The sequence below is a fragment of the Ctenopharyngodon idella genome, chromosome 16 (assembly GCF_019924925.1).
Source record: "Ctenopharyngodon idella isolate HZGC_01 chromosome 16, HZGC01, whole genome shotgun sequence".
NCBI lineage: Eukaryota > Metazoa > Chordata > Actinopteri > Cypriniformes > Xenocyprididae > Ctenopharyngodon > Ctenopharyngodon idella.
In genome coordinates this window covers 10,880,294-10,952,382 of record NC_067235.1, presented here as the reverse complement: position 1 = coordinate 10,952,382, position 72,089 = coordinate 10,880,294, and positions in this window count along the sequence as shown.

Sequence of the window (72,089 nt, the reverse complement as noted above, 5' to 3'; positions counted from 1 at the left end):
TTACATAGCTTTAGCATTGCGCATCCTCATATTGCCGACTGTACTATCGAGTTTATACTGAATGGATTTTCGGACTATAAAAGTAAGAATGAAACTGTCTCTCAAATTGTCGCGTTTTCTGTCAGCATTTTACATTTTTCCTCTCAAACACCGAATTTACTGTTTATATACAATGTGCAGTGTTTCTGTGACTGTCTTAAGCATGTGAATACGATGCAAGCTATTGGTTAGCCGTTGCTAAGCATCTAAGTTGGTCATAACATTATAACACCGCGTCGTTTCACGCTGTGCATGTTTGGCACCACAATGCGAAGCAGGGTTTCATAACCCCGGGTAAAAAATTACAAGTGTGAAACTTTCTTTTACCCGGGGTTAAAAGCTGTGTTTGGAACGACGATAACCCAGGGTTAAGCGCAGTGTGAAAAGCCCTAATATTAATAGGCTTACATCATAGAAATTCATATCCTGGTATATAATAATAAAAATCAGAATTAGGGCCAATGGTAAAAAAAAAAAAGGTCCATGATGATACGTTAGTTTCATATGGTTTTGAAAAATATTTATACCATTTTCAAGAAAAGATTAAATTTAATGGCTCTAAAATATCACAGGGTGCAGTATAATCATCATGTGAAATGTATCATTTTCTTTACACTTTGAATACATGTGGGTGTACAAAATTGTTCTTTAAGGAAATGTAAATATATTTTTCATGATAACATCAAGATCAAATATCATGAATTATTCATTCATAAATAGCATCTACATGTTGGTTACACCACATTCTCAAATATTAATAAGCAGTGAGTTAACAATACATTTTAAATATAAATATTTGTACAATAAATAATAATAATAAGATTATGCCAAACTACTTAATGGGGGGGGGCCTCTTCATTATGATATCAGGAAAGACCCCCATAACCCCCACCCCCCCAAAAAAAATTCTAATAAATTGTGATTTAGAAATAGTAAACACGTTAATCATATAAGATGTGTATTCAAGCCATTGTTTATATGAATTGTGTTTTTAATGTATTTTTAAATAAATTAATAGATAAAAAGAGCATCATAGCATTGGTGCTCATGATCTGATAATGAGCACAACATGAAAGCACAACATGAAATATATATTAATAATTTCTGGAGAAGAACAAAGAAATTTTGCTAGGGTCTGAACTCTGTGTAACCATGACTGCATAAGGCTGAAATAACGAGGCCTTCAATTAGCAGTGGCCAATCAATGTGGTAATTGCAGTGAGAGGCTGATGTAGAGTGAGGGATTGCTGCTAGCTGCAGTCCCGTATCGATTTACTTAAAGCAATTAGACGCCTTCCCTCCACCATGGAGCTTGAGTCCCTCACCATCTGCTCCAAACACACAGCGCAAAGGCTCGGTAAATATGCTACAGGAAATAAGGATATGAGGATCAGTGATTTTTTATTTTTTCATTTTCTCTGCAACACAGTTATGTGAATAAAGATAAATGCAAACACTACACAAAGGACTTAATACACACACAGAGAGAGAAAGGAAAACATGGGTGAGACTGACAAAGGCTATGTTCAGACTGCAGGCAAATCTTTTTCAGGCAGACTGGCCACACTATTAATTGCAAGTGATTAAATAAGTGATCATTTCCGTCCCCGGTTTTGACGTTATCATTGTGTGTCGCGCTAACAGTGACGCAAAGGACAATTTGAAATCCGTTTTGAGCATCCAGACTGAGACGCATCTGGTTGGAAATGCATTTCAAACCTCTTCCAAATGTGGTCCAAAAATCAGATTTCATGTGTTTTTTTGCTGTCCACACTTTCAAAAACCCATCTAGATAAAATCTTGATATGCAAAAAAGCAGATTTTTGCTGGCAGTCTAAACATAGCCAAAGACAACATAAGAAAACAGTACACACTTTGATGAACATTCAGTCTGCAGATGAAAAATAATATTTCTACTATCTTATATATGTATGTTATCCATCATACTACAGGGAATTAGGAGAGAATGGTGTGCCGAAGGTGCCAAACCACATCCCACCTCTTTCTATAGTGGTAAGTCACTGTTATAACCATGATTACATCCATTTACACTTTATCTGTAATGGCGATAATGGAGAAATGTAATAGGCCCATACAGTAGAATCTGTACAACTCCCTTCACTTTCCATCACCGCCACCATACACAAACCACTGCTGAGTGCACAATAGATGCTAGCTAATATTGATTTTGAAAGCTTTTTCTCTGTCCAAGATGTCTTTTCAGTTCGCCCACAGCTAATCTTCAGGTTTCTTCTAATGCATGTGCCTGCAGTCATAAAAGAGCCACTTGAGTGGGCTGCAATGACAATCCAGCGGTCACTCTGCACAGTCGCAACCGCTATTCTGTGCTTTTGACTGGGAGAAGCTAAATGGTGCTCTAATTGTGATGACCTTCATTGCAAAGAGAACTCCATAATTGGAAAAACAGCCCTGGAGTGTGTCCATCTTCAGAAAAGCCTGGAAGGCAACAGAGAAAAAGAGAGATACTATAGATAAAGAGACAATAAGGAACAAATAAAAGAGGGCAGAATAGATTATCAAGCAGATTCGCTAATGCATTGTGAACAGAGCAAGAATTTATAAGAAGACGTGTCACTGAATAGATAGCATGAGAAATAAAAGATGCATTCTGGGCCACGCGCCTGCCAGTTTCCCAGAGTTCACTTCACCCTACGGCTGATTATGTCAACGCATGTCAAGATCTGGCAGTGCTCATTTGGATAGCAGTTGTCACTAAGACGGATGTCCATTAGCAAGACCACCACTCCGCTAGACTGAACAAACACAGACGCAGCTCTGCAATTGTCAGTCCTTTTTTTTATGTGCTCAGATTTCTAGAACTCTAGAGAAGATCCTCGGGTTATAAGTGAGACAGTCTATTGTGCAAGTAAGGGATAATGTACAGTCTGCTGGTCATTTATGCTAAATAAACCTGATATATAAAAAATACAAATTGATATATTGGACATATTGATTTGAGCTGAAATTATTTCATAATTTTACCATAATTTTAAATTATCTTAAAGCTTTCACTAAGAAAAAATTACAATGTACAAAACAATTGGCCTAGCAACGCTACAACACTATTAACAAAATCAATATAATATTAAAGGGTTAGTTCACCCAAAAATGAAAATAATGTCATTAATTACTCACCCTCATGCCGTTTCACACCCGTAAGACCTTCATTCATCTTCAGAACACAAATTAAGATATTTTTGTTGAATACAGATGGCTCAGTGAGGCCTCCATAGCCAGCAATGACATTTCCTCTCTCAAGATCCATAAAGGTACTAAAAACATATTTAAATCAGTACATGTGAGTACAGTGGTTCAATATTAATATTATAAAGCAACGAGAATATTTTTGGTGCACAAAAAAAAACAAAATAACGACTTATAGTGATGGCCGATTTCAAAACACTGCTTCATGAAGCTTTGGAGCGTTATGAATCTTTTGTGTCGAATCATGATTCGGATCGCGTGTCAAACCGCCAAACTGCTGAAATCACGTGACTTTGGTGCTCCGAACTGCTGATTCGACACAAAAGATTCATACAGTCCGAATCTTCATGAAGCAGTATTTTGAAATCGGCCATCACTATATAAGTCGTTATTTTGTTTTTTTGGCGCACCAAAAATATTCTTGTCACTTTATAATATTAATATTGAACCACTGTACTCACATGAACTGATTTAAATATGTTTTTAGTACATTAATGGATCTTGAGAGATTTCAACAAAAATATCTTAATTTGCGTTCCAAAGATTAACGAAGGTGAGTAATAAATTACATTATTTTCATTTTTGGGTGAACTAACCCTTTAAGTCTCTTATGCTCACTAAGGCTGCATTTATTTGATCAAACACACAGTAAAAATAGCAATATTACGAAATATTATTACAATTTAGAGTATCTGTTTAACATTTTATTATATTTCAAGTTATTGAAATGTATTCTTGTGATGTCAAAGCAGAATTTTTAGCAGCCATTATTGCAGTCTTCAGCAGTGTAGTGGGTAATGCATTATAAGTAGCGAAAGTTATTTAATCAGATTACTTTTTCAAGTAACTAGTAAAGTAATGCATTACTTTTAAATTTAAACAAAATATCTGAGTTACTTTTAATAACACAAATAACACAACTTACTTTGTTTTCCCATGTATTGACTGACAGCTCTCCTGTCAGAGGTGTTGAGTGCGCTGTGTAAACATGATGGTTATTGTAGTTCTAGACTAAATGTGAACATTTACTCATCTCACTTGCAGTATTCCTCAGTATTCCTGATAATTACTAAAAACAGTAAAATTCAGAATATTATGCAAACCTGAAATACTTAAATATGTTAAATAACACAAATATACTTTATGTATTTAATCTCACTTTATTAACCAATGCCTTTGCTGCTGACCTTCGATGATCCAATTCAACTGTACCAATAAACAAAAATGTCTGAAATAAGAGTGTTGAACTCCTCCTCTCCTGCATTTTATTCTTCTGCGATCCAGAGCGGAAATGTTTGTTTGAGCTGCGCTCTCTACTGTACAGGCATTTCCTTCAGACTGAAGCTTATTCATTTCACTTTTGGTGTGAAAGGGCCTTTATATTTGTCAAAACTTTTTTTTTTATTATTTATTAAAAAACAAAAAAGCAAGCCCAGTAAGAAAAAAGTAACGTAACACTACTTTCCATAAAAGTAACTAACGCAATTAGTTACTTTTTTAGGGAGTAATGCAATATTGTAACACCTTACTTTTAAAAGTAATTACAAGTCTTCAGTGTCATATGATACTTTAGAAATCAGTGTAAATTGCTGATTTGGCACGCATGTAATATTTCTCATTATTATCAATATTGAAAACTCTTTTGCTGCTTAAAGGCACAATATCTAAGATTTTATGCATTAAAATATCCAAAAATATCCATTATCCCAAATGTTTCCAAGAATGCTTAAATCCAGAGAAATAGGCAATTTTAACTGTGTCTGTACGTCGCCTATCAATGACATCATACCCACGTTACCCTTGGTTTCCGGTTTTATTTTGTAGAAACCATGGAAACACCAAAGACGCTTTAATATATCATGGGCCAGATTTACTAAACAGGGCAAATTAGCGCGAGAGCACAATTCCAAAAAAGCACAGATGGAAGTGGAAAGTTCTGCGCGTGATCTACTGACGACGCGCAAATTAAACGCAGCCAGATCATTTCCATTATGACCAATGCAATCTACAAGTTAGCGTCTGGTTAAAGATGTGCTTTTTTCGGGCTGTAAATAAAGGCGCAAACACCAGTAAATTGAGGAGCGCAAATCTTAGTAAATCACCTTGCGTGATTCATTTAAATACTCTCCTCCCATTAATTTTGCGTCTGAAAGGGAAACTCCTATGCATATGCAATAAGGTCAGCCACAAAAATAACTCTGTCCACGCCTCTTCAGCGCTATTTTCTCACTGCGTGTCTTTAGTAAATCCCGAGTTTTAATGCCAAAAGAAGGTTTGTGCTGGTGCAAGCTGTTAGTATATCTAGCCCCATGTGTTTTATTAAACAGGTGAGCAACTGTTTAGATTGATACATTCATTGACAGAAAACTACTCATGTTATATAGCTCAACACAGTAAGTCTTATTGTTTAAATCTTGTTTTCTTGATTTACAGCGAGTACCATGTTTTACCATGACTAATATCAATCTAGCTTACTACAGTGTGTAAAACAAGTGTCTCATAGCAGCCACCGAGCGAACGCAGATTAGCACAATAAAAACTTTCAACACACAAATGTATCTAATATGATAAAACAGCACTGCTTTACCCCACATACGTTTGACTGGAAGAAGGAAAAGCGGCGACTGTGTCTTTATAAAAGCTCCACTGCTCTCGAGCCGTGTTTCGTGTTCGCCTCTCATTAGCAAATGCTCCAGCGGCCTCGTTCAGCACTCGGCCCTGCTCTGCTTCATCCTACAGTAACATTAATAATTTCATCCATGAACATGATTTCTGCCTGAGTCCCGTCCCGATTCTTTTCCACCGGCCGTAGACGTGAAAACAACACATCCCATGATTCCGCTAAATCAAGGCGTCATCAATCTACACCTTTGTTTTGAATAAGCGACCTCTAGTGGTGAAAAATTACATATTGTGCCTTTAATATTAAAACCATATCTTTTTCAGGATTCTTTGATGAATTGAAAGTTCAATAAAAACAACATTTAAATAGACATTTTTTTTTTAAACAAAGTAAAAGTCTTTAATGTCACTTTTGATCACTTTAATGCTTCCTTGCTGAATAAAAGTATTAATTTATTTTAAAGTCTTACTGACCAAACTTTTAAATAGTAGTGTATATGACTGCTGAATTCCGTAATTTTCCAGTCAGAATGAAGTTGTCCAGAGCGTTGTGTAATAAGTGGAAATATTATAAACTGAACAGCATTGTATGATATCATGATTATAATGACAGTCTAGCATGATCTCTTGTACATTATTGCTTAGTTTTATAAAATTCTGATATTCTGCTAACTCCTGCTAAACCTCTTTTTTTTTTCATTCAGAGCATATCTTTTTGAGTTATTCAATCAGGAATAAGGCATATTTATCATCTTAGGCTGTCTCTTCTCTCTTCATCAGTAATGTAATTAATTAACACCATCTGAGCCACGTTCATCACAAAGAGACAGTCTACCTCAAATCACCTCAAGCTTGTCATGTCGTCTGATGGTGGTCTGCTTTCAGTTTGCTTTAAAAAATCCCCCGCAAAAATGCCTCGCAAGGCGGTCTCTTTATCCTTTAATGGTTTGAATAAAGCAAGTTTATTAATCTGCGGAGAAAGTGAGGGGCGGGAAAAAAAAGACGAAAGAAAGTGGAACGAAAGCACTTTTGGCTTTCATTTTATTTGGTGCAAAGTAAGACGGAGAGAGAGGAAGGAAAAAGAGAAAATCAATTACTGGGCACACCTGAATATTATTTCCTGTCCTATCCTTCTACCTCCTATTCCAGAAAAAAAAAAAAAAAAATAGGGAAAAAACTAAATTACTCAGCAAACTTATCGCTTGCCGTAGCAGGGCCGGTATTAAAGAAAACAATCAAGGCTGGTGGGATTAATCTCTGACAGCAGCCTTATCTTTAACTTGCACCTTTGTTATTTTCTGATGAGCTGCTTCTTTCTGTGCTGCCACATTGTGCCATACCTCAGTGCTCCCTTTCATTGGTTCCCCAGGCTGTGGCGGAGGACCCTTTCAGTTTATTAAAAAACCTTTATTTGTGAAGAACAAAGAGGAGACGAAGGCAAACAATAAGGTCAGGCAATCTCTTTTCTGCCAGCTCTCTCTCCTCTCACCTGATATTTGGAGCATTATCAGAGTGTGTGTATATGTGTGTGTGTGAGGTTGTGCGGAGAAGGAGGCAGTGACAGCAAACATTCTCCAAAGGGTGATTGACACATATCAACCTCTAGCGAATAACCTTTTCCCTGCTCTTCATATCATAAAGGGCACCATCGTCTCCTCTTGCCACTGCGAGGACATGTCAATGTGAAAATGCGGATGTGCCACACACACACGCACAAATATGCAGAAATTAATGCTAAATAGACATGGCAGTTAACACACTTGCAATCGTATTCCGTGATCACACAATGGTTTTATTCACATTCAAGAACTCCAAGAAAGTGAGAAAATTAGTCCCAATGTGTCACTAATGGTGCATTCCAATTCGCATACTGTCCGTCCTAAATAGTATTCGAAATTAGAATTAGTACGTCCCAAATCGTAGTATGTTGAAATGAGTATTCCAAAGATACCCGGATGGTGTACTTTTTCCGGTCAGAATCTGACGTGCAGATCCGTGCACACTCTTAATGGCTAATAGGTAGGAAATTAAATTTAATTGAATGTGGAGGATTTTAACTGTGACAAGATGATTGACAGGAAAGTTTAAACGGTGACAGGACGCACACAACTAAGCGACAGGGTTGTCTGTTAAACATGCAGTTATGATAAGTAGTATGTCCCAAAGCTTGCCTACTCTTTTGCCACACACTCAAAAGTATGTACTTTTTCTTCACAAAAACAGTACATACTTTTAAGGCATAGTATATGTAGGCAATAGGGGTGTAACGGTACACAAAAATGACGGTTTGTACGTACCTCGGTTTTGAAGTCACGGTTCGGTATGGGTTCGGTACAGCAGGGTGAGGAAATGTTTTTTTTTTTTTAAATTAAACAACTGTTTGTTTACTGAACAAACTGTGCCTCTGTCTTTTAATTTATTCAGTTATAATTCAAATTTTCTTAAGGATAAAAAAAAATCTATCTCTGCTAATACTGTAAACTATTAGGGAGCCCTTACTTGCACATTATTATAATAAAGGTTACAATTGACAACAGAGCCAAAATTATTAAATTCAGTTGCTAATTATTTTTAGATGTAATCATCAACACTCAAATAATAATAAAAAATGTATGTATTGTAAACATTAACTACACAAAGCCGTTTTTGCATTAACTTCTGTTTCTCCAATTCGTTATTGAAATAGAATCATTTACACAGTTATTTAGGCCTTACATTAACTAACAGGTATATGTAAAATATAATTAATATATCGGCTAATATAGTGCATGTATTTAGCAAAACAGTTAATTTCTCTAGTGAACTAACAAGCTGTTGACACTGAATGGATTTTCTGAGGTAAATGTAATACTACGTGACATACTGTTTTACAAACTGTTTTACTGACATCTTTCCGCGGTTGAAACACTGAGCGATTACACGAGATATGATACATTTCATGTATCTTTCAACATACCTTCATGTTCATTCATGTTCATTCTGTAGTAGTGAAGAGGAAGGGATGATCGCGTTCACTCGTGCTCTACGCTGCCGTTTGAACTGAGGCGCCTATACAACGATCTGTTACGCCACATCAAAAAGCGTCAAAATGGCATTTATTGTTTGAATTTCATGATAAAATGGACAGAATTTGAAAGATGGCACTTTGTCTCTTATCGAAAGTAACAAAACGCAGAGCTTATTGCGATTATTGGTGGTTAATGCTGGTTAAAAGTGGTTAGGCTAAAAAGCATTGCCGAGCGCGCCCCCTTCTGGATTGGAGTGTGGATCGCCTGTGACTGACTGTATTCGTCGTCTAACTGCATGAACCGAACCATGACGTCCGTACCGTGACGGTTCGGGATGAAAACATGTACCGTTACACCCCTAGTAGGCAAACTGGGATGCAGTGTAATTTTTTGTTTATGATGTGCTGGTGCATATGACAGTGGTCTTGGACTTTTACTGCCACCCAGTGGTGTGGATGCAGCATCAGGCAAAAGCAGTTTTCAGTTACCGATGCCATTGTAGAAATTAGCAGTCAGCCATGATTAATTTATTCCATGACAAAAAATGTCCAATATGACGAAAAAAAAGATCTGGTAAATCATAATTATGGCATAAAATGTAAAAATTATGACATGCTAAGTCATCATTATGAGATGAAAAGTTGAAATTATGACATACTAAATTGAGACTTTTTAAGACATAATTTTGACTTAGTATGAGATATAATTGACTTTTTATGTCATAATTTTGACTTATGCTATAACATCGACTTACTATGCCAAAATTTCTACTTTTTAATAACATAATTTTACATTTTTAGTCTTATAATTTAAATTTATTATGTCATAATTTCAACTTAGTATGTCATAATTTCGATTTTTAAGTCATAATGTTGACTTTTTAAGTCGACTTAAAACTTTAAGCCCGGTTTCACAAACTGGGCTTACATTAAGCCAGGATTAAGCCTTAGTTTAATTAAGGCATTTATGTAGCTTTTATAAACGTCAAGGAGTATGTATCTGCTCTGTCTGAATAAAGCTTCTGATTCTGTGAGACTTTAAAGTAAGCAATTGTAAGTAAGTGCAAGTTGTAAGTAAAAAAGGAAATGCATTAATGTTAAAATACACAGTTTCAAAAGTATAGCCCCAAGATGTAAACAATATTCATACTAACATGATTTTAATGTTATAGAATAGTTTACTAACTTTGTCTGTGTAAAGTCTTGTGGCTATACTACTGGCCCTTATTCACTTGCATATAAGTTCCTCACTGTAAAGGTGTGGTCACAATAGCAATATTCAGGCGAAATTTCACTGTCAGAAAAGGTCCATTGTCAATAGTGTAGCGATGTATAAAGCACAGTTCACACAGAAATCAAGTCACTTTCAAACCTAGCATGGTTTGCCGATACAACTTGGAACAAATTCAAATCAAAAAAGTTCATTTTGGAAGCCTAAAGAGCTTGAAAAAGCACTTCATCGTGAGTATATTAGGACCTTTAAGCACAAATGAAATCTGCGTGGGAACTTTTCTGGATCTTGCCCTTGAAATTTCACAGACATTATCCCTAAACTTTACTCTTTTTTAAAGAAAAGGAGGGAAAGTCATAATTATTTTTGTAGTAATCAACATTATGCCCCAAATGCTGTTGATTGACCTTAACTTGTACTGAATCCCGAAAATTCCTTTAATATTTAGCAGAAGAACTGTTGTTGGTTTGCTGACCTTATGAACATGTTACTCCATAATCTTTAGGGAACAGTGCTGTCACAGAGTTCTGCGAAGAAGACCTTACACATTTGGCCACTGCATTATGTCCAGCCACACTCACGACCATCTTCCCTCCCTCTCGGCGAAATCAAAGCCAGCATCTGCAGTGACAAGTGTTCCTGTTCACCTCTTTCCTCTTATCTTTCGCTTTCCAGCAAGCTCTTTCTCTCTCTCTCCAGGCTTCTAATCTCCCACCCTCCTCCTTCCCTTCTGTATTCATCAGACTTGGCCTGTCCACCCGATGGCTCTTTTTATCTGACTGAAGAAGGAAGAGCAGATACACAAATAAAATGGGGAAGGTAGAATCTGATGAATGCAGCTCCCTGCAGTGGCCCGCTCTGAGTGTGCCGTCTTCTTCTGGCCCATAATGGAGGTCCCTGTTGGCGAAGAGATTTGTCCTTTATTATTCATTGCACTCTGAGGCCATTTCTTCCTCAGAGGGCGTAGATGGAGGAGACAAAGCTAACAGCTCCTGCACTGGGAACATTGCGGTGACTGTGTATTGTTTGATGTTGTTATTGAAGCATGTAGACGGTGCAAACACTTGACACAGTTGTTAAACACGGAGCGCCTAAACGTCTTCTAACTCAACATCAAACGCTATGCTAATGTTGTGTTGCATTAGTAGTGCGCAGCGGAGTCGGAGCGGAAGAGGGTGGTGAGGCTGTTGAGAGACGTGCAAATAAACACAAATACGCACAAACAATCTGAGGCACTGTACACTCTGGTGGAGTGGAGCTCTGAGAAGTGTTTATAACAATGATAATAGCACATACTCAGACTAACTAACCAATGCATGCAGGAGTGCTCTCTCATTCTGGGCTAAAGAGTTTCAGATCACTTGATGGGAAGTGGTCCTTAGGAAATGAATTCATCCAATCAGGCAAGCACATAAACACATCTCTCTTATGCATACAGGCAGACACAATGCTACAGCTGGACATGATGCAGATCACATTCAAAGCAATGATGTGTTGTGTCAGTAAGGATAGAATGAGGTGAGATGCCAAGATTGATGTCTTTGTTGTGGCTGCTGTCATTTTTACAGGACTTAAAGTCACAATGTAACAGAAGTATAGTGACAGAACTTTTTTCCATATTGTGACTTACATCCAACTGAAATTATTGAAAAAGAAAAAAATTTAGGTTGATGACTATTTTTCATTGCTTGTTGATTAGATGGAGGGAGAGCTGAATGTGAGCTTGTAGACATTTAAATGAAAGGGACAGGGTTTAAGTGGACTAAACAATTGGAGAAGTCTGGCATACATCACCAAATTGATTCACTATGTTGCAAAAATGATTCACTGATTTGAGTACGTCCATACTATATACAGAACCCCATGTCACTTAACGTCACATTAACCTCAGGAAAGCCATTCAATGACCATAAATGTAAAATATAACTCTAGAGAGGAGCATTTTGATAAATATTACATTACATACGTTACATTACACCCCCCTCCCGGGAGGTGCGTCCCCACGCCGTAGCAAGTCCAACTGAGGAGGGAGGGGGAGGCTCTTGAGGAGGGCGTGGAGCAGGCAAATGGTAAGAGATGGATGAAAGTGATGATGGGAGAAACCAGGGTGGCAATGACTGTGGGAGGAGCCAGGGAGGAGAGGGGAGCAGGAGTAACCAGGCACGGACTCGGAGAGTAGCCAGGATGATGGCCCATGGTGGAGTCAAGGGAGGAAGGAGCCATTGTGGAGGTCAGGGGGACGATGGACAGAGATAGAGCTGATGATCCAAAGATAAAGAGCCGGTGAGTCCATGTTACATCAATGGCTCTGGAGACCGAGGTCGAGCTGCAGCAACAAGCTTCCGAGGTGGTGCCAGAGGACTAAGGTGGATCCGGTGGGACCGAGGACCGAAGCGGGGATGGAGGGAAGGTGGAGCCCAAGGGAGCCAAAGGGGTGGAGTGATGAAGTGCAGCTGAAGGTCTGGATGTCCGTGGTGCAGTCAGAGAGATGTCTGACTAAGACGGAGCCGGAGTGATGAGGGAGCCCAGTGGAGCCGCAAAGATGACAGTCCCAGGTGGAGCCGAGGGAGGGAGGAGCCAAGGCGAAGCCGACTGGTTGACGAGCCGAGGTGGAGTGATGGGCTCAGTGGCTGGAGGCAGAGCCAGGGGATCCACTTGGCTAGGTGGACCTGGTAACAGGAAGATCTGAGGCACATCTACACAACCTCTTCTCACCCCCCTGCAATTATCTGAACCACCACCCCCGGGATGTGATTTCAAGCCCCTATGAGGATTATAAAAGCCTCCCCCCCCCACTCGAAGACAATTGACCCTTCACCGGGAGTTTGATTGACAAGCGATCTAACCAATCATAACACCAAATCCGCCATTTTGTCCGACATAGCAGTCAGGAGTTAGAAGATTAACCTCGGTGGACTTGAACTTGAAAAATGGTGTGTACTGACGTCTTTCCGCGTTTGAAACAACATTCCTTCTCATGTTCATTTATGTTTATTTGATGCTATAAATTAACTAGTAGGAAGAGATGATCATTTCACGAGCCACTTGAGCTGAGGCGCTACAGCAATCTGTCACGACACATAAAAGAGCCATGAGTTTTTATTGTTCAAATTTCTTAAACAATTGCACAATTTGACAGCTGGGACTTTGTTTAATATCATAAATAACCTGCTCTGTCTTGCCTGTCGACGTGTTATCAGTGTCCTGTTTGCTCCGCAATGTATTTTTCACTCTGTGTGGCGTGACAGCACTATGGCTTGTCAGACAAAGCAACAGTAACTAAGAGGGGGCGGGTCTTTGCGAAAGGTCAATTGACCTTGACAGACTGAAATACGTAATTGCCACAGACAAATGGTAGTTTCTTTTCTGGAAAGTTCGCTTTGGCAAGCTGTTTTGAACTCCTGACACAAACATCAAACAAACTTCATTTTGGCCTGATTTTGTTCGAAATGACATCACACCAGTTTGTTCTTCGATTGCGCTTGAAGTATATCAGGGTCCTTACCCTTTCACTTGTTGCGGTCTTGAGTAGTTTGTTGTTGTTCCATCTTCTCAGTTTATTTTTCGACTGTGTAACAATGGTCCAGGCCAGCGTTGTCAACTTGTGGACAAACTAATTATTTCAAAAAAGGCACGTGTGCGAACTTAGCGTCCAGAGTACAAGCTTGTGCGCGTACTGTGCTGATGATGAAATTCACATCACACTTATACCTTAGTGTACATGTAAAAACCCTGTATACTTTGGGCTTTATTCTAGGGGTAAGGAGGCACCATTGTATAATATTTTTATACTTAAAGTACTGAATAAAATAGTGAATATTTTCTATTGTAATGGACACATAACTATTATAAGTAAGCAGGACAGCTGAACAAATTTAGATAGATGTTAGATGTATTTGAATAAAAACTTGGCTCTTAAAATAGGTTTCCTGCCATCTTCATACTACCGATATTTCTGGTATCCCACTGTTTTGTTCATATGTCATGTCTAGAATGTGGGACACATTAATCCTGAAGATGACATCTGGGCCTCACGTCAATTTATTTTGAAAGGTATTAAATAAATGATGTTTTATAGTTGCTGGAGATCTAGGACATATTAACTCTGTCGATGATGATAAACCAAACCCTTCTTAACAGCCTTAAAATTGTCTGTAATAGGAACAAAATGGAGCTAATCGCACCTGGAATCTTTCGCTTGCTCGGTTTCTTGGCATAATTTCCTCATTGGCCCCAGAGCTGTTGCCATCATCCGGACGGTTCGTCTGTATGGGACGCACCCATGCTCCTATAATTGTCTTGTGTCCTTTGTTTGAGGGGTAATGAAGCTCCCAGCATGCATCTGTCAGGTGTTTGTGTGCTGTCCCTGAGCTGGTGTGTGTGTATGTGTGTTTGTGGGTCCCAGCTGGAGTTCTCTACATGTGCTCACATCCACACACACACGCATACACACAGGAGGCTTTGGTAAAGAGAGAATAGGGCTCATTATTGCTACCTAACTGTGGTGTAAAGCCTCTCAGACACCTGTCCCATCCATGTGTGGCTGGATAATGACCTCACACCTGACACCAATGGGCCATATACACAGGGCTAATTCAGTCACCAGGAGGTCCAAAGTGAGCATTTACTGTGCGATGACACCCTGCGGAATCAGGCCACTACACCTGGACCCAACACAGATGGATGAAAGGAGAAAGCGAGGAAGAGAAAATGAGACAGTGAAAGAACATTAACTAAGCATCTTTACTCACTGTTTATTTTTACAGCCTTAATCACTTCTCAAAGACAGTAGGTCCCCTGATCCAGTGTGGGGGTTTTAAGTCCTAAGACTAGTTATTTAGGTCACAAATAAAGCAAATGAAAAAAATGAAAGTAAAAATTAACCATTGCTTTGTGGTTGCTTCGGTATAGTGAGTATTTTTTAGCGCATTATGCGATTGATAGGGCATTGCTTACAGGTCAAATGCAAAAGAGCCAACTCCAAGTCTCTATAATTCTGGTCTCTAGATATGGCTTGGGTTGTTTCTTCAATGTAATTATATGGGATTTTTTTATGCTAAAATTAAAATTACACTAAGGTTTCTTACACTGATCTCTTTGAAAAGTGTTAGCAAACATCATAAATATCCAGTTACAAACGAGTTACTAAGTTGAGGAGTAATAGCTTGCATGCATGCATGCACTTGCCTTTCTTCCTCAGCAATCTAAAATCTAGAATGAAATGCAGGGGAGCAAATCTCCAGCCATATGTCTGTCCACTATGATTAATTATGACCCTGAACTGTCATCTGCAAAGTGACTGTTCAATAGCTATGATAGAACACTGGGCTGCTTCACAAGCCTCAGGACAGTAGATGCTCCAGGATCTCATGGTGTGTCTCACAGAAGAATGCTCTAATTAGAGCCACCCATATGTGGATAATAAGCGTATAACGGCCTGCATTCTGAGCAACCACTGTTAGGAAAAAGGAAGATGCAAAAAGGAGTTCTGCATATGTAATGTCTCTTTATGCCTCATAAATGACTAATTTGGAATGCTCTACATAGGCAGCACACACAAATAGTGAAACTCATGTGAAGCGCACAAGAGATTTGACTGTTGTAAACATTTCTAAGCTAACATGATGATATTCTATTAAGTGTAAAAGTAGGTTTCAGAAACAGATTTTCTGTAACATTTTACAGTAAGGTTCCATTTGTTAACATTATTTAAGTATATTAGTTAAGAGAACTATAAAAAATACTTCTAATCATTTATTAACCTCAGTTAAAGGGTTAGTTCACCCAAAAATGAAAATTCTGTCATTTATTACTCACCCTCATGCCGTTCCACACCCGTAAGACCTTCGTTAATCTTCGGAACTCAAATTGAGATATTTTTGTTGAAATCCGATGGCTCCGTGAGGCCTACATAGGGAGCAATGACATTTCCTCTCCCAAGATCCATAAAGGTACTAAAAACATATTTAAATCAGTTCATGTGAGTACAGTGGTTCAATATTAATATTATAAAGCGACGAGAATATTTTTGGTGTGCCAAAAAAAACAAAATAATGACTTATAGTGATGGCTGATTTCAAAACACTGCTTCAGGAAGCTTCGGAGCATAATGAATCAGCGGTTGAATCAGCGGTTCGGAGCGCCAAAGTCACGTGATTTCAGCAGTTTGGCGGTTTGACACATGATCCGAATCATGATTCGATACACTGATTCATTATGCTCTGAAGCTACCTGAAGCAGTGTTTTGAAATCGGCCATCACTAAATAAGTTGTTATTTCTCGTCGCTTTATAATATTAATATTAATATTGAACCACTGTACTCACATTAACTGATTTAAATATGTTTTTAGTACCTTTATGGATCTTGAGAGAGGAAATGTCATTGCTCCCTATGTAGGCCTCACGGAGCCATCGGATTTCAACAAAAATATCTCAATTTGAGTACTGAAGATTAACGAAGGTCTTACGGGTGTGGAATGGCATGAGGGTGAGTAATAAATGACATTATTTTCATTTTTGGGTGAACTAACCCTTTAATGTTAATTCGAATTGGCTATTCCTAATACATTATTAAAATAATGCACTAACAATGAACAGCTGTATTATTAATATTAATAATAATATATAATTCAACTTAACTAATGGGACCTTATTGTAAAGTGTTACCATTTTTTCAATAAACCTGTCACAATGACCACTGGTGTCAAAAGTATTCACATTCATTACTCAGGTAGAAGTAGAGATACTAGGGTTTAAAAATACTTCTGTAGAAGTCAAGCTTTTTACTCAAGTAAAAGTGTAAAAGTACTGGTTTCAAAACTACTTAAAGTATAAAAGGAAAAGTAATGTAAGGAAAAAAATGCCATTAAAGACAAAAGCTTAGGCCGCGCCACAGGGGCCTATTGTGCACTACCCCACCTCTTCAAAAAACATTTTTCTAAAGGCCATAATGACTATAATGTTATATTAAAATGTTAATGTTGAAAAATTTGGGATGCACTAGGCTACCTGTTTCTACCAACCTCCTTGCTGGTGCTTGGTTGGGACATTTCGCTCGAGTTCTCTTCTTGAGTCTCTGCCACGGACATCTTCGTACTTGGCTACATATGTCTGCTATGTCCAGTGTTGGGGGTAACGAGTTACAAAGTTAGTATAGCCTACTTATCAAAACATTGTCAATCGCGTTGTCAATCACAAACGCTAATTTATTCAAAAGTCTCTCTACCGAACTAACTACTGTAGCTTAATTTGCGGAGGACGAAGAGAAAGCACCCGTTTGATAAATGAGCCAGTAGTGGAGAAATAATAACTTTTAAGAAATAATCTTTTTTGAGTAACGACCCCAACACTGGCTATGTCCTCCTTGCTGGAGTGTGACGTGATTTGTGTCATGTGCCGGTGCGATGGATCGCGTACAAACCAATAGGGTGTCGGAATGGTATATGTTTATACTTCTCATCCAACCACAATCAAATTCACTCTATCCGGATGGCGCGATTTATCTGGGTAGGTTATTTTTTTTTGAACGATGACAAGCCAGAATGAAAACAAGCCGAAATTAAATAGGAGTAACAAGGCTATTTTTAAAATGTAAGGAGTAGAAAGCACAGATAATTGCGTGAAAATGTAAGGAGTAGAAGTAAAAAGTCGGCTGAAAAATAATTACTCCAGTAAAGTATAGATACCCAAAATTTCTACTTAAGTAAGGTAACAAAGTATTTGTACTTCGTTACTTGACACCTCTGACAATGACTGTCATTTGCTGCTATGGATGCAGAACCTGATTTCACCAAGTGCAACTTTTCAATCAACCAATCAGATTTGAGGGACAAGTTTACAGTTTATGTCAAGTTTAGTCTTAAAACCAGGGTTTAGGTATTTCTACATCAGTGTTATTCACCTATCATTTCCCTCTGATTTTAGGGATAACTTATGGGTAGGGTAAGGTTTAGGCGTAGGGATAGGGTTAGGACTACATTTTTGGACAGGAATGTTGTTCCAGGATCAACAAAATATGTTGACCAAGGAACGCATCTAACTCGGCAAAATCAGGACGTGCGCTATGGATACATGTAATGTTTCCTTAGAGTTTGTCCAAAAACAAAGTTTCTTATAAGGCAGCATAATATTTTTGTATGTATTTTGAAACGGTTTTTATTTTTACGAGCAAGCATGTTTCTTTAAATGCTTAATGTAGGAAGCTTACTAGTATTTGCTTCTGTCTTTATTTGCCTGTCTCTTTCTCATTCTATCTGTCACCTCTGTATTGAAGTAGGAATAAGAGGTGGCAAAGCTTGGAGGAAGTCCTGCGCTCCTCACAAAACAGAGTCGGTCTTTAGCCCTCATTAACTTCTGTCTCATTGCAACAGTCATGACTACTGATTAACCATCTGGTTCTCTGTGCTCACTCTTCTTTTCTTTCTCTCACTTGTTCTTTCTTTCCTTATTTCCTTCTAAAGAAATAAATAAACTATCACTAATAGAAGCTAGCTAGTTTGGAGTCAAATGCTGGTTTTTGGTTATTGACGTTTATATATCACATCAATTAAAGAAAAAAAAATATTGTTTCTTATCATAAATTGTGCAGCAGAGTTAAATGGTTAAACCTGATGAATCGTGGTAAGGGTTGCATGCAAAATGTGCGATACAGCTAAATATTAACTGAATGTGCATACAGATAAATATCTAGTTCAGTCATGAAACTCTAGAGGGCGCAGGCTGATAGATCCTTTACATGCCATCTGGAGGCAATCACATCATTACTGCATGGCACAAGCTTGATTGGCCTCTGCTGATCCTGCAGCCAATGAGATTGCTACCTCAACATTTAAATAGTCTGGTTCAGTGTTTGCTGTATAGTCTTGCAGCATGCTATCAGAGATCCTCTGAAACCCTCCACCTCCCCCAGCTCCACCTGCCTAGATATGGATTTATGTGTGTCTATGTATGCAGCAGCATACTGTATCCTACATGCTCACAGCAGTGTGTCTGTGTATTAGCAGTAGCAACTCCATATTTGCTCTGCAGCAGCAGCAGCAATAATCAACAGCAGCAGCAGTAGTATAGCAGATCTGGTTTCTAGATTCAATAACATGCTAAAACTATTCCAAGGGTTGTCATGATTGAAATGTGTTTTTAGTAATACAAACATTTTTAAAACTAACTACATGCAAGGTTCATCTTTCTTTCTTTCTTTCTTTCTTTCTTTCTTCGAAGCTATGAAGGTATGATTTAGCAGCACAACCATTTTTGACTGTGATAATAAAAAAAAATTTCTTGAGCACCAAATCAAAATATCAGAATGATTTCTGAAGGACCATGTGACACTGAAGACTGGAGTAATGATGCTGATAAAAATTCAGCTTTGCCATTTTATTTCACAATTTTTTTTACTGTAATTTATCAAATAAATGCAGTCTTGGTGAGAGAGGCCAATAACGAATGCATTACCCCCAACACTGATAAAGAGTTATATTATTTTGTTATATTATTATTATTGTATTACTATTATAATCTATTGCTTTTATCATTCTGCAATAACATTCTCTCATGTACCTTACGTATGTAAAAGTTATGTTATTGATAGAAGTTGTCTAAGATGTGGAGTGCAAGAAAAGCAAATATATACAACCCGAATTCTGGAAATGTTTGGGACATTTTTTTAAATTTGAATAAAATGAAAACTAAAAGACTTTCAAGTCACAGGAGCCAATATTTTATTCACAATAAAACATAGATAACATAAATGTTTAAACAGAGAAATTTTACACTTTTATCCACTAAATGAGCTCATTTCAAATTTGATGCCTGCTACAGGTCTCAAAATAGTTGGGACGGGGGCATGTTTACCATGGTGTAGCATCTCCTCTTCTTTTCAAAACAGTTTGAAGACTTCTGGGCATCGAGGTTATGAGTTTCTGGAGTTTTGGTGTTGGAATTTGGTCCCATTCTTGCCTGATATATGTTTCCAGCTGCTGAAGAGTTCGTGGTCGTCTTTGACGTATTTTTCTCTATAGGTTAAAGATCTGGACTGCAGGCAGGCCAATTCAGCACCCGGACTCTTCTACGACGAAGCCATGCTGTTGTAATAGCTGCAGTATGTGGTTTTGCATTGTCCTGCTGAAATACACAAGGCCCTAAAATAGACTAAATAAATCGTCTGGTGCTCTAAAACCTTTATATACCTTTCAGTATTCATAGTGCCTTCCAAAACATGCAAGCTGCCCATACCGTATGCACTTATGCACCCCCATACCATCAGAGATGCTGGCTTTTGAACTGAATGCTGATAACACGCTGGAAGGTCTCCCTCTTCTTCAGCCCGGAGGACACGGCGTCCGTGATTTCCAACAAGAATGTAAAATTTGGACTCGTCTGACCATAGAACACTTTTCCACTTTTCCATTTTAAATGAGCCTTGGCCCACAGGACACGGCGGCGCTTCTGGACCATGTTCACATATGGCTTCCTTTTTGCATGATAGAGCTTTAGTTGGCATCTGCAGATGGCACGGCGGATTGTGTTAACCGACAGTGGTTTCTGGAAGTATTCCTGGGCCCATTTAGTAATATCATTGACACAATCATGCCGATGAGTAATGCAGTGTCGTCTGAGGGCCCGAAGATCACGGGCATCCAATAAAGGTCTTCGGCCTTGTCCCTTACGCACAGATTTCTCCAGTTTCTCTGAATCTTTTGATGATGTTATGTACTGTAGATGATGAGATTGGGAAAGCCTTTGCAATTTGATGTTGAGGAACATTGTTTTTAAAGTATTCCAAAATCTTTTTATGCACTCTTTCACAGCTCTGTCCATCTTTACTTCTGAGAGACTCAGCATCTCTAAGACATCTCTTTTATAGCTAATAATGTTACAGACCTGATATAAATTAACTTAATTAGTTGCTAGATGTTCTCCCAGCTGAATCATTTCAAAATATCTTGCTTTTTCAGCCATTTGTTGCCCCCGTGCCAACTTTTTTGAGACCTGTAGCAGGCATCAAATTCGAAATGAGCTCATTTAGTGGATAAAAGTATAAAATTTCTCAGTTTAAACATTTGTTATGTTATGTTCTATTGTGAATAAAATATTGGCTTATGTGATTTGAAAGTCTTTTAGTTTTCATTTTATTCAAATTTAAAACACGTCCCAACATTTCTGGAATTCGGGTTGTAAGTACGTATAGCTTGGATATGCCTTTTCTTTTTTCCTCTGTTTTCATTGAGAGAGATGAATACTGAATTATAAGCTTGGGTGATTTTGACTGCATTGAATTTAGATCTGATCAGGGAGTCTCAGTAATAAACACTGTATGTGTGTGTGTGTGTTGCTACTGTACTCTCAGCTTGTTTACCTCTCAGTCACTGCTAATGAGTGATCAACTTTCCCAGCGTGAGTGTCGCGTGGGTAATTCGATGGCGCTCCATGTTCCCAAATGCCAAAGAGGAGCTTCATTAAAGAGAAGCCCTGTATAATCAAACAATTAGTGCACTGCCTGAGATGAATGCATTCCACTCATCAGTGAAGAATCATCTCTGACTGCCATGCTTCCTCCTCCTTTAAATCCATTCAGATGATGAAACCTGACAACTTCAGGCTCTTATACCACACAAAGAGCATGAGCCTTAAAAATACTGCAAAACAAAAGCCAGTAACCTATAACACAAAACTCACAGAATCCCACAACACAAGAAGACAAAAAGTCATATATATCATTATACCATGTCTACACCATTAAAACTAAACCTCTCCAATTATAATACACGAAGCAGCCCCATTTCTAATGTAATAATATCACATGATTGATTTTTTTTGCTATATTTATTCACTATATATCTGGCCTTCTAATTTAACAACAACAACAATAATACTATAATATATATATATATATATATATATATATATAAAAAATTTATGAAACAAATAGGCCTATATAATATAATTGTTTTGCATGAATTATATATATATATATATATATATATATAAAATTTATGCAAAACAATTATATATAATATATATATATATAATTCATGCAAAACAATTATATTATAGATTTATGTTTCAGACATTTTCATAATCATTTTTAATTATTAGCCAGTATTATTATAATTACTATTATTATTATAATATATAATTATTTTGCATTAATTTTATCTATCTATCTATCTATCTATATATATATATATATATATATATATATATATAATTTTTTTGCATGAATTACTGTATATACACTATATTGCCAAAAGTATTGGGATACCCCTCCAAATCATTGAATTCGGGTGTTCCAATCACTTCCATGGCCACAGGTGTATAAAATCAAGCACCTAGGCATGCAGATTGTTTCTACAAACATTTGTGAAAGAATGAGTCGCTCTCAGGAGCTCAGTGAATTCAAGCGTGGTACCGTGATAGGTTGCCACCTGTGCAAAAAGTCCATTCGTGAAATTTCCTCACTACTAAATATTCCACGGTCAACTGTTAGTGGTATCATAACAAAGTGGAAGCAATTGGGAACAACAGCAACTCAGCCACAAAGTGGTAGGCCACATAAAATCACAGAGCGGGGTCAGCGCATGCTGAGGCGCAGTGTGCAGAAGTCACCAACTTTCTGCAGAGTCTTTGTGTGGTCTTCAGATTAGCTCAAGAACAGTGCGTAGAGAGCTTCATGGAATGGGTTTCCATGACCGAGCAGATGCATCCAAGCCTTACATCACCAAGTGCAATGCAAAGCATCAGATGCAGTGGTGTAAAGCACGCCGCCACTGGACTCTAGAGCAGTGGAGACATGTTCTCTGGAGTGATGAATCACGCTTCTCTGTCTGGCAATCCGATGGACGAGTCTGGGTTTGGCAGTTGATAGGAGAACGCTACTTGCCTGACTGCATTGTGCCAAGTGTAAAGTTTGGTGGAGGGGGGATTATGGTGTGGGGTTGTTTTTCAGGGGTTGGGCTTGGCCCCTTAGTTCCAGTGAAAGGAACTCTTAATGCTTCAGCATACCAAGACATTTTGGACAATTTCATGCTCCCAACTTTGTGGGAACAGTTTGGGGATGGCCCCTTCCTGTTTCAACATGGCTGCGCACCACAAAGCAAGGCCCATAAAGACATGGATGAGTGAGTTTGGTGTGGAGGAACTTGACTGGCCTGCACAGAGTCCTGACCTCAACCCGATAGAACACCTTTGGGATGAATTACGAGCGGAGACTGTGAGCCAGGCCTTCTCGCCAACATCACTGCCTGACCTCACAAATGCTCTTCTAGAAGAATGGTCAAAAATTCCCATAAACACACTCCTAAACCTTGTGGAAAGCCTTCCCAGAGGAGCTGAGGCTGTTATAGCTGCAAAGGGTGGGCCAACTCCACATTAAACCCTACAGAATGGGATGGCATTAAAGTTCATGTGCACGTAAAGGCAGGCGTCCCAAAACTTTTGGCAATGTAGTGTATATATAATTTATGCAAAACAATTATATTATATATAATATATATATATTTTATGCAAAACAATTATATATTTACAGTATGTTTCAGATATTTTAATAAATGTTTTTAATTATTAGCCAGTATTATTATTATTACTATAATTATTACTATTATAATATATATATATATATAATTTTTTTTGCATGAATTCTATCTATCTATATATCTATTCTTCTATTATATATATATATATATATATATATATATATATGATTAGAAGAATATTTAAAAAAAAATATTAAAATATTTAAATTGATTTAAATGTTAATAAGGTTGTTTCTCTCATTGCTGGAGGTGTTTAAATGTCAAGCCTTGTCAAAACTAAGTTCAAAAGTAGTGTTGTCGTGTGAACAGGGACACAATTCACACAGTATCATTCACTATACCTGCCGTTCTACAATACGAAATAGAAACAACAGCAAAATAGACAGGGCAGCTAAAATATGTCATTTTCCCGAGCAAACTATAATCTTAATTTCATATAACAAGCAAATACCCTCAAATCTATTGAATAATACAAGTAATGGGGAAGATTTGATGTTTTTGTAATCATGATGGATTACATTTCATAAACCATACAAGCCATCTCATTATTTCCAGAATATGGATGAACCTCGGATATTACCACAACGCTACCTCATCCTGGGGAGCGGCACCATGGTTATATGAAAAAATTCCAGAGTTATGAATAATACATGTTTCTCAGCTGTCTAAGCATATTAGGGATGGGCCTGAATAGCTGATGAAATTTACATGGGGCAAATAGAGCAGTGCCTTACTGAGGGGGCTGTATTAGACTTAATCTAACCACAGTGCAAATGAAAACAAATTAATAAATATCTGCACTGTGAAATAAATAAATAAGTCAGATTGTTGTGCTGACGGCTACATGCTTCACTGCATGAGTGCGTGACTACAGTGCAAGTGTACGAACAGCCACTTCTCTAATAAACAAAGGAGTTAAAGAAACCGTTTGCTAGTCTTACACAGAGAACGCATATGTGAGGTTTAATAATCAGGATTATGTATTTCGGGGGGTTCTGAAGCACAGGGTGCTGCTGTGGCATAGGGGCTTTTAGTTGAATCAGCATAAATTAGCATTGATGGCACCTTGCTAATATGCCACAGCTGCACTAGTGATCCAAATGCGGTTGCTGGGTGGAGGCCCAGAGGAATCCATGACCCCTCTTGGGTCCATTGAAAACGGGCAAAATGCAGGCATCAGTTTAGCCAATTATCCCAATCCCGCTCGGCTGTTCCCCTCAGTACAGCACACTTTTTAAAAAAAAAATGTTATAAACATAAATGAGACATTTAGAGCCACAGCAGAGATTATATCGCCTTATTTGGTCAGATTATTTAAGCAGTAAGCATTATACCATCACATAAAATCTGCTATTTTATAAATATCATACACACACACTCATACATATTTTTCTGCCAATGCTAATGGATGATATGACATCAAGAACTGTGGTTCAAGGAACACACACACACACACACATAGATCCACATGCTCGCACACAGCTGTCAGCTTTTCAGACGCACAGCTGTGTTATGTCGGACAAGCCTGGTCCAGCAGTGTCTCTTTATGTCTGGACTTGGCGCCGGTCACTGAAGAGCTTGGCTGATAATTGAAAGCGGCCTGATATTCTGTCAACACCTTATACTTGCAAATGACAAACCACTTTCTCCACTCATATGAATGGACAGTCCTGGTTTGTTCAGTGACACTCTGTATGCGTGTTAATCGAGTATGCTAATCTGTTAGCATGCTAATTGGTATTTTAAAATAGAGATGTTTTCAAAGAGTAATTAAAGATGTCTTGAATAAATAGTGCAGCCAAGAACAAAAATTCTGTCATTTGCTCACCCTCATGTCCCTCCAGACCTGTAGGGCTTTCTTTCTTGCGTGGAACACAAGAGGAAACAATTTTGAAGAATTTACTGCCTTCTGTTTCCTAATGAATAGGGACTACACATTTCAAAAAGGATGCAAAAGCACCAGAAAAGTCTTTAACCATATAACTTCACTATGTCCTACTATATTCATGATAGATTTGTGTGTTGAACAGACCAAAACTGAAGACTTTATTCACTGAAAATCCCTAGCTCAGCTTGGTGCATTCATGAGAATTTATGTGAGAATTAATAATGTCAGATTTGAATGAATCATTCGTTTCACCTGCTTTATACCACAAAAACGTTAATAAAACTTTAATACATTAGCTCATCAATAAACATGATTTCTGGCCGATTCCTTTCCATCGGCTGTGGAGATGAAGACAACACCTCCCATGATTCCACTCTCATTCACGGTGTCATAAAGCTAAGCCTTTGTTTTGAAAAAGCGACCTCTAGCAGCAAAAATTACATATTGTGCCTTTAACCAGCACAACCATTTTCAAAATTGATAATAATTAGGGGTTCAAGCACGTAGAGCTGAAACCTGTAATTGTTAAAATTTCCAAGGATCAGCATTCTCCCCTAAAAGTGATTGGGCAGACCAAACTGTAAGTCATAGAGACTTGAAACTTCAAGGGCTGGTAGTGACGGGGGTGCTACAGTGGTCAAAAGTACGAAATAGCTCATAACTCCTAAAGGCGTAGGCTCAAGTGTCTTATGTCGTTGAAATCCTTGGCTCAAGACAGACAAGATGAATGCCTCGGATTTGCTCATCGTTCTAGCGAAAATTTTGGGTATTTTGGATTTTTTGAAAAACCTACTCTTGTGAACTAGTCCTAGGTTTTTGACCCGATCGAAACCAAACTCAGCACATCTATGTAAGAGCCAAATACGTTATCGCGTGAAAAAGGATGTGGCGACTGGCCACTTGGTGGCGCTAAAACAGGAGAAAAAAAAACATGAAAATGGCTATAATTACTTCACTGATCGACTTGAAAATTGGCATGCAGTGTCTTCGTCCGAGGTGCCATGACTGTCTATGAGGACATTGACGCATCTCAAAAAATATGGCCACCATCAGCCACTGAAAATTGAGCAGCTATCAGATAAGGTTAACGGAGGCCAATCGGAACGAAACTCACTGGGCCTGTTTGACTCTCGGCCCTAGATGCCTGTGAGAAATTGTTCGTTAAATATTGGAGATTATTTCAAAAACCAACTTTGGTGAACTAGTCCTAGGTTTTTGGCTCAACCCCGATAACTGTTAAAAAGATTTATAAACCATAAATTTCCTATGGTAAATTGCCTGTATTGGCTGTAAATGATCTTTTCCATCTATGATCGAGATGGTTATAGGCTTGCTAATTAAAACATTATACCTTTTTACGCATGTGCTTAAAGGCCTTCAAGTGCTTGAACCCCAATAATTATATTTAGAAATGTTTCTTAAGCACCAAATCAGCAGAATGATTTCTGAAGGATCATTACATTTTAAATATATATATATATATATATAGTAAACAAGCACCTCACATATAGCGAGATTTCAGATTCATTCATTAAGAAAAGAGAATATGTAGTAGGCAAATTAAGGCAAACAAGGTTGATTTTCATTTTATTATTTTATTTTTATTTATTTATTTAATTTATAAGGAAGCCTTTCTTTGGAACAAAACAACAACTTGTCATTGAAAAAGAGTTTTTAAACATTATAGGGTAAAAAATTATAATCACTGACAAGAAGCTAATGAAGAACATATAGTGAAGTTCTGTGAGAATCTAAAGCTTGCCATTTTCTCCACTTTACAGTACGAGCACATTAAAATGCTAAATGAGAGATTGGTGGCTGAGTGGGCCTCATTTTTCACTCCAGCTGCTGCCAGCTTTAGGGATCTTTAATTTCCTTAATACTAATGAGTTATGGAGAGAGGAAGAAAATGAGACAAACAGACAGACAGATAGATAGAGAAACGGGATGGTTTGTGTGGCAGCCCATCTACCCTCACTCCAGTGGAGATAATGTGGTGGCCGATAGGAGCCGTGGAGACCGCCAATGTCCTCCTGCCTTCAGATATAGCCTGTGATAACACTGGAGTGCAGTGGAGACTGTCGCCATGCCACCCTGCCAAGCCAGGCCAAGATGAGAGCAGAACAGCTGGCACCTCTGCTACATCTTTTCCTGCTCTAATAAAGAAAGGATTATGGGATCCACAAAACCATCCTGCCCCTCTGTCTGTTTGTCCTCTGAGCAAAATGCAAGATCACTGTATTTGCAGAAAAATAATGTTACAGATTCAGTGGATATTGTGCCAGGCAAAGCATACAGTGATTGTTTTGTGTATTTAAATGATTCAATTGAATGCACTTTTTTGTTTATTTATCTTTTTTTAGAGTTCTGTTTCAGATTTTCTACCCAAATATTTAGGGTCAGTCAGTAATATTATTATTGAAATAAATTCAAAAGTGACATCAAAGACATTTATAATGCCATAAAATATTTTTATTTTAAATAAATGCTGTTTCTTTAAACTTTCTATTCTTTAAAGAAATGTATCACAATGTTTTTCAACATTAATAATAATAAGCAATGTTTCTTGAGCATCAAATCGACATATTAGAATGATTTCTGAAGGATCAAGACTGGAGTAATGATGCTGAAAATTCAGCTCTGCATCACAGGAATAAATTATATTTTACAGTATATTTAAATAGTAAACAGTTCTTTTAAATTGTAATAATATTTCACAATATTGCTGTTTTTATTGTATTTTCAATTAAATAAATGCAGCCTTGGTGAGCAGAAGAGACTTCTTTCAAAAACATTTATGACCAAAACTCAAAAATTGAAATATTAGTGAGTTGTGTATTACAATAATTCATCATTTTTAATCCTGATTAAAGCTGTGTGAAAAAAAAAGTGTTTTTGTCATTTGTTCTTGTCGTAGATTTGTATAACAACTGGATCTGTGAGGTAAAGTTCATAGATTCAGGTTTAAAATAAAATGAATGTGGCAGGAGCTTCCACAAAAATTATCAAGTCAAATAAACATTCACATAATTCAGATTGTGTCCATCTTAATTAAGTGTGAGAATATAAGAGAAGCCAACGTTATTACTTTCTTTATTCATGCAGCACTCATTTAATTAGTTAATTTACAAGCATTGACTGAATGAGCTTCGTGAGTTTACAAAAACTGACGTGAAGAGAATATTTCACAAAAGTTTATATAAAAAAATGGTGCCACACAGGGAGAAAGATTCTTTTTTCAGATGCATTTGTCATAACATGCATTGAAGTTATGATAAATGCCTGATTCACTGTCACAAATTATAGTTTATTATAGAATCCCTGTTGTTTATGCATAATCTACAGTTGATTCTGAGAATTTTGTCTTTTGTTATTATTTTTGTTGTTGTTGTGACATTCCTCACTGGTTTGCTGAAATGACACCGACTGACTTGAACAATGCTTGGGTTAAAAAGAACCACATCGAGAGTTCTGTCCATGACAACCTTGGGTTACCACGGTGAGGAATGTTGTTGTTATTGCCAGCGCTGGTCATATCACGGGAATCCCAAACACACAAACAACCATGTTCTAATAGGCTGCCCATCTGGCCAATAATCCTGAGTCAATGAAAAAAACCTTTTTAAAGTGACCTCTCAACTGGAACAAATTAACATCTGAATTAGGTGCCAAATTAAGCAGCCTGGGCAACCCATAGAACGGCACAAAGCCATAATGTTATAGATCAATGCATTTATCACCGAAATTTGGAAAGATATATATAAAAGAGTCAATATCATAAAATATTTTTTATTTTTTATGACTATAAATTGTAATAATATAATATAATCAGGCTATCATTTTTTTCTCACAAAGATAAATTCCATTCAGATATAAAAGCTTATGTTGGACAATAAATATCTTTTGAGTGTTGCTCTGATATTGTTTCATTTCATAGACGTGACGAATTGAAGTCTACTGTTATTGGACAGAATGCATCTTCTAACTTAATACATTTGATTCATGAACAGAAGGTTTCATATATCATTCTGGGCCGACGGATGACGTTTCTCTGACACGAATCCCCTCGGGCCGCACTAACTCCACATCCACACCGAGTGCACTTTTCTTTAACGTAATTTCAGTTACACATTAGCTTAGCCTGAAATGAGCTTTTTTCCATAGCAGGTGCGATTGCAAAAGAGGAGCATCATATATATATATATATATATATATATATATATAGAGAGAGAGAGAGAGAGAGAGAGCACTGTTTATTCCCTAAATTTGTAAAGATAGTCAATATCATTAAAAACAATTACACACACACACACACACACATATATATATATATATATATATATATATATACAGTCAAACCAACATTTATTCAGACACCTTGAACATTTCATTCATTAATACAGTTTATTCACTATAGTTTAAAAAAAATGGTAATAAAATCTGACAAGATCTCAGAGTTAAACTGTGTCAGAAAATATTAATCTTAATTATGTCAGATAAAACTTAAGCAAAACATGGTCAGGTCAAAGTGTCTGAATAATTTTTGGTTCCAAATTTTTATCAATTTTACTGGTAGTCCACCGTATGAGGAATTTTTGGGTATAATATGTCACAGTTTACTTTATTTTGCTATCCTCACTTACATAAATGAACTATAGTGTCCTGCACCCACTAGTAAAAATATATCAAAAATGTCTGAATAATTTTTGGTTTGACTGTATATACAGTATATATATTTATTATTATTTATTATTTCTTTAATCATTTGTCCTATATATTACATATATTATGCATGCCATTAAGGAAATTATGCCATGCTGTTCAGGAAATTATTGTATTTATAATTTGAAGTTTGAGTATATGGAATGAAAATCGGAATATATGGAATATATATATATGCAGATCAAAAGTTATGAATAATTCAGATTTTGTTTAATGTTTCTGAATTTTTTATGCTCAGCAAGGCTGCATTTATTTGAAAAATAAAAACAGTAGTGTAAAATATTATTATAATCAAAAGAGCTGTTTTCTATTTTAATATATTTCAAAGTATAATTTATTCCTTACTCCAGTCTTCAGTGTCACATGATCCTTCAGAAATCATTCAAATATACTGATTTGGTGCTCAATTTGTATCAATTATTATTGGTGCTCAATTATTAATAATGGTTATTATTATTATCAATGCTGAAAACAGCTTTTGCTGCTTTGTGGATTGCCCCAAACTTTTGAACGGTAGCGTATCACAGTTTCCACATAAATATTAAGCACAAACTGTTTTGAACATTAATAATAATAAATGTTTCTTGAGCACCAAATTATCATATCAGAATGATTTCTGAAGGATCATGTGACACTGAAGACTGGAGTAATGATGCTGAAAATTCAGCTTTGCCATTACAGGAATAAATTACATTTTGTAATATATTCAATTAGCAAAATGTAATAATATTTCCCAGTAATAATATTTTACAATATTCCTTTTTAACCTGTATTCTGTATTAAATAAATGCAACCTTGGTGAGAATACGAGACTTCTTTCAAAACCTTCCAAACTTTTGACTGGTGTATATGACTTTCAGTTCACATATAGCATGGAAAGAACACCCTGAAAAAAATCTATCTCACAGTACCACAAGTGGTTCAGCCCTTTCATGTCAGGCATAATCAGCAGGCGTATGAACATGGTGCCAAGTGTCTGTGTGCCAGAAAACCTGTGGATGTGGCCCTGGCACCCTGCACCGGCATTTGCTGTGACATATTGCCCGTGTGATCATTCCACCTCAGGGTCGTGTTCCTCTAGCACGGCTGGCGTCCCTTCCTGACAGCAGTGATCCAGATCCCTCACCCTCCTCTCTAATCACTCGTTCTCCAGGGATAGAAGGGTGAATGGGGGGAGGAGTCATTTGAATGAGAGGCAAAGGCCTGGCATGGTTTACAGGGCTCATTTCTGTAATTCATTCTCCGTCTCTCAGGACCTGAATGTTGGCAATGAATCTACCCGAGCCTTTTCTCTTTCATTACTTTCTCTTTCATACTACGCTCCCCACTCTTTTATATTTTACATTTTTCTTCTTTCTTCTAATCATTTGTCCTCCTATTTTCTCTTTTCATTTTCTTTCTTCTCTCCCGTATGATTATTCTGCTGCCTGGCACAATAAGAAACATTGATTTTGAATGAATGAGGTGTTTTGGCGGCTGAAAGAGACACGCTCACAGCGTAGACCTATTTTACTTACAATCAGACACGCAAGCCCTCAAAGTGCTTCCATATGCTGCTGCATAATGACATAGATTCAATATCTATATCTATATTGAACCAATGTGCTTTATTTATAAAAACTCATACTTGTCTTGAATTAATCAAGAGGCTTTTGAGAAGCGCCCCTCAAACTAAGAATTACCAAACACACCTCAACCTCACAGACCGTAAATACGCTTGAACATCAGCTGAATCCAAAAACTATTTTCAGCACTAATGGCAGAGAGAACAGCAATGTATTGTTAATATTTACAGTATTTCATTTCAATTTAGTGACCTCATATTGATTTTTTAATGTTTCATAATTTTATTTAAAATATTTTTATTATTATTTACATTTTATCCATTCATGATATGATGTAAATAAAATGCACAGTATAATTCTGTGGTACTGTATCTGACTCTATTTTAGCAATAATGTTTTATTTATGATTTTTAAAAATGTTGTCTTTAACCCAAGTCCCAAGTAATTATATGTTTTATATATATATATATATATATATATATATATATATATATAATAAAACAACATATAATTACTTGGGACTTGGGTTAAAGACAACATTTATAAAAATCATAAATAAAACATTATAAAACAAGCTATATAATTTATTTTTCATTAGTCAGGTGTATCTGCCACAAAACCAATGAAGATATCAATTAATGTCAATTAATGTGAAAACATTAATTACACTAAATGCAATTAATAAAATACCAAAGAAAAACGTTTTATATAAACATGTATATAGTTATTTTTACATGTATATAGGAACAGCAGTGTTAAACTAAACATTTTGCTACAAAAACATAAAAAACAAGGAATTAATTTATTGAAATAAATCTTAAATATAAAATATAAGTCTTATATATATATAATTGGACTACCCTGGACCACAAAACCAGTCATAAGGGTCATTTTTTTTAGAATTGAGATTTATAAACCATCTGAAAACTGAATAAATAAGCTTTCCATCGAGGTATGGTTTGTTAGGATAGGACAATATTTGGCCGAAAATCTGGAATCTGAGGGTGCAAAAAAATCAGAATATTGAGAAAATTGCCTATAAAGTTGTCCAAATGAAGTCCTTAGCAACGCATATCCACTCACGAATATAGATTTTTGATATATTTACATTAGGAAATGTACAAAATATCATCATGGAACATGATCTTTATTTAATATCATAATGATTTTTGGCATAAAAGAAAAATCTATAATTTTGACCCATACAATGTATTGTTGGCTATTGCTACAAATATACCTGTGCGACTTATGACTGGTTTTGTGGTCCAGGGTCACACATGCACGCACACACACACACATATATGCATATATATATATATATATATATACAAAACCAAGATATCAATTAATGTCAATTAATGTGAAAACATTAATTACACTAAATGCAATTAATAAAATACCAAAGAAAAACGTTTTATATAAACATGTATATAGGAACAGCATGGTTAAACTAAACATTTTGCTACAAAAACATAAAAAACAAGGAATTAATAAATTGAAATAAATCTTAAATATAAAATATAACTCTTATATATATATATATGAGATATAGCTTGTTATTTGAAAATCTATAATGAAAGGAGCTTTTTGTTAGCTACTCCTCAATACTGGTAAATCGGTATTCTAATCGTTCCAAATTTAAATCATCTTTCCATCTTGCCATATTTTCAGGGGCCAGATCTTGTCTTTGTTTATGAGTGAGTGACTGCCATTGTGTGCTAATAGCTACTTTAAATAGCACCAATTAGCCAGAAGCCTGAGATGTTCAATCACTCTGAGGCTATTAGCCTGTAATCAGGTGCTGTTCAGGACCCGGCGTGTTCCGCTCGCTCGCTCCATCTCTCCCTGTCCATCTCTCTCTGTGGGGGGTCAAGGAAGCTGGAGGAAAGGAAATGAAGCCCCTTGATGACCATAAAGTGAAGACTAAATGTTCATGGTTGAGAGGCAAATCATATAGGACTAGATTGTGTTTTTAATGCAAAAGGTGGTGCTGACTGTTTAAATGACTGTTTTGCATGTTTGTGGAACTACAAATCGAGTACCCAAAATGGGAGTCACGGATGCCTGGATTTAATGGCGTATTTACAACCAAAAAAGTTCAGACACACCTTGTTTAATATTTATTATTACTGTTTTCCATTTAAAATAATAGTATATAACACAAATTGTTTCAATTACAGCCTTGCAAACTCTGGACATGCTTATTAGATTAAACAGCTTTTTAAACAGTTCCACATGTTTATTATATTGGCTGCGTCATTATCTTGTCTATCTATTAAAAATAACTAAATTTTACTAAATACTAATTTTCATAATATATAAACAGTAATATTTTAAAATTATGGCAAAGCTGAATTTTCATCAGCCACTTCAGTTTTCAGCGTCACATTATCCTTCAGAAATCATTCTGATTTAGTGCACAAAACTAATTATTATTTAATGTTAAAAACAACTGTGCTGCTTAATATTTTTTTTTGTGGAAACCACAATATTTTTTTTTCACGATTCATAGAAAATAAAAAAAACTATTTATTTGAAATAGAATTTTTTAACATTATAAATGTCTCTACTGTCACTTTACTGAACAATTTAATGCATCTTTGCTGAATATAAGTGTTAATTTCTTTTAAAACAATATTACTGACCCCAAATTTTTTGAACGATAGATAGATAGATAGATAGATAGATAGATAGATAGATAGATAGATAATTTCATGCATTTAAGCTTTTAGATGTAATATTTTTTAAGCTCATGAGCAACATCAATCCAGCAACGTTAGCCGTGTATAATTACATAAAGAATCTTAAAAACATTGATCTTTTACTGCACAATCTGGCCTGAATGATCCCTTTTATTATTGAATACAGTTTAAAACAGACAGATGCACACACACACACATTTACCCACACGCACACACACAATGTCATACTGTCTCACACCTGTTCAAACAATCCCGACTTTACAACAGCAGCCCAAGCTGCTTGTTTTGATAATAACTCTGTTGGCCGAAAACATTTCCAGACCACTGATCCTTGTTTGACTGCTGCTCTGTTGAGTTTGACCAACGCTACACGGAGGCCTATTCTTATCAAACAGGATGTGATCATTTTCCACAGTCACCCTCTTCGCTGCTTAGAGCCAGACAAGGCGCCACCAGAGAAAGGCACCAAGTGTACAATCAAACAAAGAGTGTAATGCAGACTTACAAACACGCTTTCTGACTTGTTGATGGAAAATTATTATGGAAAGTAATCAAATTGATTACTGTTTAAGCGGAAAAAGGAAGGATGTAGGTCTCCTCAGGTGAAAAATATTCTGAAATATTAATTTAATTAATCTGTTTAATGGACTAGAATCCAATAGCTGATCATATATAAACCTAGATCAAATGATTGACAGCTCGGGGAGGTGTGGCTGTTTCCGTTTGTGCTAAACCTGAACAACACAAGCATGTTTGCTTTGTATGTAGTAGCAACACAGGTGCATTTTGTACCTGCTGGGAATGAGGGGCCCTCAGGAGCCTCTATTAGTGTGTACGGTGGCAGCAGGTCACATCTTTTTTCTCTCTCTCTCAATATTCCCCTGCCCTTTTGGAATTTCTCGTTTCGGTGAGGCTGAAAATAGCTGAGGAGCACAAAACCTGAGAATCTGAGAACATGTGACGCTGTGACCTCAGAGCATGCTGGGATATGCTGCAAATCTGCAGGCGGTATCTACAGTATCCCACGGACATCTACGGGCTCCGTTGTTTTTAACCTTGAGAGGGATAAAGAGAGAAAGGGGGAATTGCTAACTGTGCAAAAACGCTTGGGGTTTTCTTTTGTCGGAATTGATTTTACTATGCAAACAATGTTAGCAGAGATAAAATGTAGAATAACCTGCAGAATCTGCATATTTGGTTCAACTGTCTTATTGTTTTTTTTTTTTTTTTTACATAATCTACTGTAAAATAGATTAGTCCATTAGGGGGCACAATCAGAGAAGAGACTGCAGGCTCAATCGTAAGACAGTCCACAGATAAACAATGAACAATGCAATATATATATATAATTTTTTTTTAAAGATTTTTCTCAGGTTGGAGTATTTAAATCAAAAAATGAGCTGAGCTGAGATGTTTTTTTTTTATTGTAGTTTCCCTAAACAGTGACAAATAGCCAAATAATTTTATCTGTAATATAATATCAGATACATTATAATATTTTTGTCACTTTATCACCATGTTTTTCGGGATTTCTGTAAGTATCAGTGTGTTCTAACAGTGAAGGCCGCTGTAGTATCTTCAGTGCAGTTTGATAAAAATACAGGCCAAGAAAAATGTTTCATATCTTTTTGTTTGCCAGCAAGAAATGACAAACAAGAAAGTGTCAGATCCAGGACAGAGAGAGAATAAGCAGAAATAAATGACAGACATTTTTCATTCCCTCAAACATTATGTATTTTATCCACTGTGGTTACAGGATAAATACAATCATGTAAAGTAAGACTTTAAGTGACCTACACTGAGAAAGAAAAGGTAACTTAATAAATGTGCTTCATGTGGAAACTTCTAAATGAATTTATTTTATTCAAATAAAACAAATCTATTTAACATTGCTGAACCAACTGAAATATATTAAGTTACACCAACAAAAATAATTTATGGGTAAAATCAGCTAGAAATAGCTCTTTAACATAAACAATTACAGGTTACCGCTTTTTACAGTGTCTAACATTATTAAAAATTAATGATCTGTTGTGCTTCTGTAGGCAAAAAGGGCAAACTTAAATACGCACATCTGAGTTAAAAATGAAAATATAGTCCAAAGATCACACATACAGCAGCGATTTGAGCTGTAATAGTACAACAGGACAATATTCTGCGCACATTTAGGCCTGAATTACTTCTGTTATATCACAGCTCACATAGGCATGCTATGAAATTATTTTCCACCTAAAATGAGATTGATAAAATTGGTGAAACTGTATACAACTTCTATTGAAAACAGAGCTGATGTGTTATTTTTTTGAAGAGTTTTTTGTACAAAGAAATGCCTTTCTCTTATGCTTGAGTTATTGTTTAGAAATGTTCTCATTTATTCACTTCAAATGATGTATTCTATAAATTAAAGTATAATAATATTCCGCTGCAGTGATGTTAACTGATTTAAATGAAACAGTTTCTACCACAGGAATCCAATAACAGTTTAATGTATGTAATGTTTTAGTAATTGCGCTCACAGCTAATTTAATGGACAGAAAGCCGAGCACAAGCAAATCAGTTTATGATGTGAGACCTTTATTAGCAGAACATCATGTAATCATTCACTACACTTATGTGAAAACACAATATTTACAGAACGAAACATTTTTGATAAAAAATATTTTAGAATAATTACAATCAGCTGGTTGAACATATATTCTCTTACACATACATTTATAGAACATCCTCCTTGTTATGTACAGCATTATTTAAGTCAACACTTATCGTAGTTCTTTACAATATTAAACAGCAGGGAAATCCCTGTTCAGCACAAATCACCTAACAATAGATGTCAGATGTTTTCATTTTGATTCATAAAGCTTTACAGTCTGATGGTTTTTAGTAAAATTAGATGCAGGTTTTTATCTGAGATGTCTTTAAAATTGAAATTTCAGAGGTGTGAAGGAGGGGGGATTGGATTCTCTGTCCAAATTCAGCATTTCCCCCACGGAGAGAGAACAGAATGGGCACAAGAGAAATCTGGCTGGCTTCACCGCATCTTTGACAGCTGACGTTAAAATGTTTACATATTATGATTTAGTAGCTATTAGTTTCAGTGCTGCTCCCCTGCGATTGGGCCTGATGTGTGTTGGATTCCCTGGTGAAGCTGGGCTTGGCTTTGGATGGGTTCAGTGCACACCTGTGAGAGAGGAATGAATAGAAGGGGTGTGTGAACCGTGTGCTCCAGACTGAGTGGCGCCACCGACAAAACAGAGGGCATGCTTGATCAACAACCCAAAACAAACCAGGTCAAACAACAAGCGCAGTGCTAACACGGGCCCGGACCGCTAACCTCACACACGCAGCTAACGTCCCGGACGCTACCAACTAAACCCTCTGTTAGGAAGACCGTTATTGCGCAACGTACAGCTGGGTTCGAGCGGCTGCCAGCGTCCTGGAGCCAGAGTTACAGTCCAGCCAGAGCGGAAAGCACAAGCAGACAGATTGTCACAAAAACCGGCATTCATACTAACAGGAATATTATGGTAATAACTTCTATCCATGCGGTTTTTACTGTCATGACTCTATTAATAATAGCCATTGCAGCTGCATGTACAGCCAGCTCTATTAGAAGTCTGTTACCCAATTATCCTGACAGTTCAGCCCTGTTCTTTAGCTGTGAATTCTGGGTAATGAAAAGCATTTCTGTGGCTTTTCCCACTGCTGCATGTGTGCAAGCTTGTCTGAAATAGTATTAATGCAGGCTGATTGAAATACTTGGTGTATTTTAATGTACACTGTAAAAAAGAATTGTTGGTTTAACTTAAAGAAGTAAGTTACCTGGTTGCTTTAAAATGTTGAGTTTATTGAAATTAAAAATTTGAGTTCATACAATGAAGGCGACTGATTTAATCAACAGAAACTCAAAATATTATGTTATCTGAACTACATTAATTATCTAAGTTGATTTGACAAAAGAAAAAAATGTTGTGATAACAAATCATGAATATATTTTTTTTTTTGCAGAGAAATTGGCAAAATAATTATTAATTAATCAAAAATGACAATGAAATAATTTAGGAACCATTTCATGTTTTAAAAGTAAAGGAATGTGTGACAATAATTGTGATGAGAAATCATTTTAAAATAAATACATGCAGTAAATTCATGAGAATAGAAGTGCTGAAGAACCGATTTCCCAGTGAGAATTCCCCAGTGTATCGGAAGAATTATTATACGTAACCAGACATGAGCCCTTTGAGAATATTTCATATTGAACTTCATGTACTCACCGGTGTGCAACATTTCAGCGACACAAAATTGAGTCTTCCTTATTGACACCCGTCGTCCTCTGAAAGCAAAGGAAACAGGTGCGTTCATTCTTACTGCGGCTAATGGTGAGATGACATGAGGGCCACAATAACCATCAGTGAGCTATTGTATGGAGTCAATTAAAATAATAATAATGATCATAGAGTAATAAATATGCATATATACACACACACATACAAAGGTTTAGATATAATACAACAGGCATACATATCCTTAAGATGATATATATTATAAATGCAGACTATAAATAAGATTAGATAAATGAACAAAATTGAACACTAAGAAGAAATTAAATTGTTTTAACATTTTGGCAAAGAACAAGGAAAAACAGGCCTCCAGCAGTCTGGATCATATGTGTGGGTTTGGTGCAGTTAGAAACAGAAACACACTATTGTCACTTCCGTGCGTAATGAGGCTGCTGTGCACAGCCATTATCAGCACAGTCTTAAAGTGAATGTCCTGCTTACCTGCTCTGTGTTGATTTGTGTGAGAGGGGTCCGTGTGGAGGCGGGTGGGCTCGTCTGTTTCAGGAGAGCCGGGTGCGTCTCCAACGCCAGCTGCAGGTCCAGGATATAGTCAATGACATGCTGGAGGATCTCCACTTTACTGACTTTCTTATCCTGCGGAATAGTGGGCACCAGGCGCTTGAGTCGGCTGTAACAGTCGTTCATGTCGTACTGCAGACAGAAAAGATCCTCCTCTTCCATTTTGCATCGGCTGGGCTCCGTCAAATAACGCAAGGAGAGCTGACTGCAGCCAGAAGAAACCTTATGAGGGCGAACTGGTGCGCTGGCCTTCATTGTAATAAATAAAAACCACAAAGAGCTAAACGAGAAGGGGAAAAAAACAACAACAAACGCGCGCGGGACGCAACAAGAGGTTTCGGGTAAAAACGCAATTTGGTGTACGCAAGAAAAGGAGCGCTGTTCTATCCTGACCACATCTCCTCTCTGAGTGTGAACGCACAGTGTAAAACAGCGGAGGAGTTGAGGCTGGTCATATATAGCGGAAAAGGGGAGGCGCCACCCGCTCGAGCTTTGACAGTCCTGCGCGAGGAGAAACCGGTCAGTCACGAGCTCCTGTGATGATGGAGCAGCGCGCGACCTGTAACTGCGGAGGGGCTCGAGCGCACATAAGAGGCTGCTGGGTGAAACGTTTCTGTGTTTGTGTGTGTGTGTGTGTGTGTTTATCCGCGTCTGGATTTATGTGTGTGTTTCCAAAGCAGAAATAATGAAAAAGATACAAAAATGTTCATTCGCTAATAATGAACACACATCATTTCATTGTTAGCCTTTTAAACAACATAAGGGATACCGGGGTATGTTGTCACAGAGGGCAATATCTCAGCAACCCGTTTTTTAATCAAAAATGAAATTATGAAAATTATCACTGGAAGTGGGTTTGTAAGCCTATGTTAATTTCAAACACATATAGTTCAAACCCCCTTTAAATTATTATTATTATTAGCCTGTTTTGTGAATTCTGTATAGATTTTGAACTAAACACGTCAACACATTAAAACTTTACTATTACATCAAGGGACAACTAATGAAGGCAGATTTTAACTGAAAGTGGTAACACATTACAATAATAATAATAACACTTCACAATAGTTAACATTTATTAATGAATTAACTAACATTACCAATGCATTTGCTGCAGTATTTATTAATCTTTGTTAAAGTTAGTTAATAAAAATACAAAAATAAAACTGTTTATTCTTAGTTCATGTTAGTGCATGTCCATTAAAAATATTAACAGATACAAGTATTGATTTTAATATTAAATGTTCAAATTAACACACACTAAGATTAATAAATATGCCTACTTTAGAAGTATTTTTAAATGTTAGTTCATGTTAACTAATGTAGTTACCTAATGTTACTAAATGAAACTTACTGTATAGTGTTACCTTGAAAGTATGAACTGTGTTCTCAGGAAAGACATTTTCATCAATCTCTGGTGAGGCAGTTTTTATTGGGACAAGTTGTCACGTGTTTTTATAAAAAAGTGTTACACTTACACAGATAAAGAGATAAAGAGAGACAATGTGTGTGACAAGTTTCTGTATGTTTCCGTGTGTGTGTGTATGTGTGTGTGAGAGAGTGTGTGTCTGTAATGTATGTGTGTGCATTTAAAAAGAAAGCGTGCTTTCCATAGATAATAAAACGTAATTTCGTGGGATCATTGTAATAGTTCTTCATTTGTTATGTTTATTTGCTTGGTCAATGTTTTTATGGGTTTTGGTTCTTTCGCTGCTGTAAGCTGTGAGGACCATTGAAATAACTGAAATAAATTGGCGCAGTGATATGGAACTGTAATGCGGTCAAAACTTGCCTGGAACTACTTTAGCTGTGTGTTTACTGGAAAATAACTGCACACCTTAGAATGTTTGGCAACCGAATTGAGCATTCAACAACCCTGTAGTATAAATGAACATGAAGTAATGGCCTGTTGACAACTATTATAAAGTGCTGCCATAAAAATATATATTTATATCATTAACGTGCTTGGAAATATGGAAGCTACATCAGTGAACTGAAAAATATTTCTAATAACAGTAGGAAAGCCATTTTGTAAAACAAAAAGAAATCAGTACATACTCATTTGCAAACTTTTTTGTGAAGTGCTCAAACACTTCACATTGAAGCACTGAAAGAGCAGGATATTGTTTTCGATGAACACTTGAAGTGTTTATGACCACATCCAGTCGCTCATAAAGGCTATGATTGGTCATGGAGTCATGAATATTAACATATTCTACTGTAGGCGTCTTTCTTTCAAGCACTCTCCAGAAGAGGTTTTTGTTTATGAAGCGTGAATGAATCACCATTTAGCCTAACTCATTTCATTCATTTTGTGTGCCAGCCTTGCCACAGTGTAGACCATGTTCCCATAGTCTTTACTGTAAAAGCATGGGTTTCGCACTACAGACGGACCGGCGCCAGTCCCGTGATGTCACTTATTCACAGCAGCCCACCTTCAAATAGTCTCACATCTGTGGCAAGTTGCCAAGGCGATGGAAATGCTTCCCCGCTGGTGGCAACAAGTTAGAATCCGCTTTGCCTTTCCTCTCACTTTGATGCATGGAATCGTGTAGCGTTCTGCCTGGGTAGAATTTGTATGTGTGTGATATGTATTAGGTAATCATGAGTCTTTGTCATGAAAAATTCTACTTCCCTTCTGCAGGTGGGTTGGCCAAACACCCTGAAGCTTAGCAGGTGCAAAGAGTTTGCAAATAGCGCTATCCGTCATGTTATGAAAAGGGGTCCTCAAAACGGAGCGCTGGCGTCCTCCTTTGAAAACAAAACCACTTACGATGCATAAAGCCCTGCAATTAGCACATCACAACAAAAATCCTCTGCATTCTATTCTTGTTTAGTCAGAACTTGCTTTGGTTGGTAATACTTCATTTACAAGGCAATATGCATGGCCATTACAGGAATGTTTGCCACATCACACATCTAACTCAGGGCTGAGAGGCTTTAAATAGATGATTTTATTCAGCACGCAGTTATATATATATATATATATATATATATATATATATATAATGTATACAGTTGTTGTCAGAATTATTGGCACCCTTGATAAATATGATCTAAGATGACTGTAAAAATAAATCTGCATTGTTTATCCTTTTGATCTTTAATTCATAAAATTAGCAAAATTATAACCTTTCATTGAAGGAAAAGAATTGAAATAAATGTTTTTCTCCAAAACACGATGGCCACAATAATTGGCACCCTTTTATTCAATACTTTTTTCAACGTTATTTTCCCAAGATAACAGCTCTGAGTCTTATATAATGTCTCCTATAATGCCTGATGAGTTTGGAGAACACCTGACAAGATATCAGAGACCATTCCTCCATACAGAATCTCTACAGATCCTTCAGATTCCCAGCTCCATGTTGATGCTTCTTCTCTTCAGTTCACTCCACTCATTTTATTTAGGGTTCAGGTCAGGGGACTAGGACGGCCATGGCAGAAGCTTCATTTTGTGCTCAGAGACACAATTTTGTGTTGGTTTTGATGTTTGTTTTGGATCATTGTCCTGATGGAAGATCCAACTACGGTCCATTATTGGATATATAGCAGAAGCGGTCAGGTTTTGTTTTTTTATCTGTTGGTATTTGATAGAATCCATGATGCCATGAATCTGAACAAGATGTCCAGGACCTCCAGCAGAAAAATAGGCCCACAACATTAAAGATCCAGCAGTATATTTAACCGTGGGCATGGGGTACTTTTTATCCCTGTGTGCACCAAACCCATCTGGTGGGTTTGCTGCCAAAAAGCTCTTTTTTTAGTTTCATCTGACCATAGAAGCCGGTCCTGTTTGATGTTCCAGTCTTGTCTGACAACTGAATATGCTGGAGTTTGTTTCTGGATTAGAGCAGAGGATTTTTCTTGAAACCAACTTGTGGTGATGTAGGTGCTGTTTGATAATTTTTTTAGGCTTTCTGAGACTCAAGATTCAACTAATCTCTGCAATTCTCCAGCTGTGGTCCTTGGAGAGTCTTTGGCCACTCAAACTTTCCTCCTCACCGCGCATTAGGACGATTTAGACACACATCCTCTTCCAGGCAGATTTGTAACATCTTTAGTTGATTGGAACTTCTTAATTATTGCCCTGATAGTGGAAATGGGGATTTTCAATGCTTTAGCTATTTTCTTACAGCCACTTTCTATTTTGTGAAGCTCAACAATATTTTGCTGCACATCAGAACTATATTCTTTGGTTTTACTCATTATGATAAATGATTACGGGAATTTGGCCTTTGTGTTTCCTCATGTTTATACTCCTGTGGAACAGGAAGTCATGGCTGGACAATTTCATGTTCATGATCACCTTGGTGTGCTAAAAAATGTAAATATGAATGGGAATATATTTCAGAGATATTTTACTCATAAAAAATCCTGGGAGTGCCAATAATTGTGGCCAACATGTTTTGGAGAAAAACATTTATTTCATAATGTGATTTTCCCCCCACTTTCAATTCTTTTCCTTCAATGAAAGGTTAGATTTTTGCTAATTTTATGAATTAAAGATCAAAAGGATAAACAATGCAGATTTATTTTTATTGTCATCTTTGATCATATTTACCAAGGGTGCTAATAATTCTGACCACAACTGTAAACACACACACACACACACAGATATGCTAGGAATATGGTTATCTATTTTCAGCTATGTGAATGTCGCAGTTGAGCTTTATTTATTTCTTTTCGGTATTTCACTGTGGGTTCTTTGATAAATCATTTGCATTTTGGTGCAGACTTTGCAAACAGACTTTTATGATATGGGCCCGACAGTAATGCAACAACATGTAAGTAACTGTGTTAATTCTAATGCCTGATCTGATATGTAATGATTCATGCAGTCAGATGTTCTTTGTCTATGTGTCAGTAAATCAAACCAGTGACTAAACGGTCAACTTCACGTTGTTTCTCTTAGTAGGATGAAAATATTCTGTTATTTAAACTGTGATTAAATTATATAAAGAAAGCGATCAAAGAACGCTCCCTTTGCAATCGTTGGAGATCGAATTAAAGATCTTTTTAATGAAATCTGAGAGCTTTCTGTCCCTCCATTGACAGCCTATGCAACTACCTCCAATGCGCGTTCATGAGAACATCATGAAGCATGCATGCTGTGTTTTTTTTGCACAAACAAAGCACACACATCACTTCATAAAAATGAGGTTAAACCACTGGAGTCACATGGATTACTTTTACTACACTTTACTACCTTTCTGGGGCTTGAAAGTGGTAGTTGCGTAGCTGGGAGAAAGAGAAATCTCTCAGATTTCCTCCAAAATATCTTAATTTGTGTTCCGAAGATGAATGAAGGTCTTATAGGTTTGGAATGACATGAGGGTGAGTAATTGATGACAGAATTTTCATTTTATGGTGAACTAACCCTTTCTTGAAAATAGTATGAATGTACTTAGCAGACATTTTAAAATAGATTTTAAAACATTTTTTTTTTTTTTTTGACATGGACACTTTTATGTCACTGACACATTGATCATAATGTTTTTGAATGCATGATTCAGATTTTCTTTAATATGCTAATATTTTGGTTGGCTTTTTAACCTGTCTATATTCTGTGTTTTGTGTACTGGTAGTTATGGCTTTTGATGGTGTCATTATCCCTGGATGGGCTTTGTGTCCATTCAGGTGAAGTGAACACACATCTCACTATCTCTTTCAAAGACAGCTCTTCAAAAGAGACAAGTGTATGAATCTTTGATGGTAACCTTTCCGAGAATACCTCTCCGTCTCCCTCTCACTCTCTTTTTCAGCCCCCAGGCAACAGGATACACTGTAACGCCTGATGTCTGCAGGCACCTTTACAGAACTTATCAAATGTGTCTTTTCATCTTACAAAATACAAGTTTCTTTACAAATTAACCTCTTGAATGCTTAAATGTCAATTTCAGAGAAAGAAAACCAACCTCTGGGAGTAAATGTATAATGTCTGCACATTCTTTTTATTTAAAGGTGAAGTGTATAATTTTTTGATGTCAAAATACTTTATAATATACCATCTTAATATGCAAAGGAAACTAAATAATAGACTGATTCCCCTGAAAAGTTTATACACTGAATCTGTGGCACTATCAAACAATTTTCTGTTTGTGCATTCTGACCAGCCTATCAGCAACACTGATTCAACCAATGGTGTGAGTTTGGGGGCGGGTTTATGTGTTTGTCCAACCAATGGCAGATAGAAGAGAGTTGTAAATTTTCGTAAATATACAGTCAAACCAAAATTTATTCAGACACCTTAAACATTTCATTCATTAATACAGTTTAAAAAATGGTAATAAAATATGACAAGATCTCAGAGTTAAACTGTGTCAGAAAAAAATGAATCTTTATGTAAGACTGTCAGACAGTTTCAATCTTTATCTTTATGTAATCTAATATAATTATGTCAGATAACACTTAAGCAAAACATGGTCAAGGTCAAAGTGTCTGAACCATTTTTGGTTCCAAATTTTTATCAGTTTTACTGGTAGTCCACTGTATGAAGAATTTTTGGGTATAATATGTCACAGTTTACTTTATTTAGCTATCCTCACTTACATAAATGAACTATAGTGTCCTGCACCCACTAATAAAAATATATAAAAAATGTCTGAATAATTTTTGGTTTGAATGTACATTTTAATCTACTGCCTTTGGTAAAAGATCTGTGGAACAATACAAGGATCCCCTTGTGAAAAAGAAGTGCACTTAAATGTGCACTTGTAGTGTACTTCAAATCATGAAAGTACATTTAAAAAAAAAAAAAAAAAAAAAAGATAATATAATATTAAAACAAAATGCCACTTTTAAAAAGTGCACTTTGCAATAACGTCAAATTAAAATTGTTTTTATAAGCTCTTGTCATGCTTTAAAGACACACTTATTTTGATTTGTTGACTAATAAACTAAAGCACATGTATCAAGTACATCAAGTACTTGATTAAAATGTTAACCGTGCGTGTAACCATACATAAATTGCTTCATCATTACAAGTGTGTAATTACAAATATATTTACTGTAAATACATGACATATTAGTTTTAAAAGAAATGACATTAAAGTATATTATAGTTAACATAATTCCTTGAGTGCATTCGGCAGTACATTTTAACCATATTTCAACAATAAAAATTATTTTAAAATGACATATTAAAGGGTTAGGTCACCCAAAAATGAAAATTCTGTCATCATTTACTCACCCTCATGTCGTTCCAAACCTGCAAGACTTCCGTTCTTCTTCGGAACACAAATGGAGATCTTTTTAATGAAAAATTAAATTATTTCTCTCCATTGACAGCTAGGCAACTACCAGTTTGACACTTCAAAAAGTTCCTAAAGAGACTTATATTCACATAAACACATAAACAGAAGCTCAACTGTTGCTTGACATGCAAGAACAAATCTCATTGGCTCTTGCGGAAGATTAAACGTGCTGCGTAACACACAAGAACAAACCTCATTGGTTCTCACGCTTCAAGCAAACATGCTTGAACTTCTGTTTACCACAACTGATGTGTGAGTTGATGAATGTTTATATGTGAATAAAAGCCTAAATTCAACCTGTTCGTCATATAAAGTGATTGTGTTTCTTCAGAAAATTTGGACTAAACTGCTCAATTCATGTGGATTAGTTTACGATCTCTTTATGAAAATTTTGAAGCGTCAAAGTGGTATGTTGCGTAGACTGTCAGTGGAGGGACAGAAATCGCTCCGATTTCATTAAAAATCATCCCCTTGGAATTATAAGTTTCTATCTGCATTCTGACCAGTTCTGAGACATCGAGCTTCAAAGTTTTTGCATTCCGTTGGACTTAAGTTGTCACAGAATATGTGAATAACTCAATTTTTACAAAAAATAATTCCAAGGGGATGAAATATCTTTATAGTTTGTATTTTGAAGATGAATGAAAGTCTTATGGGTTTGGAAGGACATGAGGGTGAGTAAATGATGACAGAATTTTCAGTTTTGGGTGAACTATCACATTAAGACTTAAGTGGGTTAATAAAGCTCACTAAAGTTCAGCTATAATTACATTTAATATAAACTATAATACATTTAATTTAATTGCATTTAACATGCAGTATCTGTATCTGAAAACATTACATTTGGTTCACAGTGGCCTGTTAGATACAGATGCAGTGATCTTTCACTGAAATAAACACCAATAGACAGAATGACGATTAAAATAAATGCTATCCAAGTAAATTGTGGCCAAATTTTTTGATGACCTCATACTTAAAGTTCCAACAAATCTCCCACACAAAGTACAAATGACAATGATGGTTAAGCAGATGCAGTTTTCACTTCTGTAAACTGCTGTAACTTCCCTATCCCAGAGAGCTGAGAGGATGCAGGCATAAAAATGGTTGCTTAGTCTGCATGATCATTTTGGATCAGTGTTGTTCCTTGCTGTTATGTTACTGCTGAGCTCCATATCCAAACTAAACAAACCATCATGATGTTCAGTATAAGTCTTAGCAATTTTGTATGTACTTCAATTAAATTTGATCAGTGATGCAAACTGTTATCATTGTGATGGGCGGTTGCTGTTTTTCTGTCTATCATTGTTGGAGATGGAGTTTATTTAGTGGGTCTGACTGTCTCTTATTCTCCTGCTCAACAGAGCTCTCATCTTCATTTACACAGGTGCTACAGTATTTACAAAGAGACCTGTGCAAGCAGTTGCTATAATACTCTCGCACATCCACATATAGACATATACGTCTGCAAATACACGCTCCACCCTTTTTGTAAGTTTCCTGCCATTCGTCGAAGTTATAGCAAATTATGCAAGTCTATCGCAGACTCAGACAGTCTAGGGTTATGTGATCCTGGTTGCAGTGATGCATAAATGATAGCTCAGTGTTTTCCAAACATTAGTCTGCTTCTGAAGATGGGCGTGTTTGCACACATAAACCCACATGCATAAACATACAGACATAAACACACCCACACACCTGCATAATAAATAAGGATTCATCTGCAGTGACTTAGTTCACCTAATTCACCTAAAAATGTAAATTCTGTAGTCACTCTTTTCCATACAATTACAACAAATGCGAACTGACATTTTGAAGCTTCAAAAAAGATGCAAAAGCACTGCAAAACTACTACTTACTGTAAGTATTCTGAAGCAATATTATAGATTTGAATAGCATTTTAAAGTACCCCTTTTATGCTACTTTAAAGGATCCTAATTTTGTTTTGGAGTCTGCTACAATACGTTTACTTGTATCCAAGGTCAAAAACACTTTAATTTTCTCATAATATACATTGCAGCATCACCTCTTTTCTCACAGTGTCTGACACGGTTCAATCAAGGATCTGGTCTCTGAGCCTACTCTGCTCTGATTGGTCAGATGGTCAGTCTGTTGTGATTAGGGTTGCAAAGGGGCGGAAAGTTTCCGGTAAATTTCCGGAAACTTTCCATGGGAACTTAACCTGGGGAATTTTGGAAATATTCAAATTTGGAAACTTAACAGGAATTTATGGGAATTTAAGAGAATTTATGGGAATTAATTGGAAATTTTGGGAAATTTATATAAATTTATAATATTTATATAAAATGTATCATATAAAATCAAATATAAACATTTTGTTTGGTCATAACATGAAATAACAGTTTTTTTTTTTCACATTCAATTAATTCTAAGTTAGTAAATATGTAAAATAAATATATTTTGTTATGTGTTATTTATTTCAGTGTCACATGATCCTTCAGAAATCCTTCTAATATGCTGATTTGATACTCAGTTGTTACCAATGTTGGAAACAGTTGTGCTGTTGAATATTTTTTTGGAACCTGTAATACTATTTTCAGGATTCACTGATTAATAAAAAGTTAAAAGAACAAAATTTATTCAAAATAGAAATCTTTTCTAACAATATCACTTTAATATCACTTTTTATCAATTTCACACATCCTTGCTGAATAAAAGTATTAATTTCTTTCAAAAAAAAAAAGAAAAAAAAATTACTGACCCCAAAATTTTAAACGGTAGTGTATATTGTTACAAAAGATTTCTATTTTAAAAAAATCTGTTCTTTAAATTTTTATAAAGAATCCTGAAAAAAATATGCACAGTGCATGCAGGGTGTGTGGCCTCAATAGCCCTGCAGTAAGTAGTGTGCTGAGTGATTGTGATTGAGGAATGTGCAGGGTAAAAATTAAACTAAAATTGCATTAAATCTGGTTGCTTTAACCAGAATTATGCTGCAAGATGTTATTTTCAACTACATTTAAGTACCTTGTTATAGGCTAACCTGCAATTTTGCAAATTCCCTGTTTATTCCCATTAATTACTGTTAATTCCCCTATATTCCCGTTAATTCCCATGGAAAGTTTCCAGCTTTAAAAATTCCCGGAATTTTGCAACCTTAGTTGTGATTAGTCTACTGCTTGCAGGGTGTGTCAGAAACTAACAGGCCAATGAAGACCATAGGCGGGGATTGTGCAAATTTGTTAAAAACATGTAGGTTCGTGCAGGAAGTAAGACTGGAATTAGAAGACGCCTTTCAGGCAGCTTAGAATCGGTTCTTTCTTTTGGGAGACAATAACTCCATTTGTCATGCACGTTGATCATTGAAACTTTGCAAACCTTTTACATTCACAAATATTAAACTCTACATGCAAAGTAATATCTGAAAAAGCATAATGAGGGACCTTTAAGTCATCAGTCACTAATTCTTGTCATTCTTCCTTTGTGTTGTGTCTGTTGTGACTGGATCACTGAGAACTAGGTGAGTCCAGTTTGTGAATGAATCATTTAGGCTGTTTTTGTGAAGTGGATCGCCCAATTATTTGGAAAGGTTCTGAAGAATGACTTATTTATGAATCGGATAATTGTTTGTCTGATGTCAAGATTTCTGTTTCAGAATCACTTTCTGGATCTCTTTTTGAATTTTGAAAGCATTCATCCATGTTTATTGTAATTGCATGGAAAAGAGCAACACATTTTCCCTAAGTGTTCCACTAAAGTGAGTCATACATTTGTAACAATATGAGAATGAGCAAATGATTATACAGAATTGCCTTTTTTGGGTAAACTTTTCCTTTAACTCTCCAAAACTACTGCTTATATGTATTATTTAGCTACACATACTTTCTAGACCAGCACAGAAAAACATATCCCATTTGTTATTTTTGCAATGCTTTTTCCCTCCAGCTTATGATAAATTATGTTCACAGCTTGATGATTTCATTCTGGTAATTTTTCCATCTGTTTTAGCTTTGTGGAGATGAACACATTACTCTTTTGTGTAAGTAAATGCTTACTTACACATTTATTTTTCAAGAAGCTGCACCTTCAAGACAATATCTTGGCCATTTTGTCTAAACTGAGTATGATGTGGCATGAAGATCAGGCTTAGTTGTGGACTAAACTGTAGTGTCAATGTTGAGGATGAATATTGAAAAAAAATTGTCTAGAAAACTGACACTTTATATCAAGTCTCAGATCTGACATGAAGGTCACAAATAGAAGCAAATAATTCATTTTCATGGACTTATAGTTTGCTTGTCATTATTTCCTGTTTTCTTTGTTCACGTTTCCCGCCACTTGTTTGTTAGCATGGATATTCATTTAATCATCATAGCTGTTCGTATTTGAGTTCATCATCATAGTCAGTTCATTGTCGGTTATTGTTTGTGTTATACATACGCACTGTTACACCTTGTGGATTATCTGAGTTTGATTTATTATTAAGCATCCTTGTATCGAAACCTTTTGACACTTCTTCATCTTTGGATTTTTATAGTTGTGACAGAATAACCAACCACAAAATGAATTATGCAGCTAAATTTGCTGCGTTGACCAGAAGAGGCCAAAATTTTAGGGGCTACACTCTTCAATTTTGCCACCTTGCCGTTCGTTCACCATTTGATGATGAAACCATCAAAACTTTTTATTGGATCGGGGCAAACTATAAACATCAAGTAGACCTCCCAAACATGCAAGGACTCAGCTGGAGGGATGCCATTCTGCTATGACTGGAGAGGTTCTACCCCCGGTCCATCTCATCACCGGACACAGAGCCCAGCCCACCACTGCCCTCCAACACATAGCAACACATGTAGCCCCCAAAAGATGGAGTGCCAACGTCTGCCAATAGTGGATGTGCCCACCATTGCACCGGAGCCTGAGCCCCTTACATCTGACCTGGCGTGTGAGCCGGCCACCGAGCCCGTGACAGAGGAAATACTAGTGGAGTTTGAGGGAATGGAGGAGTTCCCTGCCCACAACCCTGCCACAGTGAGTGAGTTTGTGCTGGACTGGGAAACTGATATGTTGGTTCCACCCTCCCTCCCTCTTCTACCACCACCTCTGCTTCCAGCCCTGTCTTCGTCATCTCCTGTCCACCCCATTGTTCTTACCTCCTCGCTGCGTCAGGATTCACCTGGGGCATCCCATGAGCCATCTTTGAACCAGGCTGGTTCCGCCTCCGGCCGCTGTCCCTGCTACTCCACCTTGGCCCATCGCCCTAACTCCTCCACCTCCACTCCTCCCTCCTTCGGCTCCTCTGTCGACCATCGGGCCAGCAACATCACTGGGCTCCCTCGACCTGCCAGCTCTGCCTGGGTCAGACTTCGCCAGCCTATCTCCATAGGACTTGCACTCCGGCCCGCCGGCCCTCCGGCCCTCCACCACTGCGTCTCAGCCCAGCTCTGCCCTCCCTCAGACTTTGCGACATTCCTCAGTCACACCGCTTCCGATTCAGCCCTGCGGCTCTCCAGCTCCACCTCCGGGGGTCATCATGGCAGCTTCGTTGTGGCTTCCGAAGCAAGCATTGTCGCACATTTCCATCCACACTCTGTCTGTGCCCAGGGCTCCTTCCCCATCGGCAACGTCCCCATCATCCGTCCCTATGGTTCCTTCCTCTGGCTACGCCACTGTGGGGCTCTAGGCTGGGCATCTGGGAATCATCCTATCATCACATTGCATCACTCTGGCTTCTACCACCTTCTGCTCCTCCCTGGTTACACCCATCATCACATCCCTGGTTTCTGCCACCTCTGGTTCCTCCCTGGCCTCTCCAGCCAACCAGCCCTCCAAATACCACCCCTTCGCCTGTGGATTATCTGAGTTTGATTTATTATTAAATACCCTCGTAATCGGAACCTTTTCACTCTTCTTCATCTTTGGACTTTTATAGTTATGACAACTGTAAATATAATCATGTATAGCATGAATATTAAAATAAATTGGCTTTTATAACAGTTAGTTCCAGTCATCAAAAAGCGTTCAGATCTGATAGACAGTCTAACGTCACTGAGTTAGACGCATTCCTGCGTCAACATATCCTAGAACAACAATCCCTAAACCTAACCTTACCATAAGTTAACCCTAAAATCAGAGGGAAATTGTGAACAACACTGATGTTGAAACACCTAACCTTGTTTGTAAGCCTAAGCTTATTTTTGAACAATACCAGCAACACTTGTGACGTCAAGGGGTCAGAACAAACAAAAGATGGAGCTGAAAAAGTGATATTGATTTATTTTGCCAACGCATTTCGGCACACAGGCCTTTATCAGGGCTAAAAGGTTTAAAAATAAAACAATATTCCTTTTTTCAGCTCCATCTTTTGTTTGTTCTGACCCCTTGACATCACAAGTGTTGCTGGTATTGTCTAAAAATAACTTGTTTTTCTTTCCGTGCACCTTGTTGATCATGTGAAGTTGCACCAGAACAATTACACAACAAATGTAAGCCTTGACAAAACTTGAAACAAACTGTAAACTTCCTTCAAATCCAACTGGTTGTTTGGAATGTTATTCCAGGATCAACAAAGATGTTGATCCAGGAACGTGTTGCACTTGATGAAATCAGGTTCTACAGGACTTTTCAATGTTGTATCAGTCCACTTGTCTGCAAATTCCAGACAGCCTGTTAGACAAAGCTGTTTGTTTTCAAATTTTTTATTAACAGATAGTTTATTAAATTAATTAACCACAATTAAATTTGTGAAATTCCAGAAGTTGTTCTTTAATAAAACAATAGTTGTTGAGGGGAAACATAAAAAAAAAAAATATTCAGTTTACTTTTTTTTTTTGTTTACAATTTAAGTCATCCTGAAAAAGTCTTGTCGCTACTTTTTAATTCTCTTCTTTTACTGAAACCCAGCGTTTTCTACAGAGGAACCAGTCTCCTAAGAGAACATGTTACCCTCTCGAAGAATTAATAGCTCTCAATGATCTTACCATCTGCTAGCGAAGGTTCATACCTACACACTGGTTAGAGAAAGTGAGAATGGGCATTAGTTAAAGAGAGCTCTTTTTCTCATATAGTTCCGTGCGTCCTGTGGTCTGAAAGAGCAGGGCCCTCACTAAAGGCCACCATCTGCTGTTCCTTTCTTTCGAGCAACCCCTGAGTGCTGCTGACGGCCTCTTCCCAGCTCTGATCCCGATCCTAACACCACTGCCGCGCGGAATGGAATGCTCGGCTAATTCTAAGAGAAGGAACAAGGGAGGGGGGAGAGGGTGTCTATATGAACATCACCCCTTTAGAGAGGGAGAGAGTGAGAAAATGGCTAGTTGAATATCATTGTTTCTAGAAATTCCGGTCATATCTCTTGTTACTCCAGTCAGTCTTTTCCCCTCTCGTTGATTGTCCCCACCTCTTATCCTCAGTTTTAACACACACACACACACACACACACACACACACACACACTTATACAGATCCACACGCCTACTGCCTTTCTCAGAGTTTGTGAAGGAATGTTTTTTAAGGGAACAAAACAGCGCACTTGTGGGAATGGTGCAGGATTAGTAGTGTGGGTTGTAATGAGTGTGAGAGGCCAAAGCCTGATCCCTACTCATTAACTCATCTTTTCACCCTCATCCCCCCATCCACAGTCTTTCATCTGATTTCCCTTTTAATCCCCTCATTCACCCGAATTATTCTCCGGTGTTCAGAGATTGCTCCTGTCCTCTTGGGCTGAGAAACGGCCATGTCCTAAATCAATATTTGCTGTTTTGTCGGTTGGCAAATTGTCTTTCTTGTTTTTATCAAACTTTCCAGCCCTAGCAATGAAAGTTTTAATAAAGAATTTGTCGGAAATTAAAAGCGATGCAAGTAATTCCAAGTGTTGAAGAATCCTGTAAAATGCTTCCACAAATGTGTAAATTGTAAGTTGGCAGCAACATGTGTGTAACATCTGAGAAATAGTTTTCTTAGGTTTTGTAGGATAACATGGAACAAGAAATTTCAAAGTATTTGTTTTAGAAATAACAGGTTAAGGTGAAAATCACAGAAGAAAAAACCCAGGCTCATTGAAATAAAGTGCCTGTTGGCATTTTTGCAAAATAATATTATTCTGCTTCTTGGTGTGTTCATGTTTTGCAACACTTTCAAAGTGAAATGTCCAGTGAGTGATGCTAAAAATGCACTCAATATTAATGTTCAGTGCTGTACCAGGTGAGCTACTGAGCAAGTTTACTATGCCTTAATAGCCATAAATATGGAGCTGGTTATGTGATGCAAACATCTAACTGTATTAGTCTGCAAGTGTATTGAAGTCATAACATAGTATTGTGCAAGGAAACATGAAAATAAGTCTTTATTAATTGATAATCTGTCCCTGTTATCATAATTTGGTGTTTTACTGCCACTAGTGCATAGTATAGGTAAGTTTTTGCAGTTGCACATTTTTCCAATGAGCCTGGTGAAGAAAAACAACAACGTACACATTAATGTAATTTCTAAATTCATACACATCTGCTTATTAAATACATAAATCATTAAAACAGACTAACCTTTTTTTTTCTAGGTTATGGTGAAATATTTTCTTCTCTTTGTGCAGAGGATGGATGGCACAGATGGTTGGATTCTGAGGCACTTTTTCTTCATAGTGCCTTTATAAAAGAGAGAAGCCTCTTTCTTGGCTAATATTTAGCTCCTTCAAATGCTAATGGCTTGGTTCCCTTCTCCAAGGTTAGCATAACAATTATGGGAATGCTTTAGATGTGGGACATTTGTTTATGAGTTGAAAGGGGTGTGTAGAAGCATGGAGCAGAGGGGTCTGTGCTATTCACATCATCCCTGTGAACCTTGAGTCAATTTCAAGGTACAAAGCTGCACAGTTATTACAATTAGCAAGCTAATTTTCATGTGGTGCTATTTGCTCTAAAATTTTGGAGCAAATGAAGGATGAAGATATCAGGCATATTAGAATTTAATTCGATTTTATTAGTTTGTTGAACCCTGTTTAAAATCATGCTTCATTTATAAAAAAAATGTTGTATATTTCAGTGTAGATAACCGAAAAAATATAACAAATGAGTTCAAGCATGTATATACTTCATTAGCCATGCAAAAAAGTAAGAAGTTATAAAAATATAAAAATCCATCATTTGTGATAATAAATAAATTATTGAATTTCACCCTCTAGAGAGTTTTATATATTCATTTACATCTTGAAAGGGAAAATCATGTTAATATTCTAATTTCATGGAGTAGATCAAAGTTGCCTGTAAAAAAAAAGATATTAAATTGAATGTGGGCCAAACAGTTTCACCTCATTAACTAAAGTTGTGAAATATTCCAAATAGCCAATACAACATCAAACACACCAAATGTGATATGGCTACACAAGCCATCTCATATTGAGCCAATAGGATTAAATTAATCTTTTCTTCTTTATCAACTCACTGAATTTTCAATTTTTCTTCATCTTAACTGAATATAGGTAAATAGAAATAAGTTCACAAATAAAAGATGACCAATAGCATGCATCTATCTATCTATCTGGCTTATTTGTTTATTTTCAGTATCAACTTTGTTGATGTTGAGATGTCTTTTAAAACTCCAGAGAAGACAAATTAAATCACTGGTGTGTTTGTCTCAGGAGAAAAATCTGAGAAGCAAGAAACATAGGCAAAAGTCACAGATTACTTTAAATTTTATGTAATAGCTGTCTAGAAGAAACAATTGAGATATTAAAGAAGTCTCATTTGTGGCTATTCTGTCCTACAGGGAAATGTGGTGTGTAGCTAGAAATACCTCTTATTCCTCAAAAAAAAAAAAAAAAAAAAAACCGTCAAAAAAATTCCCAGGGTGCTTTGCTCAAAAATATACCACTATTCCTCCAAGGCTTTCCCATGCATTATTCACCTGTTCTGTTGCCAAGAGAGCGCTCAGGGGAATCGTTGAGACCTCATTGCAATATTTATGCGGATCTCTGTATTGCTTTACTTCCAACCTTATTAAACTCCATAATTTTCTCAGGAGAGCCTTCCACACCAGAGCTTCACTGTCAAAAATATTCATAAATATGCCTAATAAACAAATTAGCATATTCATAGTAAGTGCTTATGACAGTCACTCTGGGTATTATATCATACACAAACTGAATTTTTTAGATTTCTGCGAATTGTATGGGCTCTAAAATTATTAATCATGGTAGTTCTCTACACTATAGTCCCTTGTAATTTATAAAACAACCCTGTTTTGCAATTTAATTGCATTTTAAATCATACTTATGAAGTTTGATTACATAAAGGCTCTAAAAGCAGCCAGGGCCGAGAATCTCTGCAAACTCATAGAAAATAACCAAAACATTTTTATTTAGTAAAGTGGCTGAACTGAATATTCCATCACAGCTTAGTAGTAATGACTTTATGAATTTCTTCACCGAGAATATTGAAAACATCAGAAATACAAACATTGACAGCATTTTATGGTTCAGCCTCAATTATCGCTCCTCAAGAACAAATGCAATGCTTTATCATAGCACAGAAGCTGTGCTTGTTAAAATTACAAATGACTTACTTCTAGCTTCTGACCAAGGTATTCAGGGACAGACATTAAGATGGTTTATATCATACCTATCAGACTGTTACAATTTTGTTTATTTAAACTGGGAATTATCCAAGTTAAAGTCAGTAAATTATGGAGTGCCGCAAGGGTCTGTGTTAGGCCCTCTGCTATTTTCAATATACATGTGGCAGCATGTATATTGAAAATGTAATATTGTTAGAAAACATGGAATCAGTTTCCACTGTTATGCCGATGATACTCAGTTACATATTTCATCACAACCAAATGAAATCTCTAAATTATCCAAGTTAACAGAGAGTGTAAAAGATATAAAACATTGGAAGACCAGTAATTTTCTTAAATTGGGATTTAGGATTTAGACTAACTAAGTATTACTTATTGGACCAAAAAACCTGTACACAGAATCTCTTCAGAGTACAATTTGCATCTAGAAGGATGCACTGTTTCTTCATCCTCTACAGTTAAATACCTGGGTGTTATATTAGACAGCAACTTGTCTTTTGAAAATCATATTTCATGTTTTACAAAAACAGCGTTCTTCCACCTCAGACACATTGCTAAGCTATGGAACATGTCATCTGTTTCTGATGTAGTAGTTCATGCATTTATGACGTCTAGCCTGGATTACTGTAATGCATTACTCAGTGATTGTCCTGCATCCTCAATAAACAAGTTAGTCCAATATGCGCCTGCTCGAGTTCTTACCAGGCCAGCTCCTGTGTATTTAACTAATTTTCTATTGCCCTACAATCCATCATGCTTTTTAAGATCACAAACTTTTGGTAGTATCTAGGATACCTAAGTCCACTAAAGGAGGGAGTGCGTTTTCACATTTGGCTTCTAAACTCTACAATAGCCTTCCTGATAATGTTTGGTGCTCAGACACACTCTCTTAGTTTAAATCTAGATTAAAGACACATCTCTTCAGCCAAGCATGCGCATAATACATCTCATAACCCTGTATTCCAGTTATATCAGATGAAATGCACATGATTATCTTTTGCTTGAAATGTTATGAACAGCAGCTATGCTAATTATTTTACATTTGCTTTTCTGTTTCTACCTCGGATGCCCATCCTGTGGTAACTAGAGATTAGCTCCAGTTTGGATCCAACCTTTTACGAAGATTTCAGATGGCCCAACACCTGTGAAAAGATGACGGCAACACCTGTGAGGATGCCAACTCTGAATCAACATACACAACTGCCAAATTTTCTATATATTTTAATCATTATAATCACAACTTGTAATAATTGCTTTAATGAGCTCATTGTTTCTGCCTAAACGAATACCTGATGTTAGCTAACTGCATGATTTGTATTATCTTCGAACTGTACATTTCTGGACATATGGACACTTCTGATAACAAATTACACTGCATTGTAATGTAGAAACATGTATTTTCTATAAAGCTACTTTGAAATGATATCTGTTATGAAAAATGCTATATAAATAAATGTGAATTGAATTGAATTTTATCTTTTATCTTTAAGGTTAAAGCTTTTTAAATTGGAGTAAAATTATGTGTCCCTAATGAAATGAGGGACACATAAGTGAAAGTGAAGTGAAAAGACTGAAGTGTTATTTGATCCGATGTGTTTATGTGATTCCAAAAATCCAAACCAAACATATCATTGGCTAATCAAGCTAAATCAGACTCCTCACACCCTTACAAAGTATTTGAAGGTCAACCAGGCGTATTCTGCAGTTCCACACCTTTCAGCAGAGTCAGAGGTTGTTTTGCTGAGAGATTGCAGAGCATATGGCACTGTGGCATTAGTTAAAATTTGCTTGTTCATCACCCAGAACATTCTTGAAGCTCTGGTCACAGACAGTGGCCTCTGCAGTTTCTATACATTAGTGAAGGTTCGCTTATATCCGGCTATCACATCTGTTTCAGTTCTTGTCCTCTAGAAACAGAGAGATCACAGAGTGGAGAAATGGCATCGCACCATTCTTGTCATCATTTGCTGAATGTCAAGCATTAGATGACCATCTGTGCATTCCAGGAGGTATGCTGAGGCAGGTGAAGCGATCTCTCTGATGTGTGCTAAATCTGAAATAAAACCTTCCTTTGGGGACATTCTGAAACATGCTCATTTGGAAAAACGGTTTGTTAAAAAAAAAAAAAAAAAAAAAAAAAAAAAAGTTGTATATATATATATATATATATATATATGTGTTAGCAAATATATTCAAATTAATTCCTTTGTTAATAAATTATGTGAATAAATATATAATAAGAAATAGAGGTAAATAAAGAGAGCATATGGCATTGTGGCATTAGCTCAAATTTGCAATGTTCATCACTCAGAACATTTTTGGAAGTTTTGGTCCACTATTTCAGGCTTAAAGGGTTAGTTCACCCAAAAATGAAAATTCTGTTATTAATTACTCACCCTCATGTTGTTCCACACCCTTCGTTCATCTTCAGAGCACAAATTAAGATATTTTTGATAAAATCCGGTGGCTCAGTGAGGCCTCCATTGCCAGCAAGATCATTTACACTTTCAAATGCCCAGAAAGTTATTAAAGACATATTTAAAACAGTTTATGTGACTACAGTGGTTCAATCTCAATGTTATAAAGCAACGAGAATACTTTTTGTGCACCAAAAAAACAAAATAACGACTTTTCAACAATATCTAGTGATGGGCGATTTCAAAACACTGCTTCATGAAGCTTCGAAGCTTTACGAATCTTTTATTTCGAATCAGTGGTTCGGAGCATGTATCAAACTGCCAAAGTCACGTGAACCATTGAAATTTCGAAATGTTTTGAAAGACTTATGATGTAACAAAGCCTCGTTTACTGAAATCACATGACTTTGACAGTTTGATACACGCTCCGAACCACTAATTCAAAACAAAAGATTTGTAAAGCTTCGAAGCTTCATGTAGGCCTAACCTAACAGCCTACTACAATCTACTAATACTTTAATGAGAGTTAGTTGACATGCATTTGCAAAGTTACTTATAGTTTATTATAAGTAAAGTTACTTATAATAAAGTGTAACTAAATTTATTGTAATATTTTATACACACACACACACACACACCAAAATATACCACAGTATATCACAATTTACCAAAATATGCCAAAATATGTGATCTATGTCTGTGTGTTTTTGTATGTATTACATTTGTGGTGTGTGTGTGCCCATCCTCCTACATCCACAGAGACACTGTTCCTAAACCCTAGGGTTTTTGTGCACCTAGATCAGTCTCATCACTGGGTTCCCATAGGGACCACAAAACCCCTGTTGTCACGGTACCCGTGTCCCTCGGCAACTCAGCCAGGCAGCCGGCTTGATAAGGGAGAGAGGAACGGAGGGATGGAAGCGAGGATTAAGTCTTCTCTTCCAGGATAAGAACCTGTCTGATTGAGGCTTCACTCCTGGAGTGGGTTTGATCTTTCCACCCATATCCCCTCATCTATTTTCTCATTCCCTCCATCCCTATTGTGATATCCCTTTCCCCTTCTTCCACTCACCCTACTGAACTATAATCCAATGTGACATACTTACAGATGGTCTGTCAAAGCCAGCACCAGTGGTTGCTCAGCATCAGGGGGCCTCTCGCCTGGCCGCCATCCTGGATCTGTGGGACCGGGGGCCTCATCCAGCATATGCTTTGATGCTATAGAAATTAGACATTCATATGTGGTAAGTTGGGGGTTGTTGACAGTCGAGAGGTTGTATATATTGAAGAGATATATTTGTAATGACAGGTCATTGAGTGAGAGGAGGAGTTGGTGTATCTTCATACTCTGAGTTTGATAATTGGACTGCGCCTGTAGGAGAAGAAACTGCTACATTTATAGGAAAAAAAATAGTTCATCTTATTACTAGTTGGTTGAAAAACAATACTGTAGACCTGTGCTATTATAACATGTTTACAGAAAAATACAAATTATAAACCTGCTTCATAATGCACACAAAAGCACAGCATAAGTGGAGCAAAGACATGACCTTTCAAACTGAGTGTTTCTGCAGCATAAAAGAGAAGTGGCTCTGTACATACAGAAAATAAAGTGTTTTCTGGGTTACCACACTGAGTATTTCTTTTACTATCTACTGTTAATTATTAAATGTTTAATGGTTGGGCAATGATTATTTATTTATTGATGAATATTATTAGTAGTATTATTTAAAACTAAATTATTTATAATTAAAAACTTGAAATTGTAATAAATAAAATACAACCCGAATTCCGGAAATGTTGGGATGTTTTTTAAATTTGAATGAAATAAAAACGAAAAGACTTTCAAATCACACGAGCCAATATTTTATTCACAATAGAACATAGATAACATAACAAATGTTTAAACTGAGAAATTTTACAATTTTATGCACAAAATGAGCTCATTTCAAATTTGATGCCTGCTACAAGTCTCAAAATAGTTGGGACGGGGGCATGTTTACCATGGTATAGCATCTTCTCTTCTTTTCAAAACAGTTTGAAGACGTCTGGGCATCGAAGTTATGAGTTTCTGGAGTTTTGGTGTTGAAATTTGGTCCCATTCTTGACTGATATAGGTTTCCAGCTGCTGAAGAGTTCATGGTCGTCTTTGACGTATTTTTCTCTATAGGTGAAAGATCTGGACTGCAGGCAGGCCAATTCAGCACTCGGCTCTTCTACGACGAAGCCATGCTGTTGTAATAGCTGCAGTATGTGGTTTTGCATTGTCCTGCTGAAATACACAAGGCCTTCCCTGAAATAGACATCATCTGGAGGGGAGCATATGTTGCTCTAAAACCTTTATATACCTTTCAGCATTCATAGTGCCTTCCAAAACATGCAAGCTGCCCATACCGTATGCACTTATGCACCCCCATACCATCAGAGATGCTGGCTTTTGATCTGAACGCTGATAACACGCTGGAAGGTCTCCCTCCTCTTTAGCCCGGAGGACACGCTGTCCGTGATTTCCAACAAGAATGTAAAATTTGGACTTGTGTGACCATAGAACACTTTTCCACTTTGAATCAGTCCATTTTAAATGAGCCTTGGCCCACAGGACACGACGGCGCTTCTGGACCATGTTCACATATGGCTTTAGTTGGCATCTGCAGATGGCACAGCGGATTGTGTTTACCGACAGTGGTTTCTGGAAGTTTTCCTGGGCCCGTTTAGTAATGTCATTGACACAATCATGCCGATGAGTGATGCAGTGTCGTCTGAGGGCCCGAAGACCACAGGCATCCAATAAAGGTCTTCGGCCTTGTACCTTACGCACAGAGATTTTTCCAGTTTCTCTGAATCTTTTGATGATGTTATGCAATGTAGATGATGAGATTTGCAAAGCCTTTGCAATTTGATGTTGAGGAACATTGTTTTTAAATTATTCCACAACTTTTTATGCACTCTTTCACAGCTCTGCCCATCTTTACTTCTGAGAGACTCTGCATCTCTAAGACATCCCTTTTATAGCTAATCATGTTACAGACCTGATATCAGTTAACCTAATTAGTTGCTAGATGTTCTCCCAGCTGAATCTTTTCAAAATATCTTGCTTTTTCAGCCATTTGTTGCCCCCGTGCCAACTTTTTTGAGACCTGTAGCAGGCATCAAATTTGAAATGAGCTCATTTAGTGGATAAAAGTGTAAAATTTCTCAGTTTAAACATTTGTTATGCTATCTATGTTCTATTGTGAATACAATATTGGCTCATGTGATTTGAAAGTCTTTTAGTTTTCATTTTATCCAAATTTAAAAAACGTCCCAACGTTTCCGGAATTCGGGTTGTATAATAATAATTTTATACTAAATATAATAAATGATTTTCACTTTGATGCAATTTAATGTGTTTAATAGACCCAAATCACAATTTCTTGTTGAAGCAAAATTCGCAGATCAGCAAGGAGCAGGTGCGCATGTGTTGAATGTGTCCATCCTGAGCTTTAATGGAAATTATATGTTGGGTCAATGTAACTCAATTAAGTTGAAACAGCTTTCCCTTGTTTTATGTTATATCAAACTGACTGAATTAGATTACAACAACAAAATTAGAATTTGTAGGTAGAATCAGGTAGAAATACTTCCCTAAAGCAACAATTGCACGTGTTTTTTAAAACACGTGTTCACTTTTTACAGTGAACGTCAATATGCAACAGGAAGCTCACGCTCCAGACTGCCATGAACGTGCTCAGGACTGTTTGCCGAGGCTGTGGATTACAGGTAATATTGTTGTAAATAATATTGAGTTTCTTGCACAGACCGATAGTTTCGCTTCATAAGACGACAATATATCGTCAGGAGCTATAGCTATTCATTTTTTTCTTTTGCCTGTTTATGTTTTTTTGACTCTCAAATTGACGGTAGCCATTGACTTGCATTAAATAAATCATCAGCTAAAAATCTTCTTTACATTTATACTGAAGAAAAAAACACCTTCATCTTTGATGGCCTGAGGGTGAGTAAATTAACAGTCAATTTTCATTTTTGAGTGAATTAACCCTTTAAATAGCCTGTGCGAAGCACTTCATCTTTTATAACATGAGATTTTGGCCAAATGACAAAATAAAACAAAAACAAAAACTGAACACCCACATAGATGTTAAACTCTATAACCTGTAAGCGGATAAAAACGTAATGCGATACACTTACTGCCTAAGATGCAGCTGTTATGATGGACAAAACACATATGTCCAACATTCATTGGTCAAAAACTTAACTTCATTTGAGTTTGATTTTGGTAAAATGTTAATAATATAATAACACATGCAAGTGTGTAATTATCAACTTGTGATAATTATTTTTATATATTTTAAAAAATGCAGTATTTTTTTCCCCCATATCCTGACAAGTAGCAGGTTTGGACATACAAGGTTTTTGTATTGGTCCGTGATTGGTCAGACTATGGTTGCAGCAGTGTTGCTGAGTGAGCTGAGAAATTGCTAAAATACAATTATCTTTGCATATTAAACTAAAAAAAGAGAAGTATTTTAACATAAATATGACATATTACACCTTCGATCTCACCACAATACTAACAGTGACATTTTGAGAGAGTAATTTACAAGCTAATGCAATAATGCTCTCTTGAAGGCCACTATTTTTATAGCAAAGCAAATGACCCATTGAGCTGTACTGCTCCAAGGCGAAATGTTCAGCATCTTGCCTGAGGGCACATTTTGTGAGCTGTTGATGTATTCCAGAGTCCCGCTGGAGAAGTCACACTGGGGTAGCATATTCATCATGTGGCCTCCACATTCAGCCTGATGTTATGAATCTAATTAGTTGATGGCGACACTGTCCTGTATCACCATCCTGCTCATATGCCTACACTGAGCTCCAATAACAGCTTGCAGTCTTTATGCCTTTAATCCAGAAACAAATCCTTTGCTTGTACGGGATGAATCTTATATTTGCAATTGTATTATTTTAATGATGCAAATGAGAAATTGTGGAAATTGAGTTTTCTCCTTCCTCTGTAAATCCATAATTATGTAGATTTTACTGCACTGAATTTTCGGCTATAGAATTAAAATATTCTTTTCATGGGATGTACTGTAGATTGCATCTGATTTTGTGTAAGATGTGTGTGTAGTTTGTGTTTATGTGTGCATAAACCTTTTATTGCATCTATTCTTTGGAAGGGACAGATATTAAACTGTCATGTATCATCTGGGCAAATGCAAACCATTGGGTACTATTTAAAGGTGTGATATCTTTTTTTTTTTTTTTTTAATTGTTTTATATGAAATCTTTCAGAAATCAAAACCTCCCCAGTCTAAAAGAGCACTTATTGAAACCAAACTACAGAAAATATGTTTGAAGTAACTTTCAGCAACTTTCTGATTTCACACAGCTAATGCATCACAACATGATCTCATTAGTAATCACAGACATTTAAATGTAAAGTGTAGTTTTAGTTTATTGGGTTTAATTATGAGATTATATATATATATTTATCAATGCCATATTGTACATAAAGAAACATTGTTTTGCTGCTGTTGTTTCATTGACCAATGAATACAATATAAGTTATTATATTATAAAGTGGCACGAGTGTAATGCAGTTAAACCTGGCAGCACACTGGCGTCAGTACGATTTATTTATTTTGACATTTATTTAACACACCTACCCTATTTTTACATTAAAAGGATAGCTCACCCAAAAATAAAAATTCTGTCATCATTTACTCACTCTCAAGTTGTTCCAAACCTGTATAAATTCTAGTAACATTTTAGTATGGGGAACAATTCTTACTTTTAACTAGTTGCTTATGAGCCTGCATATTGGCTGTTTATACTTAAAAAGCACATATTAATGCCTTATTCTGCATGAACATATTCTACATCTCTGAATCCTACCCAATACCTAAATTTAAACGCTACAACAACTACCTTACTAACTATTAATAAGCAGTAAATCAAGAGTTTATTGAGGCAAAAGTCGTAGTTAATAGTGAATATATGTTCCCCATACCAAAGTGTTAACAAATTTCTTTCTTCTGCTGAACACAAAAGAAGATATTTTGAAGAACGTAGGTAACCAAACAGTTGATAGGCCCCATTGACTTCCATAGTATATTTAGTATATTCAATGTCAATCAGGAACACATGTTAACATGTTAACACATCAGACGACATCATCCAGATGTGCCAATCAGAGCTAGGCAGAAAAAGACTACAGGAGTGCACAAGTTTTATTTTTCATTAATCTATTTATTTTGTACTTTTACACTGTAAAAAATTACTGTGATTTTAACGGTAAAAGACTATAAAAATGCTACGGTGAAAAACAGTTAATTGGTTCACAGAAAGTTTCCATACTATATACGGTGAATAACTGTAATATATCTAATGGTACTTTTAATGTAATTTTACGGTAAAATACCGTTAAATTTACAGTTTTTGGAAGTGAAAATTAACGTCATTGTATAATTTACAGTGAAAAACCATAAATTGACATTCCCACAATTCCCTGCGTGACAATTCACATTTGATGTATTTTTGATGAAATAACTTTCTTAGTTTATTCTAATCAGTTATGTACATTAGGGTTTATGTTACATCTAATGTTGTTAAATTAATGTTTATTGCATTTTTAAAATGTCATGTGTGTTACCATGATGGTGTTTAGTGTTTGTGTGAATGACACTGTGTGCACCTTCTATATATTAGTATTGTTCTTCTCAGCTTGTGGAAAAGCTGCTTGTGATGAACTTTGATTCATCATGTGACTCTCATCACCACTGTGATTGGTGGTTGTCAGTGTATTACAAAGGTATAAAACAGATACTTCATTAGGTTGGTAAATTAACATTATATCAGTTAATGAAATACGTTTTTTTTTTTTTTTTTACCAAAAATTTAACGGAATTTTTTTTTTTTTTTTACAGTGTGTAAAATAAACAGTTATGAACCGTAATTATTACAATATAAACCTTTAAATTATACGGTTTTGAGCTGTAAAATAGACAGTAAACTAAGTGCTGTCCCATAAAAACTAAAACATTGCTACCATATTTTTTACAGTAAAGTTCTGACAACCACAGCTGCCGTTTTTACCGTAAATTTTACGGGGATTTTTTTTACAGACAAGAGATGCTTTTCAGTTTTGTAACTGATTGTGACCAAATATCTTTCGTTTTTTTAATCAGCCCTACAAAAAAATATGACCTATGCAAAAGTACATTCTATTTACTGCTTAGTCAAGTAAAGTCACATTTATTTATATAGCGCTTTTTACAATGCAGATTGTGTCAAAGCAGCTTTACAGTGATAACTGGTATATAATTTTGGCTGCACAGCAGCTCTTAAAGAAAATGGTGTCATTGTCCATCTTAAGTAAATTCAGTATTGATTCATTCCATTGTAAGAATCAATAGTTATTAATTTAGTTAATTTATCTACAGTAGTCAACATTTGAAGTGGATCAAAAAAGTTAATCAAAGTTGTCCTAAGAACTAAGTTGTCCTAAGAAGGTTTTAGGACAACTTTGATGAAAGGTTTTGATCCACTTCAAATTTAAACAGTGATGTCATCATCCAGCTCAGTTCAGTTCGCATACAATGGTGTCAATGCAGGCAGATCAAAACATTGTTGAATATCAAATGTCAAGTGTCCCCAACTAAGAAAGCCAAAGACGACAGCGGCAAGGAGCCCAAACTCCAACAGGTGACATCAGGTGGCAAACAGGTGTTAAAATGGAGAAAAAAAACTTGGGAGAAACCAGCCTTAGTCGGGGGGCCAGTTCTCCTCTGGCCAACAGCGAACAGTGCTTTATTATAATTCAGGCAGCTATCATAAGTCCGATGGGATCGCAACATTCAAAGTATTTATTCCAGTTCCATCCAGTTGAGGATCATATACATCACGCCGGTATGGACGGTTTGTTGAGGATCTGTGCCACTGGCTGTCGTGTCGATGAGGCTTTCACAGTGGATGATCTAGTTGACTCAATCTCTGCTGACACTTCAGGGCTGCGTTGTCGTCGTGTAAAGGCGCAGGTCCTCGATCTCACCTGGATACAGCCCGGATCCGGCTGACTACAGTAAACCTTGGGATAAACAGAGAGACTAATATTAGCATAGATGCCATTCTTCTTCTGATGTACATCTGGTGTACATTAAGCTTAGTGCTTAATACACTAAAGGAGGCTGTTGTACCAACTACCTCAGGAGGGACTAAATTCCGCTAGGTGGAACAAACTGTAATTTACACTACTGTCTGTTTAAAATAAATGAAAAGAAACCTAGCATCGGGTATTTATTGCTTTCTCATATAGAACCGTGAGCCCAAAACCATGACTTCTGTGTACAGTTCTCCTTATTAATGTGCTGCATGGAGGAGCAGAGGAACTTCACACTAAAGTCACAAGAGGACTGTTCATCACACTATTTCAATCTAGCATGCTGTACTTTTGGCCTGTCAGACTAGAGCTTTTTTGTTGCACCTCTGTGAAGAAAAAGATAGCACTGGATGAAATTGTATCAATTTACATGCACTTGTGAGAGGAGTTTCAATTGTGGCTTTTAGCACCAACCCATTAGCCTGATAATTGAAACCCAAGCTCCGTCTGCTGCTGGCTTTGAATAGAACCTAGCTGAGGCTAAAGCAAGCACGAAGAGCGTTCTTGGCAAACTATTGAGTCCTGCAAATCCATAAAATCAGCAGACGTGGTCTGATGTTAATGAACTGTATAGTTGCCTTTCGTTATTTACTTTCTCTCCTTATCTTGCCCCCTTATCATTCCCAACCCTTTCATTTTCTCTCCCAGTCTGTAAATTATATTTTTCCATTCCTTTACCCTGCAAGGATATCTGATCTGAACACTCAAAGGAGCACAAAATCATCTTTCTGTTGAATTAGTCCTGGATGGCTCCTTGAACAAAACCAAAGGATTCTGATGGTCTTGGATTGTGCAGCATGTCTCAAGTGCACAGCAGTCTTATTAATGTGTGCTGTTATTTACCCCACGCTACTAAAGCGAAATCTATGTGTAACGGTGTGCGTGCGTGTGTGTGTGTGTTTGTGTCTGTGTGTAGTGTTATGGCAGATATTAACGCACAGTCACACCCTCTCCCTTCACGACACACATAAAACCCAGCACTCATTAAAGACGGATCAGTGCTTTTTATAAGAGCCAAGACAGCATTGTATGCCTCCAGGAACATGCATGATATAAAATACAGATATTTCTTTATGTATAGGCATACTGTACCTGTATAATATATGCTCTTTTGTGAGTGTGTGAATGCATGTGTAATTTTAGCTCATGTTTGAACTCATAATGAGAATGTCTGTCACATTCCTCATTTTCTTTCACATTCCTCATATTGTTCATTGAAGCTTACTGTATTATGTAGAAGAGTATTGTGAGAAAAAGATCAAGTGAGCGAGTTTATTACCTCCATTCAGATTTAGCATTTTTCTTCAAGTCAGTCCTATGTTCATAATAAAAAATCTGTTTAAATGTCCGCTGCAATATCTTGTCCTTTTAACAGTTAAGGGGTTTTCCTGTGACTGACAGCGCTAGTCAAAGCATTTGTCAGTTGCGTCTTATTCCGTGTTCACAAAAGTTCAGTCTTTTCAATATAAAAGTCTTTGCTACTGACTGACACTCATAAAGACAGTCTTTGCTGCGTAATAATGTAACTTCTGTTGCTGTTCACGGTCAGGGACTATTTTTTTCCGGCGGAAGGAAGGCTTTTAGTGATTTTACTTCATGAAAGTTGCATTGATACATATTTTTTGGCTTTAATATTTGTATTGTGTGGTAACCGTTTTATAAAAGCTGAAGGGCGTTGTGGCTAACAACACCCTTCAGCTGTGATTTATTCATGAAACAGCACAGCCTCTAATACCTTATTGCTTACATATTATATTGACACAAGTGTAATGAAGTTAAACCTGGTAGCACACTGGCTTTTTTTTTTTTTTTTTTTTTTTAAGAAATTAATACTTTTTTAATACTTTTTTTTTTTTCTTTAGTTTGGTTCATGTAGGCATGAACATGACAATCACACCTTTTATTAGCATAGTTTGGTCCGTTTTGAAATATGGTCTTATGAAATCTAATCAAACCAAGGAAATCTTGCAATGCAATAGCAGCAGACAAACATCCTGTAAATCTTTTGTGGTAAACAATTGCTTCAATAATTTATTCTATAACTTGTACATAATAATAATACAATAACTTCAATCCAATCACAGACTAGTAAGTTAGTAAAGTACAGTATATATTTGAGCACTTTTGTTGTAATTAGATCATTTTTTAGTTCAGAGTTATTTCTGAACTGACAATCAAAGACGTTTTGCATTCTTGTGATACCCGAGCTGAGGCCTTCTTTGGTCTGTCTGTCTCTCTCTCTCTCTCTCTCTCTCTCGCTCATTTCTACAGCGGCTGCTGTCAGTCTGGGCTCTTGTCCAGCTCTATGCCACTCTGATATTGCATTCAGACTCTCTCTCTCTGTCTCAGTATATTGCTGTACCCATGCCAAAGCTCTCAAAGTGCCAGCATGTGTTTCACGTCCTCTGATGCTCCTCGTGTCACCACAGCCTGTCTGAACGCTTCGTAATATCAATAATTGATGCTCTTGAGGAGCAGTAATTAAATTAGTTAATTATGCCGGTAAAATTACATGTAATTATGAGACTGGAGGGTGTGTTTAGTAAATTAGTCCCGTCCATGCTCGCTGCTAAAGAATGCTGCCAAAATTGGTTCCTTTATGATTAGGTAAATATGATAGTTTGTTCTCGTTCTTTATCTTTGGAATCAAATGTGTATGAGAGGAAATGTAATGATCTGTCTCATTTCTCTCCAGGCCTCCTTCACAGTTCTTCTTATATACAGTATAACAAATGCTTAAAATGTTTTTAAAGGGATAGTTAATCTCACCCTCATGTTGTTCCAAAACCCATAACACTTTCATTCATCTTTGGAACAAGATATTCTTAATATTCCCTCATCTTTTTTGTCCATCCATTGAAAGTCAAAGACAAATTTTTGTGTATTTAAAACAAGCTAATTTATATCTCAAAAATGGTTTACACACACATAAGTACCGTCCCACTTTACTTAAAGGGTTCATGAACTGAGAAATCAACTTTTCCTTAAGCTTTTGAATAATAAGAGATTATCGTACTATAAGAATATCCTATATGTATCAGAACTGAAAACTTCCTTGTTAGTCCAATAAAAGCTTTTATTGACACCAGGACCAGCGAATGACTGATCCCAGAATGTGCCTATCTAGATAGGTGAAACGCCGCCTCCGCAAAAGAAATCAACGCCTACTACATCATTGCAATGTTAGCCCCGCCCACTGGTGTGTTAGTGAAAAGAGCGATACAGGACTAAAAATAACATTACCTTTCAAAGGATCCTAATGCTAGGAATATGGTTATTTATTTTCAACCATGTGAATGTCTCAGTTGAGCATTATTTATTTGTATTTGGTATTTCACTGTGGATTCTTTGGTAAATCAATCGTATTTTGGCGCAGGCAAACTTTTACGATATGGACTCGCCAGTAATGCAACAACATGTAAGTAACTATTAATTCTAATGCTTGATCTGATATGTAATGATTCATGTACAGTCAGATGTTCTTTGTCTATGTGTCAGTAAATCAAACCAGTGACTAAACGGTCAGCTTCACATTGTTTCTCTTAGTATTGAAGAAAATATTCTGTTATTTAAACAGTGATTAAATTATATGTAGAAAGCAATCAAAGAACGCTCCCTTTACAATCACTGGAGCTGTCAATCAAACAGCGCGAGTTTATCAGTGACTGAGTTCTGGACTTGTGCCAAAACTCCCATTTTATTCAACAAATCTCTTAGTTACATTGCGTTTGCACTGTTAGTTATGATGAAAGCATTCGTTAGTGTGCAGAAATAGAGTTGCAATAATGAGATCACTGCTTTCATGCGTTCGGCAACATGTCTGTGATCGGCTGTTCATCACTGCAACCTTTCATGCCACGATCTCAATATAATGCCATAGATCTAATAGATCTCATATATGTAATATATAATCAACACTTTTCACAATTAGTTAACCTTGAGAGCTGTAATAGTAAAAACATGCTAAAAGTTTTCTAGTGAATAATACTTTGCTATTTCATAAACAAAGATGTTAGCCAATCATAGCAGTGGGTGTTCACACTGAAGTCTCACAGCAGACACGCCCCTTAAAACAGAGCGTTCAAATAAGAGGGCTAAAATCAGGGTAGGAAAAGTGGCTTTTATTTCTAAATTATGACAATTTTTGATGTAAAAATCATACTAACATTATAAGTGCACCCCAGAAAACAGCAGTTCAGGACCCCTTTAACATACACATAAATTGTAAGAATATCACTAACACTGATGAAAATACAGTGTAAGGTAAAATAGCAGTCCCAAACTAGTTTTTGTTAATACATTAAAGTTAATAAGTTGGTATAAGCCACCACAGTCATCAAAAATCAC